Raw genomic sequence first — 72,089 nt, 5'->3', positions numbered from 1 at the left:
GTGGCCGCGACGCAAAATGTTATAATCCCACCAAAAATGTGCGACCCAGGAATCTTTACGATAACATGCTCCATTTGAGGGGTCTACAGTGGCCAAGCACTATGTGATCTTGGGGCGAGTATAAACATAATGTCACTTTCAATCTTCAAACGATTGAGTATTGGTACACTCACACCCACAACAGAAACTCTCCTACTTGCAGACAGATCCCGAATACATCCTGAAGAAGAGTTGAAAAATGTTGCAATCTCAATTGATAAATTCATCTTGCCGACAGACTTCCTTATTTTGGATTATAAAGCGAACGAAGATGCGCCCATCATATTGAGACGGCCATTCCTTTCGACAGGTCGTGCTCAAATTGATGTGCGCAAGGGGGAGATCTAATGAACATTCATGGGAAAAAGCTCCAGAATAAGGCAATCAAGATCCTAGAGGATAAAGAAAAGAGGGAGAAGCCACTGTGGACATGAAAAGACCAGCTCAGGAATAAGCAGTCCCTGAGTTACTATATAACTTAACCTCATCAGGGACGTAAACCTTTTGAATATCCTTTCTCTACATCAATACTTCATAAACCTTCAGCATCTTAATTTTGTCTACTAACGCATATCTATTTTTTTTATACTCTAAAAAAAAGGAGATTGCAATAAAAGATGTTGTTTTGTTTAAAATCATTTTACCCTCTCGATGTTTTTCTTGCAAACGATCGAGGCGAACAATTGCAGAGGAGCCACACGACGAAAGTAGATTTCCTTGAATCGATATCGGTCTGTAAGTCAGAATCAGTGTATCTAGTAGGGATAAGATCCTTAGCATTACGCACGAGCATATAGTCCCTCGTTCTTTGAAGAAACTTGAAGATATTTTTAACAGCAGTCTAATGATCATATCCAGGATTGAACTAATATCTGTTGACAATTCCAACTACATAGCATATGTCGGGATGAATACACAACATGGCATATATTAAACTCCCCACTGCTGATGCATAGGAATTCATTTCATAACCTCAACCTCTTGAAGTGTCTCAGGACACTATTCCTTAGACAAACGAACTCCGTGCCTAAAAGGTAACATACCTTTCTTGGAATTCTGCATTTTATATCTAGACAACATCTTGTCTATATAAGATGCTTGAGATAATGCTAAAGTTCTGTTCTTGTGATTTCAAACTATTTCCTATGAGTAGAATATCATCAACATACAAAACCAGAAAAGCTACAGTTTTGTTGATAATTTTCTTGTAAACACGAGGTTCGTTACGTTATGTTCAATGCCATAAGACTTGATCGCAGTGTCAAATCTCATATTTCAGGATTGAGATGCTTGTTTCAACGCATAAAATGGATCTATTAAGTTTTCAAACCTTTTGCTCTTGACCCTGTTCAATAAATCCCTCTAGTTGAAACATATAGACACTCTCTTCAAGATAGCCATTCAAAAAAGCTATTTTGACATCCATTTGCCACATTTCATAATCATAAAAGGCAGCAATGGATAAGAGTATCCTAATAGACTTGATCATGGCAACCGGAGAGAATGTTTTTTCATAGTCTACCCCCTCTCTTTGGGTAAACCCTTTTGCCACAAGCCTAGCTTTGTAGGTCTGTACCTCACCAACTTGGTCTCATTTTCTCTTGTAGATCTATTTGCAACCAATGAGTTTTACCCTTTCTGGTTGATCTACAAGAGCTCAGACTAAATTGAAGTACATTGACTCCATTTTGAGGTTCATGGCTTTTATCTGTTGGTTCTTATCCACATCTTCCATTGCTTATTTAAAAGTCAATGGATCCTCTAAGCCATCATCAGGTATGACAACCTGAATTTCAGTTAAACCCATGTACCGGTAAGGCTGTTGGACAATCCTTCCACTACGTCAAGGTATTCTCAACTCTTGAGAAGGATGTGATGTACTAGTTTCATCAACAACTCTTATTGAAGGATCTGCTCGATCAATAACTCTTGTTGATCTATCTATAGTTTCTTTAGATATCTCACTTAATACTAGCTTACTGTGAGGTTGATGATTTTTAATGGGGTCTTCCTCAAGGAATGTTGCATTTATCAATACAAATACTTTATCTTCTTGAGGATCATAAAAGTAACCATCTTTTGTCTCTTTAAGATAGCCTACAAATAAGCATACTTTTGAATGGTGTTCCAGTTTCTTTGGATTTTGCACCAATACATGTGTTGGACATCCTTGGATCCTGAAGTGATGTAAACTACCTTTACGTCCTCTCCATAACTCGTAAGGTGTTTCTGAAACACTTCGAGGGAACCATGTTTAATATAAACACTGCAGTCTCTACTGCGTGACCCCAAAAAGAACTTGGCAACTGAGCATAACTCATCATAGAACGAACCATGTCCAACAAGATTCTATTTCTCCTTTCTACTACATCATTCTATTGAGGTGTGTCAGATGCTGTGAGTTGTGACTAAATTTCGCATTCTATCAAATAGTCCTGGAATTTTAAGTCCAAGTACTCCACCTCGATCCGATCAAAGTGTTTTAATCTTTTCACCTAATTGGTCTCAACCTCTGCCTTATATTCCTTAAACTTTTCAAGTGTTTCGAACTTATGATGTATTAGGTAAATGTAGCCATATCTTGAATAATCAATGATAAAACAAATGAAATATTCACACCCTCCTCTCGCTTTAAAATTCATTGGACCACAAAAGTCTGATTGTACTTGCTCTAAGGGTTCTATGGCTCTAAGATCTTTTCCAGTAAAAGATCTTTTGGTCATTTTACCCTCAAGACAAGATTCACATGGCGGTAAGGAGCTATCTTCTAATTAGTTTAGAAGTTCACTCTTAACCAATCTCCTAATTCTATTGAGATTAATGTGACCTAGTCTTAGGTGCCAAAGATAGGTATTTGGAGAAATTTTTATTCTCTTATTACGAGTTCCAGCTATTTTAAACATCTCTATATTCAAAATGGCTTTTACATCAGTTGGTTTTAACACGTATAAGTTATTTTCTAAATTTGCAGATTATATCTTAATACCTTTCGAAATAATGAATACTTGATTATTTTCAAAAGAAACTTTATAATTAGATCTAGTAAACACGATATAGAAATTAAATTCCTTTTCATAAAAGGAATATAATAAATATTTTCAAGTAAAATGTATCTATCTCTAACAAATAACTTCATATCTCCCACTGCTTTAGCTGAAACAACTTCCCCGGTCCCTACCTTAAAGGTTGCTTCACCTTCTGTAAGCTGTCTCCAGGAACTAGTTTCCTGAGCAAAAGCATGTATATGATTAGTAGCACTTGAATCAATTATCCAAGTCTTTTTATCATTTTTCACTAAACATGTCTCAATCACAAGCAAATCATATTTACTATATTTTGTTTTCTTTGTTTCTTCATCTATGACACTCATGATTTCTCGAGCAGAAGCCATGTTCTCAAATTTCTTAACTAATATATCATATATTTGCTAAAATAATGTTTTGGCCTTTTTCATTTGCCTTAATCCATCTGTCATATGCATAATAACTCTTTTGGTCTACAGAAGAATTGAGAGATTGAAGACATTCCTTAAAACGTTCGCTAGTATATATGATTTCCATGTTGAATAATTATTACCGTTAACTAACTGGAAGAGTGTAATTTTGAAGAATTCGATATGCTGAAAATTTAAACAAATTCTAATTAGTAAATTGCTTTTAAACCCAATTTAACTTTAGCAAAAGTAATAATGTACCCAAAATTCATTATTTACTTGCAACGACACTATAGTGAGTCAGAATAAGTGCTACCGAGGGGCAGTCAAATACTTCTTCATTAAAGCAAGACATTCTTGACCAAATATTATATCAAGAATAACTCTTATTCCTATAGTCATTTAATTATCCTTTTCGATCAAGAACTTACTAACACTTAGTAGGAATTGAACCTACGAATTCGCCAATTATGAGTTGGGCGCTTTAACCATTCAGCCATGGATGCTTAGCGGGGATCCTCGTACATAAGTGTAACCCTCCATTTTCAGACTTTAAAGGTTGGCCCCAATGATACTACCGAATTGGAAAGTCAAGGTTGGGAATGGACCTGAGAAATCCTATCCATTTTTGGAGTTTGAGTCATTTTGAATCCTATGTTACAACCCGCCGAGGGGATAGCCGTGGTTAGTGACTAGCTAATGTCGCCTAAAAATGACAGCGAGCGCAACATAGGAATCTCCTGGTCCAAACTAACGGAATAGACTACAGGACACGTTAACACATATCCTTCACCTTCTTACTATAAACTACTTCCCCTATTCATCTTGCTATTGACTCATGCAAATACTTTCCGAATGGAGGTCACTCCCAGGTAGAGATGTCCACGGGGAGGGACGGGTCCGGGGATTCCATTCTCCATCCCCGTCCCTGCTCTCCATTTCATCCCCGATTCCCATGAAATTCCCCAAAGGGATCGAGGTAGGGATTCCCTGCGGGGAATTTGCGAGGATCAAGTTCCCCGTGGGGAATTTTTCTCCATTACTTTTATTTATTTTTTTTTTTTTTGTAAAAGATCAATTAATTTAAATCATTAATGAGAACAAATTTTAATTAAATAATTAACTTTATCACTAAATTGTTTATTATGGTTAGTTTTACAAAATTTGAATTTAAAGATAAATTACTCAAATTTTGGCCTAAAAAAGCTAACTAATTTTTTTTAGTAGAAAGAAATAAATATAAATAAAATTATTAAAATATATAATCTAAATTTAAATATTAAATTTGAACATATTCATTATCTTTCCCAATAAATAATCAAATTTGAAATTTAAAGGTAATATTTATATTATAATAATAATAACATAACATTAGATAACTATATTAAATAAATATGTAGAAGCTAATCGGGGTGGGGGCGAGGAATGCATTCCCGTCCCCATCCCCATTTAGTTCACGGGAAATTTTTTTCCCCCACCCCTTCCCCATTTCCCATGTAATCGAGGAATCCCTGCCCTGTTGGGAATGTCCTTGAATTCACAGTTCGTGTTAAACATTCTATTTTATTAATAATAATGACTTGTTGATTTTGCATCTTATTATGAAAATCCAATAAACGCATCCGTGGCTATAGTCTGAATGTTATAACTTTATGTAGTGACATAAACAGAATCAAGTTGACAGTATATAGCCTCAATGGTCTAATAAGTATATGGATGAAATTGGGTATCTCATCCTGGTAACACTATTGGATGTGGCCCACTTTGTAGTTGTTACAAGAAGTTGTAAGATACTACAAATGATGTGATCCACAAAGCGTTCATGTTGAGACATGAGAGTTGAGGCATCCTATGCAATGAGTTTGCATATAGACTGGACCACGAAAATAGTCATTTTTCTTTATAACGACCGTTTACAATTAAACCGATTATTTCATTTATTATATAACCTAGGTTAACTCGATCTTAATCCTGAGCTAGCTATGAACTCCTGTTTGTTCGAAATTATCCTTTGATCTGCAAATGGTGAGAGTAGTCCAACAGCACTGCTCAATAAGCCTACCATTCTGGGGATAAGACCAGATGAATAGCTGGGGACATAGCCTTGCAAGATGGAATTCACTTCTACCCTACTTAGAGTTAGCAGATAGGTTATTCTCTTAATTACTAACTCTAGGTCTTGAAAAATTGGGGCCCACCTTCCTATGATAGAGAAAGGATTTGATTCATAGAGATTATGAATCAAAATTGTTCATTAGAGGATCAGTAGGAACTTAAAGAACAAGATGTATTCAAAGGGGTAAAACAGTATTTTTGACCTAACTATGATTATGAACAACCTGTGAAGGATCAACTTACTGATTATGGTTACAAAGTGGACATAATATATTTACAGTGAGGGGAGTTCAACTATGGGCTATAGTGGAGTGTCCCATTACTTAACGAACGAGGGTTAGATCGGACTAATGAGTTTAGCCGATTAATCTCAAATCGTTGGAGTCCATGATCTGTAGGTCCACGAGGTCCCCCTACTAGCTCGTAAATGGATAAGTTTTAGGGTAGCTTGAAAAATTAATTTGAAACATTCAAATTAAATGGAACAAGACAATATATATTTAAATATGATTTAAATATATGAAGATAATTATTGTGCAAAAATTAATTTAATATTTTATATTAAATTAATTAATATTTTAAATTAATTTATGAAATTAATTTAAGAAAATCATTTTTGAATTAAAATGGTTTTAAAATCATTTTTTGTTTTAAAAGAAAATGGAAAATCGTTTTGCATGGTTGCACAAAATGGAGATTAATTTTTCTCCATTACCTTCATCTTCATCCTCACACAAAGGTCATTATCCTCTCTACATTGATTCTCCAAGCATGAACTGCAAGACATGCACTCCACTTCTTTGCATGTTCATCTACTATATATAAAGAAGATTGGAGTCATTTGAGAATGATGAATGCATAATTTTTTAGAGAAAAATTTCTATGAGAAGAGACTGATTTCTTTGTTCGGTTGTTGTGAGTTCTTCTTGGTTCTTCACTTCATCAAGCTATTCTTGAGTCCCACAACTCTGCCTAAAGCTCCAAGAGCATAATAGGAAAGGCTTTGAGGTGGTTCACAGTGATATCAAGAGAAAATTGCTACTGTACACCCATTTTCTTGGAGAGTTCTTCAAAGGTATGATCTTAAAACCCACTTTTTAGAAAAGCATGTTTTAGTTTCTACCAAAATTAGTGAATTTGAATGCTTATGGATCCTTGATACTTCCACTGCATGTTATTTAACTCTTTCAATGGTATCAGATTATCTTTTAAGCTTTCAATTCGGTCTAATTTTGGTAAGGTGGGTATTTTTCATGAGATATATGAAACTGATACATGGCTATGGTTTTTTGAGATTTTACATCTTAATTCTCTTTAATTTCTAAATTAAATTTTTAATTGGCTCTTGTTTGATGAGCATTTATGTGTTAACAAGAGTCTGTAATTTATTTGGAGTCATTAGAGTTAAAATTAAGATGTAATTGAAGAAACAAGCGAAGGAGCTCGAGCTGCTGTTCCAGTATTTTCAGCTTCTGCTCAAACTTGTTGCTGAGGTCCAGTTGCTAAGCGATCGTTTAGCTCCAAACGTTACACGATGAGAAGAAAAGCTAGATGATCGTTTAGTAATATGCACTTGTCGTTGGATGTTAAACGCTAAACGATTGTGTACCTGAGGGAGCTAAGGGATGTGTTCATTTGCTATACGATAGCATTACGCGATCGTTTAGCTTTGTCGTGGGAACTAAACGATACGTTGATTTTTCTAAACAATGGCACTATACGATCGTTTAGCTACGATGCATGCTAAGTGATGCGATGAAGTGCTACGTGGTGATGAGACATTAAAAGTCAAATTATTCAACAACTAAAATCTCGTGGACGCAATATGCGATGCATGTTTCTAAGATATGCCTTGATAGTCATGCGTCGATGGTCATGCGTTGGAATGATAATGCGTTAACGGATGTGTGCGATGACCATGCGTCCTGTCACAAGTTTTCTTGCGTTCATGCCAAGTATAACAAGAACGCAAGTTTCTCGGGTGATCCAAAGTCGAACACGGGGACTTGTAGCATAAGGAATTTGGTGATGTGCATGCGACGGTTTAACTAAAAGAATGGAAGGGAGGTTGCTAAGTTAACCCTACTCCTACTCCTATCTAACAGATAACGCAATGAGAATATGCATGAGAGGTAGAGATATGACAACTCTTGGCATGAAATAAATGAATGAGAAAATAGATAAAATGTGGAGATGATTTCATTGCAACCCTTAAGAGTGACTGCAAGGGAAACCTTAGTCAATGCAAGCCATGCAATCATGCTACACACATGTGAACCTAACTCCAGGATGTATGCGGTGTATCTGCGATATTGCCGAGAAGCCTATGCCTGCCTAGACCTCCATAACCAACTCACTAGCTCCCGCCGCATGTGCGTGGTTGCCGCATAACCCTTATCCTACTTCCTGGACTCATGCAATATCCAATCTGTAGGGTTCTTACGTTGTGTGATAGAAAACAGAGCTTATCCCTAAGTTCCCCATTCTTGCCTATGTGTTCCAATCTGCTCTCTCGAGTCTTAGATTTATGTTTTAGACTACTTTCCCAAGTATGCCTAAATGATGAATGAAGTGCTCATAGGACAAGGTAACCGCATGAACTCTGTTGACCTAAGATTGTTCCTATCTCTAGTGACCAATGCATACAACCGGGTAGTTGGTTGTTGCTGACTTTACTCATAGACAAGCAATGCGTTAGCCTATAGACAGGTGTTGTCACCGCTTCACACTAAGCAAATAAGGTTACTCACACACTCATGCAATGCACACTTCTCGGTGGGTTGCTACATGCTTCATATCCCTAATCCACATGACTAAGTATGCGATACCCAAGAAATCCCACTAAGTGTTGTAATGAAAGTAAAGATGCTAAGTAAAGAAGATGGAGATTGAGTCAAAGGAGACAGAGAGATGCATTGAAAAAATAAATAAATTGCATTAATTCCTTAATCACAAAATGTCATACAATACAATATGAAAAAAGAAAGGGAAATGAAATGACCGGCTGGAAGCAAAGACTTGCTTCCAGCGGATGTGCGTCAAGGCTGCTGGTGATGCCATGGATGGGCGGAGGAGCTGACTCTCTCAAGATCTAGCTCCGGCCATCACTCGAAATGGATGAAGGAGGTGAAGAACTCTCAAGCGTCTTCTCACGCATTTTGTCTAGATCATGGGAAAATCCCCGGATAACTTGAATTTCTGCTCATCGGCTTTTATTTATAGAGCTTCGGTCGTGACAGCATTAATGGACTGCTCTGAGTCTGACATTCGGCGCGTTAGTCCTTTCTGAACCTCTGCCACTAATGGTGTGGTAGGTGAAATGTCAACATAATCTTTTGGTTTTTCTCGAGGTAGATGCGTTGATGCATTCATTCCACCAACCTTGCATTGCTCCCATTAGTATGCGTTGTCGCGTAGCCGTAATCATTCAATCACCGCATTTGCTTAATACCGCAACTCTACATGATGACCGCAATCGCTTAGGCGAGCGCAACTCCCATGCAATGGACGTATACGGCTGATTATCGCAACATCCATGCATTGATCGATGCATTTGCCTTTGCAATGGAGAGTTTCTTCGTATTCGATCATCTATGCGGTGGTCCGATTTTCGCGTTTGCATCCATTTCTTGTTTTAGCTACAAAAATAGAACATTGAACGTATAATAATGGGTTAGCTGAGATTCAACATGTTGATCGACACAAACTCATTTTCTCATGAATTCCTAGCACAATTGCCGCATATTTTGCTTAACAACCTTCATAATTCTAAGTAAAAGGCCTAAGATGACATGCATTTTTGCATGTCATCACTACATGATAGCACTGAGCGATCGTTTGGTCGTGGAGCTAAGCGATCATGTAGATAAATGTTATGTGACGTGATGATGTTCTATACGATGAAGCTCAGTGATTGTTTAGCTGCGGCGGATACTAAACGATGACTTGAATGCGCTGGGTGATGGTGTTAAGCGATCACTTAGTACTATGCGATGGAGCTAAGCGATTGCACGGCGATGGAATTAAGCGATCGTCTAGTCCTATGCAATAGAGCTAAATGATCGTTTAAATTTCAGCAAAAATTATGTGATCATGTACTTCCTCTCAATCCAAGGCAATGACACTAGACTATTACCTCCAAGCATTACATGATCGCCCTTAGCAACACATTGAGGTTAGACCAGAGTAGTCGGTTCAACCGATTTACTCCAGGTTTAATCCGGTTCAGCCTCAAATGGTTTTGGTTGGTCCGCTTCAGGCTTTGTTGGTTCGGTTCAGACTCATCCAGCCCAGTTCAAGTTGTGTTGGGTTCAGTTTGGACTGGTTTGAGCAGTTCAAAGATAAATATGAAGCTGTTTGTAATAGTTAAGCATATGTTTGCTTGTATATGCCAAAACGAAAACCATAACAATTAGTATTTAATTGTTTATGCATGAGATGTATGTGATAATTAAATAATTCATGTATATGCATACATTATGCCATGTAGATTTAAAACCTCACCGTAGAAAGCATGTTACATGCATTGACAGTATGTTATAATTGTTATAATATATAGTATGCATGTTAGGGTTATGTTTAATATAATAGTTATATTAGATACATTTGTTGAATGTTGTGAATGTTAAGCATGTCTAAATTTTGTAAGTTGTTACAAAAATTGGTTAGACGTTTAAAATCCATAACAAAGAACAGATGCATGTTCACTTAGGTCAACAACTAATTTTAAACATTAAAATAGATTGTTACCTTATAAAATGTGGTTACAAACTCATATCGGTTCATAAAACCTGTCTAAGGCTGGGGGTACTTAAGTTGACGGTTTATGGAACACCTTCTACCTAGGGATTATGACCGAATAATTGAGAGTTGTTAACTGATTTTATGAGCTTGCGTAAGCGATGTGAGGTAATAAAATGGTTTATCACCTAGATATTGTAGGTTAAATCCAATTATAAGAGTTATATTTGGATAAAACACTTAGACTTAGGTTGTATGAAATTAGCCGTCATGCCTAAGTAAATTACCCAAACATTTAGAACACTTTAGTGGGAGAATAATAATATATTTGATATATAGTTAATAGCTTTAACGTCCTCAAGAGTTCACACTGTGAGATCCATGCTCGGCTTCTGATTTTACCTCAACTGCTCCATACGGAAAGTGTTTGCATAGGTCAATAACAAGGTGAATGAGGGAAGTAGTTCATGGTAAGTGGGTGAAGGAAATGTGTCAACATTATTCTATGGTCTCTTCCATTAGTTTGAACCGTGAGATTCCTATGCTACGTCTGCTGTCGTTTTTATGCGGCACTAGCTAGTCGTTAATCACGATGATCCCTACAGAGGGTTGTAACATAGGATTCAGAACAACCCAAGCTTCAGTAAAATGAATAGGGTCTTATAGTTCCATCTTGGATATTGTCTTCTATCTCTGAGGCATATTCATACCGTCCTATAAGATCTGAAAATGGCGGGTCATACTTACGAGAATTACTAAGTTTTATGTTAACAGAGGAGCGTCCTTCAGTTTCCAGTTCAACGGCGACCCGAAATGTTCGGGATGTCTATGATAGGTGGGTGAGGGCAAACGAAAAAACCAGAGCCTATATCTTGGCGAGTATATCTGATGTACTCAACAAGAAACATGAGGTCATGCCCACATCTCGTGAAATCATGGCATCATTACAGGATATGTTCGGGCAACCGTCATCGTCTGTTAAACATAAAGCCATCAAATATGTGTATGTGACACGTATGAAGGATGGGACCAACGTAAGAGAATACGTTTTCGACATGATGGTCCATTTTAACATCGCGGAGGCTCATGGGGCTATGATAGACGAAACAAGTCAAGTGAGCATGATACTGGAATCTCTTCCTGAGAGCTATCTACCGTTCAGGACAAATGTTGTCATGAACAAAATCACTTATAACTTAACGACGTTGTTGAATGAATTGCAAACTTATCAATCGATGATAAAACTCAAGGAAAAAGAAATAAATATTATTTCTAAACCAAAAAAGTTTTACAAAGTGTCCACGTCTGGTACGAAACCCGTTGATGATAAGAAAGTTGGTCCTTCTTCTTCTTCTAAGGATAAAACCATACAGATGAAAGAGAAAGGAAAAGGGAAAAAGAAAATCGTTGCGAAGAAAAACAAAAATAAAACTCCCAAGGGAAACTGTTTCCATTGTGGAGAGGTTGGACATTGAAAGCGTAATTGCCCAAAATATCTAGCTGAAAAGAAAGCAGAAAAGACTAAACAATGTAAATATGATTTACTAGTTGTTGAAACATATATAGTGGAAAACTCTCACCTTACCTGGATATTAGATTCAGGCACCGCTAATCATGCAATTTATCTTTGTTATGGATTTTAATGTCTAATCCAATTTTATAACAACTTATAAAATAATAGACATACTTTGCATCCATAATAATCATCAAAGGCATTCAAACTTTAATATAACACTTATATTAAACTTTAGAAGCTCTAAACATGCATACTATATATTATAACTCTTTATAACATATTTTCAATGTATGTAACATGCTTCCTATGGTGGGATTTAAATCTACATCGTATACATTATGCACATGGGATTTTAAATCTATATGGCATACACTATGCACATACATGTTTAATTTAAATATAACATACATCACATGTATAAATATTTAAACACCACTTAGTTCCACTTTGGCATCCTAAGCAAGCAAAAATAACCAATTATTACAAATATAAATAAAAAAACATCGTTAATTTAAATCTAGATCACTTGACCCGATCGAACCAGACCTGAATTGCCCGAACTGGCTTTCCAAGGCTCCAAATGAGGCTAAACCAGACCAATTTTGAGTCGAACCGATCAATGGGCCACCGAACCAGTCAAATCAATTTCTGCCCACGAACCAACTCTGTCACACGTGCCTTTCTGGGCTGGGATGAACAGCGTCATGATGCTTCATCCCAACATTGCAACGCTTTAGGCTCCAGGATGAACAACGTTGTGATGCTCTATGAACAGCGTCACGACGTCGTGAGAGCAATAGCTAAACTTCTAGTTTTTGCAGCTGACCATGCTTGCTTCCATCTTCGATTACAACCTAATTTTAACTTTATTGACTCCAATCAAATTATAGAAACTAGATCACACATATAAGCTCATCAATCAAGAGCCAATCACAAATTAAACTTCATAATCAAAGAGAAATCTAATGGTAATGTTGAATTTCAATCATATTAGTCAACAAAACATGCATCCATAGAAATTCACCCACCAAACTCAAATTAACATTAATTGAGTGCTTAAATCATGCTTTGATATCAATTGATGGAATGAACATGCAAACAGTGGAAGCAATCATAACCAATAACCACTCTAGTTACATTTAATTTGAGTTTCAAAGCATGTATGAAACCAGTTTTCAGAAAAGAGAGTTTCAAGAACTTATACCTTTGATGAACCTCTTCAATCCTTGCTCCTTTCCACGAATTCGGCCTCCAAATCAATAGTAGAACACCAAGAGAGTTTTCTTTACTATTCTTTAACTTGGATTTGAGTGATGGAAACTATAATTGAGGTCAATTAGGTGAAGGGAAGAAGAGGGTTTGAGAGAGAGAGTAGAATTTCAGAAATACCAGTGGCATCATCTTTTTCAATCCCAAAATTGAAGTATTTATGTATCTAATACATGCAAACACTGAGTTATAATGTTGATTGACACTTTAAGGAGAACCATGGAAGTGGGCTAGGTGTTGGTTTTGAGATTAATCCACTTTAATTGGAAAAATGTCGATTTTTCCACTAACAATTATTTCCACTTTTAATTAATTCCAAATTAATTAAAATTCTGAATTTAAAATCTGATAAAATCAATTTAATATAATTAAACATAATTAATTAATAATTTAATACCAAATATTAAATTAACCAAACACCTAATTCATACATGAATCTTGTTAATGTAATAAATATTTAGATCATCATTTAAATATTTTTAACTCTCCAATTACATTTAATTTCAACAAAATTAAACATTTATATCGAATATAATTATCCAAACCCTAAATTGAATTTGAACATTTCAAATTCAAACCCTAAATTAAAATTTGAACACTTCAAACTGAAACCCTAAATTGAATTTGAAAACTTCAAATTCACTCAATATATTAATCCAAGGTGTCAAGTTTTACGAGCTAATAGACGGACCTTATGGGCCTACAAATCATGAGCTCCAACGATTTGAGATTAATTGGCTAAACACTTTAAATCGAATTAATCGATATGCATTAACTACCAAGACACACCACTATAGCTCGATAGTTGCACTCTTCTCACTATAGATATATTTCTGTCCACTTAATTTAAACATAATCAGTAAATCGACCCTTCACAAGTTGTTTGTAATATCGACTGGATCAAATATTATTTTACCCCCGAAATTATATCTTGCTCCTTAAGTCCCATTGATCCTCTAATGAACAATTAGTTTGTGATCCAATCACTAAACCGAGTCCCTCTAGGGCCAATGAGAGGGTGTGACCCCTTGTTCAAGACCTGGATTCAGTACTTAAGTGAACAACCTTTTTACTATCCCTAAATCGGATAGGTGTGAATTCTGTCTTGCACCCTATGTCCCCAACTATCTATCCGGTCTTACCCTTGAAATGGGAGGATTATTGAGTCGACGCTGTTGAGCCAACCTTCACGTATAAAAATCTAAGGACAATCCTGAATAAAAAAAAGTTCATAGCTAACTCAGGATTAAGGTCAAGTTAAAGAAACTCTAATGAGAGAACCTTAAGCGAAAGTGGATCGACCAAATTCCATAATTTATTGAATTCAAAGTTTTACAGTAAACAAGCAATAGATATCATTTAAATCTAAATTACAACATGCTTTAAAAGAAAAGGGTTTCAAGAAACCTCACCTTTGAAGACCTTTTCTTCATGATTTCCCTCGAACAGATCACGAACTTCTTGAAAACCTTCTTCAAGATAAACCTTAAACCAAAATTGGACACTACTACTATGGATACCTTGGTATTCTCGGGGTTAGAACCCATGAGTGGTGGGTGATGATGGGAAATTGAAAGTCAATTTTACTCAACAACCAACTTCCCTTGGATGCGTTATGCGAAGCATGTTTCTAAGATAGGCGTTGATAGTCATGCGTCGATGGTCATGCATTAGAATGAAAATTTCCTTAACGAATGTATGCGATGACCATGTGTCCTGCCACAAGTTTTCTTGCATTCATGCCAAGTATAACATGAACGAAAATTTCTTGGGTAATCCGAGGTCGAACACAGGGACTTGTAACTATATGTTTGCGGTGATTGTGCATGCAGCTATTGAATAAAAGAATGGAGGGGATGTTGCTATGTTAATTCTACTCCTACTTCTATCTATCAAACAAACTTAAGAGATGCGACAAACTTTGACATGAAATAAATGTGTGGGAAAATAGATAAAATGCGGACATGTTTCCATTGCAAAACTTAAGAGTGATCGCAAGGGCAACTCTAGTCAACGCAAACTAATACGATCATGCAACACTCATACAATAGTAAACCACCTCTTGGTATGAATGTTACGGCTTCTAATGCTAGAACGCATGCGATGTATGTGCAGAGGTGTCCATAGGCCTACACATAAGCCTCTAATTCTTGTCTATGCAATGATACACAAACAAATCGACCACATATCATCATTCATATTCCTAGGGTGCACGGGATGCAGTGTTGACAAATAGAGCTTATCTCTAAGTCCCTATCTCTTACTTATGTCGATCTAATCTCGCCCTCCCAAGTCTAGATTCTAACCTAGCTCTCTCGAGTCATTAGGTACTTTCTTTAGAATCTCTCTCGAGTAGCTCTAAAGGGGTGTTGAGCATAAAATAAGACAAGACAAATGCATGAACTTGGTTGACTCAAGATTGTTACTATCCCTAGTGAATAACGCATACCCTGCTTAATGCGTCCAATCACTTACCCTCCCGGGCAGTTGATTATTGCTGACTTCACTCATAGACAAGCAATGTGTTAGCCTATAGACAGGCGTTGCAGCAGCTTACACTAAGCAAATAAAGTTACTCACACATTCGCACAACGCACACCTCTCGGTGGGTTGCTACATGCCTCATATTCCTAATCCACATGACTAAGTATGCATACCCAAGTAATCCCTCTAAATGTTGCAATGAAAGTAATGATGTTAAACAAGAAGATGGAGATGGAGGCGAAGGAATAGAGAAATGCATTGAAAACAATTGTATTAATCCCTTAATTCAAAATGTCATATAATACAATATAGAAAAAGAAAGGAAAAAGAAATGACCGGCTAGAAGCAAAGATTTGCTTCCAGCGGATGTGCGTCAAGGCTGCCGGTGGTGCCATGGATGGGCGGAGGAGCTAACTCTCTCGATATCTAACTCCGGTTGAAGGCTCCGGTCGTCACTCGGAATGGATGAAGGAGGTGAAGAACTCCCAGCCATCTTCTTACGCGTTTGTTTAGATCGTGGGGAAAATCCCCGATTGAGGAATAATCTCCGGATGATTGCATTTTAGCTCATCGACCTCTATTTATAGAGCTTGGGTCCCCGACAGCATTAATTGGACTGCTCTGAGTCTGACATTCGACGCGTTCGTCCTTTCTGAACCTCTGCCACTAACAGCATGGTAGGTGAAATGTCAACATCATCTTTGGATTTTCTCAAGGTAGATGCGTTGATGCATTCATTCCACCTACCTTGCGTTGATCCCATTAGAATGCATTGTCGCGTAGCTACAATCATTCAATGGTCGCATTCTCTTAACACCGTAACTCTACATGATGACCGCAATCGCTTGACGAGCGCAACTCTCATGCGATGGATGCATACGGCTGATTACCACAACATCCATGCGTTGATCAATGCGTTTGCCTTGCGATGGAGTGTTTCTCCGCATGCGATTGTCTATGCGATGGTTCGATTTCCGCGTTTGCGTTCATTTCCTGCATTGGCAACAAAAATAGAACGTTGAATGCATAATTAACACAAAATAACAGGTTAGCTGAGATTCGATATGCTGATCGACGCAAGCTCATATTCTTGTGAATTCCTATCATGATCGACGCATATTCTGCCTAACAACCTTCATAATTCTAAGTAAAAGAATTATAACTCTTAAAAATCAAAAAGAAACTCACAGAACACTTCTGTATAACTCTCAATTGTTCAACAACTTTAGTCCAAGAAGAAGAAAAACAAATTTTCTTTTCTACTTGCCATAAAAATAACCACCCCCGTGGGTGGAGAGAAAAGATTGGGAAGGGAGTTGTAACTCCCTTCCTTATTATCAAAATAATAATAATAATATAAATATAAATATGATAACTAACTTATCATATTATATATATATTTTATTATATGTTAGATCAAATATAACATATAACTCATAGTTTTAATATTGTTCACATACAATATGAACTATAGTTTTGTTTCTCTATTATGTCACATTTAATATAAATCATATTTATATTAAAATTAACAACTATGAATCCAATTCATAGAAAATATAATTGAATCTCATTCAAATATTTATTTCCTCCCATTAAACTATAATGTATCAAATACATTATGACAATTATATCTCATATAATTGAAGCAACTTAATTATATCATATGTAATTAAATCCTTCTATTAATTTGAACAGTTAAAATTAATCCAAAAACTTATTTTCAACTAAATCTTATTAAGCTACCAAGGGGTCTTCATGGACCTGTAACTTAAAGTTCCAACAGTACATGAATAATTAATTAAACTTTGTCAGGCACACCACTAAAGACCGACAACTGCACTCTTCGCACTACAAATATATTTTTGTGTCCATTGGATATAACTATTCAATAGTACGATGACCTTTCATAATTTGCTCGTAAGTACAACTGAGCCAAATTACCATTTTTCCCCTGAAGTTACATCTAACTCCTTAAGTACCACTGATCCCTCTAATGAACAATATATCATAGTCCTGCTATGACTAAACCCCTTTCCGGCTAGGAGAGGGTGTGGCACCACATTGTTCAAGACCCGGAATCAACCCTTAAGGGAGCAATTTATCTACTTACCATTGTCTCAGGGAAGGAGTGAATTCCATCTTGTGTAGTTGTGTTCCCAGCTTCCCAATTAGACGAATCTCCAAAATGGTAGGCTTGTTGAGTCGACGATCTGGCCACTCTCATCCATACAAATCAAAGGACCGGCCTCATAGTTAGGAGTTCACAACTCACTCAGGATTCAGGTCATGTTACTTATGGTCATCCTGGTGAAATGTAAGTCTCTATTATGAACGATGTTATATAATGAGACTAAACATTTTGTGGTCTGGTCTTATATAAATTCCTTTGTATAGAATATCTCCGCTCGCATGTCTATACATGAATGATCAGGATCAGATCATTTTTAGCACTTTACAACAATTATAATACCTACAAAGCGGGTCATACTCATAGTGTCACCAGGATAAGGTACCTAGTCTTATCCATCTACTATAGACCATTTAGGTTATCCCTTAAACATGATCCATCTATATGTCTCCACATACATGTTTAAATTACAAATGTAACCTTGGATGTTAAGTTTATTGGTTTGTGGTTAATGCAACTAAAATATCATATATTTTATAGACAATGAATAAAATATAAATTATTTTATTAAATACATAATGAGTTTGTTCGATAATGCTTACAAACTATAGGACCTTACGAGATTTAGGGCATCAACCTCGACACGAGTTACCTAAGTCATCAATTTGAAACAGCCAGTCTTAAATAGTAAACAACATTATAAAGTAAGAGTGACTTATTTTTTGGTTCGATCGTATGCGAATTCATTGCATAGGATGCCTCTGCTCCTCATGTCACTACATAAACGAATCAGGATCACTTAATTTGTAGCACTTTACAACAAATTGTAACAACTACATAGTGGGTCGTATCCTCTAGTGTTACCAGAATAAGGTACCCAACCTTATTCATATACTATAAACTGTTTTGACTATTAACTCGAACTTGATTCATCTTTATGTCTCCACATAATGTTTAAGTATTTATGTAATAACCATGGATCTTAGTTTATTGGATTTAGTCTTTACAAATACAATTTACATATTGAACAACAGTTTTATTGAATAAATATCAATAGCTTCTTTATTGATAATAGAATATATTTAGTATTACAAATTGCAAGTTGTAGGACATACAACCCAACATGGTGAAGAATCACCATTCTTCAAATTATGTTTGTTATCTTCTCCATATTGGTGATAAAAACTTGGAAGCTCATAATGCATGTCTTAGGTTATGCGTTTGTTCTCATGCATCGGTGGTCATGCGTTGGAGTGGAAAGTATGCGTTAATCTCGTATGCAATGACCATGTATTCCTATCACAAGTTTTCTTGCACTCTCGCCAAGTATAACGAGATCGCGAGTTTCTCAGGTGATTTGAGGTCGAACTCAGGGACTTGTAGCTAAATGTCATGAAGTAATATGTTTGTGGCGAAGAATAAAAGAATGTTAAGGGTTATTGGCTATGCGCTACTCCTACTCCTAACTAACAGATTAAGCAATGGAAGTATGACTGTACGAGATAGAGACACGACAACTGTTAATGCGTAGTAAAATGCATGGAAAAATAGATAAAATGGTGAGGATGTCTTCACCGCAACACTAAGCTTGACTGCAAGGGTAACCCCAGCCAACGCAAGCTATGCGATCATGCTATACACACTTGACGAAGATGCATGTGATGTATCTGCGATAGTGTTGAGAGGCCTTATTTCTAAGTCTCTATTCCTACTCACGTGCTTTCACACATAAACAAGATGACTGCATACCACCTTATCCAACTTCTGGACTCATGCGATGTGACCGCATACTTTCATATCCTATCCATAGGGTGTATACGCTGTGCAATATCAAACGTAGCTTATTTCTAAGTCTTCATTCTTGCTTATGCGATTCTAATCTGACTTTCTCAAGCCTAGATTCTAACCTAGCTCTCTCAAGTCTAGGTTCTTTCTTTAGACTCTCTCTCGAGTAGCTCTAAAGAGGTGACGGACGCATACAAAAGACAAGATAATCACATAAAACATGGTTGACGTAAGATTATTCCTATCTCTAGTGAACACTTGCTTACATTGCTTAATGAAATCAACTACTTACCCCCCCGGGTAGTTGGTTGCTGCTGATTCTATTCATAGACAAGCATTGCGTCCGCTTATAGACAAGCATTACTACAGCTTCATACTAAGCAAATAGGATTTTCTCACAACACTCGCGCAATGCACACCTCTCAGTGGTTTGCTATATGCTTCATATGTTGATGACATGTAGAAATGCATGTCAACTTAGGCCTTTTACTTAGAATTATGAGGGTTGTTAAGCAGAATATGTGGCAATTATGTTAGGAATTCACGAGAAATTGAGCTTGTGGTGTTCAGCATTAAGAATCTCAGCTAAGCCAATATTATGCGTTATTATGCGTTCAATGTTCTATTTTTGTAGCTAAAGCAAGAAGTGGATGCAAATGGGAAACTGGACCACTGCATAGACGACCGCATGCGGAGAAACTCTCCATTGCAAAGGCGAACGAGTTCGATCAACGCATGGACGTTGCGGTAATCAGTCGCATGCGTCCATCGCATGGGAGTTGCGGTCATCGTGTAGAGTTACGGTATTAAGTGAATGCGGTCACTACATGATTTCGGCTACACGATAATGCATGGTAAAAGGATCAACGCAAGGTTGGTGGAATGAACGCATCAACGCATCTACCTCGAGAAAATCAAAATATAATGTTGACATTTCACCTACCACGCCATTGGCAGCAGAGGTTTAGAAAGGACTAAACGCGCCGAATGTTAGAATCAGAGAAGTCCATTAATGCTGTCGATGATCCAGGCTCTATATAAAGAAGCCGATGAGCAGAATTCCAACTTGTTTGGGGATTACCTAACCCAGGGTTTTCCCTGCGACCTAGATAAATGCGTGAGAAGACGCTTGAGAGTTCTTCACCTCCTTCATCCACCATCTCCATCTTCTTTGCTTAGCATTTTTAACTTCATTGCATCACTTAGTGAGATTGCTAAAGTATTGCATACTTAGTCATGTGGATTAGGGATATGAAGCATGTAGCAAATCACCGAGAGTTATGCATTGCGTGAGTGTGTGAGTAAACCTTATTCGCTTAGTGTGAAGCTGTAGCAACGCCTGTCTATAGGCTAACACAATGCTTGTCTATGAGTAAAGTCAGCAACAACCAACTACCCTGAGGGTAAGTGATTGGTCGCTTTAAGCAATGTATGTATTGTTCACTAGAGATAGGAATAATCCTATGTCAGCAAAGTTCATGTGATTACCTTGTCTATGAGCGCATCATTCATCATTTAGGCATACTTGAGAGAGTAGTCTAAAACCCAAATCTAAGACTCGAGAGAGCGGATTGGAATGCATAAGAAAGAATGGGAAACTTAGGGATAAGCTCCGTTTGCTATCACACAGCGTATGCACCCTACGGATAGGATATTGCATACGTCTAGGAAGTAGGCTATGGTGGTTGTATTCAGTCATCTCGACACTTATGCATACCCACCGCATACGTCCTAGAGTTAGGCTCAAGTGTGTGTAGCATGATTGCATGGCTTGCGCTGACTAAGGTTGCCCTTGTGGTCACTCTTAAGTATTGCAATGAAAACATCTTATTTTATCCATTTTTCCTATTCATTTATTTCATGTCAAGAGTTGTCGTGTCTCTACCTCTCATGCATATTCTCATTGTGTTGTCTGTTAGCTAGGAGAAGGAGTAGTGTTAGCTTAGAAACCTTCCCATCCATTCTTTTATTCAACCGCCGCACGCACATTACCGCATGCATTTTGCTACAAGTCCCTGAGTTCGACCTCGGATCACACGAGAAACTTGCATTCGCGTTATACTTGGCGTGAGTGCAAGAAAACTTGTGACAGGACGCATGGTCATTGCATACATTCATTAACGCGTAGTCATTTCAACGCATGACCATCGACGCATGACTATCAATGCATACCTTAAGAACATGCATCGCATATTGCGTCCAAGGGATTTTAGTTGACGAGTAATTGACATATAATTTCCCGTCATCATATGTCTATGCCGCATGATTAAGTATGTGATACTCTAGCAGTCTTACTTAGTGATGCAATGAAAGTAAAGGATGCTAAGTAAATGAAGATGGGGATGAAATCGAAGGAAAATATAGAAATGCATTGATCACAAAATGTATTAATCTCTTAAGCCACAATAGGAGAGAAATGGAGGGCCAGATGGAAGCAATATCTTGCTTCCATCAGATGTGTGTCAAGGCTGTCGGTGGTGCCGTGGATGAGCGATGGAGTGGACTCTCTTGAGATCTAACTCCGGCTAAGGCTCCAATCGTCACTCGGAATGGTTGAGGGGATGAAGAACTCTCAAGACTATCTTCTCGCGCTTTGGTCTGGATCACAAGGATCCACCTGAAGGTAGCCTTCAGGCAGAGGACCTTGGATGATCTGAAGTTGTGCTCTAAGGCTTCTATTTATAGAGCTTGATTGCCGACAGCATTTATGGACCTGCTCTTAATCTGACACTCGTGGTGCGATGGTCATTTTCTGAATCTCTGCTACTCGCGGCGTGGTAGGTGAATGTCGACATCATTTTTTTATGATCTCAGTGTATGCGTTCATGCTGCATTCCACCAACCTTGCGATCGCCCTTCTATTATGGTTATTCGATGACCGCATTCGCTCGATAACCGCAACACCCATACAACTGATGCATGCGATCACTGCATGCAATCTTCTTCGCGATAGCCTGGCTTCTGCACATGCGATCGATTCCTGCATTTGTTACAAAAATAAACAGTTGAACGCATAATAACGCATAAAAGTGGGTTAACCGAGATTCCCCGCATGCGATCGATTCATTTGATTTGATCCTGTCAATATTGGTTTTACATGTCACCATTAGACCTTGTTTGTATTTGTGGCTATATTATGGCATGTAGTTTTTTTTATTGATTTTTTTGTTTCATGTTGATTCTGCTTATATTTGTTCGCAGGTGTTGTATTTGTGCGTAATGTGTTTTAATAGAGGCTGTTTTTCACTTCATACAATATTTACTTATTTATTTATTGTATAATTTAACGACTTCACGTAACTAATTGCTTCAATTGCCTTTTTCTATTAAATCTTTCTTTATTTTCAGTTATTTTGAATCATTAGATTATATTTTGATTCTTTTATTTACGGCATATTTGATTTTTTGGATTAAATTCTTCATCATTCTATTATCGTCGATATATCTTTTCAAAATAAATTACCATATATTTCAATTTATTATTTTATGTTTAGACAGTTTTTACCCTCGTAATTACCTAGTATTACTATTTAGGCCCAAATGCTCTGGAATTTTGCTTAATGAAATATATTTTCAGATCTACACATTATTAAATTAAGAGTCTCTTCGATACACAATCTAAAAACATAAACTTAACTAATTCAATGAAAACAAAATTTTATTTCAGATTTTCAAATTCTTATTTAGTAATAGATTCATAAATTAAATTCTAATATACATTAAATTTAAAAACATGTTTGATAATATATTTATAAATTATAAAACTAATTATATTTACACACTATATATTAAATTGATACAAACTATTACTAATTAATTTATGAATTTGTTTTATGTTAAAAACATTGTAAAATTATTATTCCATAATATCATATGATTTTATAACATCTTATATAATACACATTTTAATATAATAAAAAAATTAAATTTATACAACGAAATATAATATTTGTTAATAATTAATTTTTATCTTTTTCAATATTGTTCTACCTTTTAAATTTTCAAATTCAAAATTTGAATATACTTAAAATATAAAATTCAAATTCGGCACGATTTAGATAATAGCATTACAAAAGTTGTTTTTCAAAAATATGATCTAAATTACCTATCAAAATGCATATTAACTGAAGTAGATGAATCTGGGAACATAAGATAATGAAAACATTTGAATAACCTATCAGTACATTCGAATTTAAAAGTATAAAATAGAATTCGAGTTAGCTGTCAAAACCGACCGATCGAATAATTTTATGAAGTGGGATAGTTTTAAAGGGAGAGTTGGGAACTGAAGCAAGGGGATGTGATTTTCATTTCTATTGTGGTGGAAGAATCTTCCAAGAACCAAAACTTCTTTGCTGTCCGTCAAAGAATCTAGGGTTGATTTTACACTCCATTTCTATGAAAATAATATAATCAATTTCATTATTATTATGTTAATATAATAATATTTTAAAATAATAGAAGTGAGGAATATGCTGTATACGGCTTAATTTGGATAAATACAATTTTGAAATAAATTGTAGCTAATAATAATTCCAGTTTTATTATTTTTTTTTTTATTTTATTTTTTTTTTAGAAATAAAAACTATATAAATTTGGTAACCATCTTTTATTTTGTACTTTTAAAAAACAAAAAAACTCTACATGTTTTTGGTAACTATTTTTTGTTTCATTCTATCTTTTAAAACTTAAAAAGATGTTTTCTAAACAATAAAAAATAAAGAAAACTAATTAGACACATCCGTTTTTTAAAAATATATATAAAATGAATTTTTACCAAATGTACATGTTGATGCCAAAATTCGGATATAAGTAAATGCATGTGACAACAACGATAAATTTGTAATTTTGGAGAATAACATGACCTATAAGATGAAAAAATATGTACATTGATGCGTTGTTGCCATAGGCTCCAATACATAAGTGGGGAAATTTATTTGTGTAACACGTAGAAAGTTTAAGTATTACAATGAACTTACTTTCCCCTTGAGCTACTATGATGTATTTATAGGTGTAGTTGACCTAGATCATTCTCCTTAGGATTTTAGAGTTCATTGAGATTATCCTTTGACTCGCTAAGTTGGGGTGTCTAAGGGGGTGTATCCCAATGGTTTAAAAAAACAAGTCAATTTTTTAGAACTAAAAGATGTAGCTTTCAAAAAGTTGTTATTGTTTTTAGAATTTGTCTAAAAATTCAGCTATTGTGCTTAAGAAATATGAAGATCATGACAAGAAATGTTAATGATGCTGCTTAATTTATAAAAACAAAAACAAAAAGCTAAGGTCCCATTTGGTAACTACTTTATTTTTATTTTTGTTTTTGAAAATTAAACCTATATCATCTACATTTCTTAACATGATTTGCATATTTCTTAAGTATAATAGTTAAATTATTAACCAAATTCTAAAAACAAAAACAATTTTTTGAAAGTTACTTTTTTAGTTCTAAAAAATTGGTTTGGTTTTTTAAAGAATTGGTAAAATTAAGATAACAAAGAAAGAAATTTGGAGGTGGAAGTGGTGTTCATAGACTTAATTTTAAAAAAATGAAATAAAATATTTATTAAACGAAAGCTAAATGATTATCAAATGAGATATTAGATATTATAATTTTAAAAGCGTAGAAGTTAAATAGATACATACTTGAAAGTGAATTAAACCTAAATTTACAATTTAATAAAAAATTTAAGTCATTTAAAAAAAATAAAAAGTATTGACAAAAGATTTAGAAATAAATAAATGCACGATGAAAAGAAAAAAAAAAAGTACCAAATGGGGGCACAATAGACATTTCACACGGAGGAGAGAATCCTTTTTCGTCGAAGACAAAGTTCCATACTGCAAAAATTGTAAATATCTCTCACAACTATTAAAAGCGTTCATAAAATGACAAACAATAAAAAGAAAAAAAAAGGGGTTTCTTCTTTCTTATTTTTTTTTAAAATTGTTTTGAATATAATTTTTTTTTATATTTTGAAATTTGTTCATTTTTATTTTCTATTCTTCCATATGTCCAATTTCATGTTCTTAAATTTAATTTATATTAAAAGATCATTATTGGTAAGTTAAAAGAATTTTTTGTTAATAGAAATGTGTCAAACTATTTATAAAAATAATAAAAAACTGAAGTGATTATAGACTTCTATTTATCTCTATAAGGAAGGTTAAAATTTTATTATTTTGTGTAAGTAGTTTTCTTATTTTTCTATTTTTAAAAATTTTCTAAAATTATTATTTTTTAACTAATTTTAATAAAAATTAATTTTAAAGGTGAATTTATTAGCTTAAAAAAATTTAATGTATTGGAAGTACAGAGATCTACGCAAAACAAATTTTTTTCAAAGAAGAAAATAAAAATTGAATAAATTGAAATTGTGTTTATAGGAAAGAAAATGGTATTTAAAGATTTTATTTCTAAAAAGTTTAAATTATTAGAAAAGAAAAAGAAAAAAGGAGAAGGGAAAAGACAGAAAGCAGGAAAGAAAGAAGGAAGAAAAAGTAAAAGAAAAAAAAAATAAAAAATAAAATGTTGCTTACGAATATGTTGACACTTTCCGACGTCAAACCTCCAAACCCTCTCTCTAATTGCTGTATACAGAGACATCGGTCTCATTTCTCTCTCTTTTCTGCAAACTTTCTTTAGTTTATTTTGTTTACCCGAGCTCCCTTCAGTCTTAATCCGTACAAATCTTTGACATCTATTTTCCCTCCTTTTTTCTGTTTCTTCATTGATTGACCCATCTATCTTCAATTTTGGTTTTGGGGGTGTTGCTTTGTTTGTTTGTTTGTATTTTTTATTTTTATTTTTTGGGTTTCTTTCTTCTGGGTTCATTGATTTTGGTTGAAGGATTCTGAATTGGCGGGAGCCAACGGTCAATTATGTGGTTTTAGGAGGTGGGTTTTGATTGGATTTGGATTTGGGATTGGAAAACGTTTGAATTGTTGGGAGTTTTGATGGCTAACCCATCTGGGAACCATCAAGAAGCTGGCCAACCATCGTCTTCCTTCGATGGAGGGAACCCCAGCAACGGTAATTCGACCCCTGTAGCTGCAGCGGATAATTCGAGTTCGGCTCTTGCTATGAAGCACAACCCAGGTATTTCAACGGATTGGACATCTGATGAGCAGGTCACACTGGAAGAAGGGCTTAAGAAGTGAGTTTTTTTCCCCCTTTTTGTTCTGAATATATGATTTTGAGCTTCTTGTGTTTATGGAAGTTGCTTAGGATCCCGGAAGCTGCTTGGATTAAGCGATTTGGTAGAACTTTTTCCTTTTTCTATGAAGGAAATTGATTTTTGTCTTTTCAGTTCAAGCTCTTTTTCTTATTTTTCCAGCATTTTTTACTTTTAAATGATTATATTACGAGATTGATCCCTTGGATATGTTTAGTAAGGCCCTGAAAATGTCTAACGAGGCCCTAATTCATTTGGGGTTCCGACTTGAGGAACTATTTGTATTATTTTTTCAGTCTCTTAAAATTCCTCTTTTGAATGTTCCCTTAACATACTAGCTACGTCTATAGACGGAACTGATTTTTATCCAGTTGTGAAAATATATGAGATTATTGATAGTTAACGATTTATGTGTGTGTGGAATTTTCCCCTTTGAAGTCTCAAGAAAATCTCGCTGTTCTTTCCCAATATTTGCTTGTTTTCTTAATCTCACCGCATGGCATCTGATAATAGTCCTGTCTGTTGCTTTTATCAGTGTTTTCTTAGTTGATTTTATTTCTTTAGCTTCTATTCGCTCAGTTCTCAACTGCACAAAGATGTTCAAGTTCCTATTGAGGGATGGTCTTTGTTCCTAATGTGAGTGCCAAAGTTGTAGGATCTAAAACTTCAAGTTTTACATTACTGGAAGGTAAAAAATCCTTATTAGGAAAAAGCGTGGATGCTATCATAAAATTTTTTATTTGACTTGTGACTGTAACGTGTGTTCAGCCTTATGGGGATATATAATGTGCTTTTGAAAGCTGAAGGTGCAACCAGGAAAGGTTAGATGTGTGGAGAAACAATACCTTTTACATTTTATTTCTTAGACGAGACATAATGTGATTGGTTTGGAAGTTAAAAAATATCCATGTGAACATTTCAAAGACTTTACTAATTCTCTCATCCAGAAAGAAATAGACCTTACTCATTCACCCCCGAATGCAAAGGCATATGGGCGGCAGCCTATGCATTCATTATTATGAAAGGAAGCAAGGTCGAATTTTGGGAAGATCTGTGGGTGCTAAACACTCCTTTTTTGTGTCCTTTACCCAAGTGTTTATGCATTAGATTGCTCTAAAGACGAACAGGGACAGTGGTGTAAGATCCTAGTTGCTTTGATTGGAAACTTGAGAAGAAACTTAGATGATGGGAAATTTGATGAATGACTGCTTTTTATTGAAATATTGGCATAAGTCTCCTAATCCTCTTCACTATACGTTAATTTGGAACTTGGAAGAGATATCTCTGCGGTAGTTAAAGTTGCAAGTTGGCAACCATTTGAAAAATAATGGAAGGTTGGAGAAGGAGCTAGCAAATGAGATTTGGAGATTTGAAATTTCCAAAAAGTGAAGCTCCTTTTTTTGGTTTCTCACATAGAAAAATATAAACATACAAGACAAGATACAAGGAAGCAATCCCCATGTTTCTCTTCTCCTGCAAATGTGTATGAATGACTTGAATAAGGAAGTTACCTAAGGCTCTTGCTGGAAGTGACTTCTTGCTTGAGAACACGGTCTATATCTAGAGCTAGGGTTGACAAGGAAATGATGGGTAAACTGTGCAAAGAATAAATTCTGTCAATAATTCTTGCATAGTAAACCACCATGGCTTGATCTAGTGGTCAATTTTGTTACTATTCTATAGGCATTATTTTATACATAGCTGTAGTCCTTTTTTGTTGAGGGAGGTCCCTTTTTGTCGACTTGTTTCTTTTTATAGGCATTGTTACTATTTCATACATCAACAAAATTTGTTTCCTATAAAAAAAAAATGTTACTATTCTATAGGCATTATTTTACATAGTTGTAGTCCCTTTTCGTTGAGGAAGGTCCCTTTTTTGTGGGCTTATTTTTTTGTATGCCATTGTATTCTTTGTATTCTCAATGAAAGTTTTAATTCCATTAAAGGGAAAAAAAGGGGCCATGAATACAATAAAGGGGTAAGATGGAATGGTTCAAGCAATGATGACCACCTACCTAGGATTTAATAGTATGGCCAAGTTGTCTCGCAATAGTTGTCTTGTGTGCAAGCTAGCTCAGCCTCATTCAAATACATATAAAAAAAGAAGAAAAATCTTGCCTTGTAGACTGAGTTTGCACAAAACAATCACAAGAAGATTCTAACTTAAAACTTCGACCATATAACTAGTCAATCAGTTCTAACGCTTGTATACAAAATCTTACTTCTAGGGTTCTACGTGAATTTTTGTGTTCTTGGCTCTTGGAATTAATGAGGCTATGCTTCCTATGAATCCTCATATGACTTTGAGGACACATAAGCCACATTTTTCAATTGTTAAAAGATCTTCTCAAGCTATTGTCTATAAGGATTCTGTTTATGTGTCTCTAGAAGAATGTCTTTCAAAGTTTATTTTATTGTTTTCTAAAACAATTTTTTTTATGAAAATAATTTTTAATGAGAACAAAAATGGAAGAATACAAGGGCAAAAAACCAGTTCACAGAAGGAAGGAACACCCACTATAAAAAGGAACTCCAACAATGCAAAATAACACCTATAGAATAGTTACAAAAAGCCTTCAAAATTGAAGCTCACAAAGAGACATGAAAATGAACGAGAGGCTAGATCTCACTAGGGCCCCTCTCTACACCTTTAGGAACTCTACAATTCCATTCGCCTCACAAAACCCATAAAATAGCACACACCATCAAACCAAAGAAAGCGACCCTTCTCCCTCCGAGGTGGGTTGAGAAGGGACTCCTCAATCATCGCACAAACATCTCTGTGACAAGCAACCTCATTATGAAACGTTTGAAAGGAAAAATTCTAGACTGAACTGGCAAACTCACAATGCCAAAGAATATGGTCCAGGTTTTCCTTCACCTTTTGACAAAGAATACAAAAGAAAGGACCAAGAAGCGAGGGTAACTTCCTCTTAAGCCGATCTATAGTGTTAGCATGGCTGTATAAAACTTTCCAGGCAAAGAACCTTACTTTCCTAGGAATCTTAATCCTTTAAAGCACCCAAAAAAACGACAATCCTATGGGAGAAGGATCAACCAAATTAAGAAAGAAAGACTTATGGGAGAACCCCTCCAAAGGATTGGGATTCCATGTCCTCACATCTCTCCTCCCACGTCTAAAAGGGTGACCCTCAAGTAAAGAAAGAAGAGCAGTTACCTCCGTTGCTTCCCTATTGGAAAGAGCACAACAATATAAGTCCACCTCGTTTGTTGACTTCTGTAACCTTGTACAAATTACGGCTTTGATCAAATCCTCCACAATTAGAAGACCTTGATGCTTTAGTTCTTTTGTGGGAGGGGCTTCTTGCCTCTCTAGGCTGTCCTTTTTTGTGATTAATATCTATTCCTGTTTATTGTTAAAAAAAAATGAAAAATGAAAAAAAGAAAAAAAGAAAAAAAAAATGAAGAATGGCTAGACTTTCTAATAATTTAATGAACCTCTAACTGGTTGGAAAATGTTTCAGACACCGGACTTCGAAGATGAAGCTCTCTTGGTTAAAACTCTATCTTGGACGCTTCTTTTCTTTTATTTTTCAACCTTCCTTTCTTCCTTTTCTAATGTTTCTTAAAGGGGACATAAGGTCATATTTGAACTGCTGAATGCTGTGCATAGTTTTATTATCATTAGTTGCCTATTCCCCCTTTCACCTAAGTAACCTTCTTATCGTATTTTTGGTGGCCCATTTTTTTTAGTAAATGATCTTGGTTTGGTTAATATGTGACACAGATATGCCTCAGAGTCTAGTGTCATTCGGTATGCAAAGATTGCAATGCAGCTACCAAATAAGACTGTACGAGATGTTGCTTTGCGTTGCAGATGGATGAATGTGAGTACTTTTCCTCAGTTCTTGCTTTTATCAGCATATAATTTTCCTTTTTGATAAGATTCATCATCAAAGCCTACTTATGGCTCATAGGGATTAAGAGAAATCATCGTATATTTGAAGATAAAAGAACAGATATCACACATTTTTTTATCATCTTTTGTATACATATCTTTCATGGTGTAAATTCACTCCATTTTTTGTGATTACAATCTCACATCTCTTATATCTCAATGGAATAGCTATGTAATCTTCCATGGCACTTGTTGCCCCATTTGTAATTTCATACTATCAATGAAATTATAATTGACTGTTTCTCATAAAAAGAAAAAGATTTCTGTTACTTGACTTGCAATCATACATACCAATAGGATGTAATTGGACAGAAATACTATTAGCAAGGAAATATCCAAAGCACAAATCAAGTGTCACGATTTTGTGCTTGATGCTCCATGATGTTCTTGTTTTCAATTAGGTTCTGTTAAACAGAGTAGGTCTATATACACACACAGACGCACACATGTATATATTCTAATTGTATGCCTTTATATGGTCTGAATGTTAATGCATCCACAAGATTACCCCCCTTCTGAAAATTATGGATGAAAAAGGAAATAACGATTTTATAATTATGTTTCTCTTGTTTTGTTTCTATATCCCAAAGGAAAAGAATAAACCCCCCTTCTGAAAATTATGGATGAAAAAGGAAATAACGATTTTATAATTATGTTTCTCTTGTTTTGTTTCTATATCCCAAAGGAAAAGAATAATTTTTCTTCCTGATACTTGGGTTTCAATTTTATTTATGCTCTCAATGTTTCTCTTTGGTTCACTTTTTTTGGGTCAGAAAAAGGAAAATAGCAAGAGAAGGAAGGAAGAACACAATTTAACAAGAAAGAATAAAGATAAAAAGGTATTGTGTAAATTATTGGTATATTATTTATGCTCTCTCTGTTTCTCTTTGGTTCACTTCTGAGTTTTCCTTTTATTGGTTAATTGTTTAGTTGTTCTTGCGGCATATGCATAAGTTAAACTCGTTAACTTGTTAAGAACCTCATAAATAGTGCCAATTCAAGCATCGCTTAGTGGATAAGACATCAATTATTATTCCAAAGGCTATTGGTTTAATCTTCACCTTTGTAATTGTTGTACTCAAAAAAAAAAAAAAAAGAAGAAGAAGAAGAAGAAAAGAAAAGAAAAGAAAAGAACTTATTAACTGATAGATAGTTTCTTTTGTTAATTTTATTTCGGTGATTAAATCTGCTGCCTATTTAGGGTCGCAGTATTTTAAGTGGGGTGCTTGTGTTTTTTTTGATTTCCTGCGTTTTCTTCTTCTTTTTTCTTTTGGTTAGCTTGTGGATGTTCCTTGGTTTGCTTTTGGGTTTTTTCTTTTGGAGGCTGCTGTTTTAACCCTTTTTATTTGGTTGGTCTTTAAAAAGGAGGTTATTTCCCTGAACATCTTGATCTTTTTTTTTTTTTTTTCAATGAAAAGTTGTTTCTTCTTGGAGAAAAGAAAGAAGTAGGCTGCAAACGGGTGGCTATAATCCTAATAACTTTAGTCACTAAACTGAACAAGGAAAACTACCTACCTCAAATCATTGTTTTCAAAAGTGCCTTCAGGCGCTAGGCACATGAAAGATGGCATGCATTAAGCGCGGGTCTTCTGTGAAGCCGTAAGGCCCAAAGCCCTAGGCCTTAGGGCTTTTTCATTATTAAAAAACAATTCTTTTACTAACCCCAAACACAAAAAGCTGTGCGTATAGGGATTTTCCTTCTTTATTGATTAATAACAGTAAAATTTACCAATTTTAAATGCAAAAATCTTTGTATTAAGGGTTTTTTTTTTTTTTAAATTTTTCTTGGGAAAATAGTATTTTATACCTCTAAACATTGGGGAACACTGAACTAATAATTGTAGCAATTTAAACATTTTTTTTAAATGTATCAATTTATACCCTCCATTATGTTTTGTTAGGATAAACATCGTATGAGACTTATATCTTCCTTTTGATATCAAAGGTAGTATTAATGAAAGGTCTAAATTGATTCACTTATGACAATTTAGGAGTTTAATTGAAACAATTATAAGTTTGACAAAATATTTTTCGAACAAAATTTGAAGGAGGGTGTAAATTGATATAATTATTAGTTTAGGGCTTCAATTTTATCAACCCAAGAGTTATAAATTGATACTCCCCTCTCCCCTTATTCTCTCTTCAACTATGCTTTCTTTTCTCTATGTATTATTGTTGTTATTATTATTATTATTATTTTAATTTTTTATGTTGTGTGCCTGAAAATAAAAGCCTGCGCTTGAGGTCTAGAGGCTATTGCACTTTATTGCTCCTTGAGCTTTAAAAAACACCGAGAAATTTCATTGACAAATGAAAATTGCTTAATGAATCTTTATCTTTTGCATCTTTGGTGACTGTTTTTACATTTTTGTTCCATTTTGTTTTGTCTACTCTGTACTTTAGATCATTAGTCTCTTTTTATTCCCTTAGGGGGCGTTTGGGGCAAAGAGTTAGTTATTATACTCCTAGGTTATTATAGTTGAGTTTTAGGAGTTTGTGTTTGGGGTGTAGATTATTTTAGTTTGGGTTATAATAGTATGTGTTTGAAGTGTAAAGTATTTTAGTTTGAGAAAAAAATAATAAACCCTGTAGTAAAGAATAAAAAATGATGAATGTAAAATAGTAAAAACGGGAGTAAATAGTAAATACTGTAGCAAATGGGAGTTTTGAAATAGTATTTATTCCAGCTAATTGGGGATTTTGAAATAGTATTTACTGTAGCAAGGGGTGGTTATTAATCTTATGGTAATCTTTGTCCCAAACGCCCCCTTAATGAAAAGTTCGGTATCCTTTTCAAAAGGGGGGGGGGGGAGGGAAACTGCTCCAACCAACATTATACTAGATTCATTATTACAGATAACCTTATATTGGAAGTTCTTTACATAACTGCATAGGTTTTTCCCTCTATTTTCATTCCTTTACAGACCAACAAACGATGTATCATTGTATTATAAGCCCCTTGTGTTCTTTCATCTTTTCTCACCGAAAGTTGATCTTGCGATTGTCATAAGAAAGATGTTTCTTTGCTTCTTCCCCAATTAGAACGTGGCAAAAGTAATTACATTGGATGTTCTTTATGTCTTCTTGTAACTGCCGTATGTCTTCTTTCTATTGTGTTATAAATTGTATTTTTGTTCAAATTTTAAGTGCCGTATGCCTTTGGAGATTTGTGTTTGTTTCTCCTTGGGACGCTTTGTTCTTCATTGCTTTATTTTCTTTCTTGTGTTTTTGGGAAACCCTGTCTTTTTGGTTTGGTTGTATTTTTTTTTTTCCCACTCCCCCATTTTTTCCTTGAACTTTTTCTTTCTTTTTCATATATCAATGATAGATTTTTTTCTGGTTAGAAGGGAAAAAAAGGATGCAAACATAACAATTAACATCTTATATTATATATCAATCAAGGCATTCTTGTTGTGTTTGTGTTTCAGTGCTGGGTTTTTAGTGAATGACTCATTGTTATATCTGTGCCTCCAAGTGCCAAGATACTTATTTTTAGCGTGATATGATTCAATGACCGCCACCAACTGGATGAAGAACTAGTCCCTTTTATTAACTGTTAACACCCACCAGAACTAGTAAATTTTAGGAAAAATATCTTTTTAGTCCCGAGTTTTGTAGAATATGTGCGTTTGATCCTTGAGTTTTCAAAACATACCTTTTTAGTCCCCGAGTTTTTCAGAATAGGGTCATTTGGTCTCTAAGTTTTCAAAATATACCTTTCCAGTCCTTGAGTTTTTAAAAATAGGTTTAAAAAGTCCCTGCATTTTTTTTATTATTATTTTAATTTAAAAATCACTTTTTTTCAAGATCACCTCTTCTTTCTAAAATTATTTTTTAAACATATTTTTATAATTCAAAATTCCATATAATTATATAAAGTGAAAATAAAAAATAGTTTTGGGATCTGTTAAAACCGTTCTTAAAAACTTGGGTACTAAAAAGGTATGTTTTGAAAACTCAGAGACTAAATGCACCTATTCTAAAAGGTCAAGGGCTAAAAAGGTATGTTTTGAAAATTCAGAGATCAAACGCACCTATTCTTGAAAACTCGGGAACTAAAAAGGTAGTTTCCCTAAACTTTATTATAAAATGCAAATGAATGTGTAAATTGGCCATTTCTTCTGTGGAAAGCCGGACCATAATTTTTGGCATGCTCATAGGGCTGGGGAATGATGTTTTTCTTTGTTTCAGGAAAGAGTATCTGACCCTTCAATGAAGTCAGCACAGGTTGCAGCAAGGCCTAATGTGCCTCCTTATGGAATGCCTATGATTCCTATGGACAATGATGATGGTATCTCATATAAAGGTTTTGTTTCTACATTCTTCCTTCACACCTCTACATGTTTTGGGCTGTTGTAGCTCTCATTCTTCATTCTCTTAATGTGAAGAATGGGGGAGTAAATTTTATGATTTATTGTTGATGTACATTAGGTAATATTTTTAGAAGAAAATAATAGACATGTAGGTAATAAATCGTAGAGTAATTATTCAACTGCCATGCTTGTTCTCCAGTTTAACATAACCATCTGTGAGATGCTTCTTTTTCTCTAAAATTTGTACCCATGTCAATGTGTTATTTGAAGATATAAATGCTATCATAATGTGTGATTGTCATTTAATGGGCCCTGTATTATCTTTAGTATGAAATGAAAGCCTTGGCAAATTGAACAAGAAACTTTTTAGGATTAGAACCTTGGCTTACATAAACAAAAAGAAAGGGGGTAACTTCAAATCAATTTAGCACAACCCCAAAGAAAGAAGTTTAAATGATCAAAAGACCACGAGGTTCCAAAGGGCCTGATGGACTATTCTCAGGCTTTGAAGAGGGATGGTGGGAAAAAAGAGATCGAGGAAGATAAAGAAGTTGAAGAAAAAGTTGGAAAGGATGAGAAGATGGTTTCGAATTGGGATTGCAAGTTTTCTTTTGATTGTGAAGCGATGGTTATAGTGGAAGAACTCAGGAGTAGGTTGAATTGGGATTTCTTAATGAATTAGATAGAAAAGAAAGTCAATTTTCAGTTTGTTTTTAGACCTTCTTGTGCAAACCTTACTGTGTGCATTTGTGGAAGTAAGGCTGAATCGCAGGTGCTTATAAGTAAAGTTCAGAGCTTCAGCAAGAAGATTATCAAGTGCAGCCTTGGAATTGCCAGTTGGTGGGTAGAAGGAAGAAGGATAGAGTTCACAGGGGGCTGGGTTACGGTTTCAGATGTGCCTCCCTTTCTTATATTAACTGAGTTTTTCTCCTCGCTAGCAGATTGGTGTGGAGGGCTGGAGGAAGGTGAAAAGCAGGGAGGGAAAGAGTTATGGCTGGACGAACTTTGCTTTAGGCTCGGGGAAACTCTGATGGCTTTATTTTGATGGTCAGTTTTGTTGGAGAATTAAGATTCCAAGGAAAGTGAAATTCTTTGCTTAACAAGTTCTAAATGGAAGAGCTAACACTATGGATCGACTTGCAAGGAAGATGCCTCATTACTTGACCCATTTTGTCGTATTCTCTGTTAGAAAGTATAGGAAGACTTGATCACATTCTTTGGAGATGCAAGTTTGCGACGTCCCCGTGGAATCATTTCTTCCAGGCTTGCTTGCTTGGTAGAGGACACTAGTGATATGATTCGAGAGTTCCTCCCCTACTCACTCTTCCACGAAAAGGGTTCGTTCTTGTTCTTATGGCTTGCTGTGGTGTGTACTTTGTGGGATCTTTGGGGTGGATGGAACAACAAAGTGATTAGAGGGTTGGAGAGGGATCCTAGTAACTTTTGGTCTCTTGTTTAATTTCATTTTCTTCTCAATGAAAGTTTTTATTATTGTGTGTGTGCACGCTTCGATTTTGAAAATCTTTTACAATTATTCTATGGGCACCATTTTGTTTAGCACCCCCGGGGCAGCCTTTTGTGGGATTGATTTGTATGCCCTTGTTTTCTTTCATTTTTTCAATGAAAGTTGTTGTGTGTGCTGGTTTACGTCTATTTAAAGGCTGGTTGTACTCACTTTATGAATTAATGAATGATATTGTTTTGACCGTTATTTGAGTTTCCGCGAGAGAGAGAGAGTGAGAGTGAGAGTGAGTGTGTGAGTGTGTATGTATGTATCTTCTTTCCAAAAAAATCTGTCTATTGTGCATAACATTTGCATTTGGTCTTTGTGATGCTTTCAGCTATTGGTGGTACAACTGGAGAGCTTCTTGAACAGAATGAACATGCAATGCATCAAATTTCTTCTAACCTTGCATCTTTTCAGGTGAAGTACTTGGTTGTCTGTTTGTTGTTTTAGCATTTTTAAGTTTAAGCAAAAATCTAGTGCCACCATACCTCACATAGTGTTAATTGTAAATATTATAATCATTTCTTGATAATCCTGAGAAATTTTTCTTTCAGCCATCTCTGATATATTAACTTGTGTACTGGACAGCAAGATTTGCACTCTCTGTAGGTTATGAATCACTCTGGAGACTCCTTTTTCACTTTTGTCCCGTCGTATAAATTATAATTGCTGTGAATTAATTTTTCCTTCATATTATTGTGATACCCTGTTTTTGCCGTTGATTTTAAGAGCAAGTACATTTTTCCTTTCCTTTCCTTTTTTTCTTCTTAAATAGTAATTTCTTTGATTAAAGCCTTTCACAGTTATAATTTTACTTTTCCAATGAGTTTCCCTGTTGGGAATTCATTTATATACAATATCTTCGGTTTTGGGTGATTTATCATCCCTCTCGCTCGTATCTCCAAACCCCCTTGATATTTCATGACTTACAAGTTATGCTTAAGGGTGAAACTCTTGCAAGTCTCTTTGATTTGTTGGGAGAATCCTCATCTCCCCTGTGTTCCCCTTGTCTCCTGTAAAAGAAGTGTTTTCTATCCAAAAAATACCCGATGGTGAAATTAGGTGGCCTGTTGATATTTGTTATTATATAATCTGTGTGCAGTGAGCACTGATTCTTTTCTTCCTTGGTATATGCCTCTATTTTTTTTTTTTTATTCCCCCCCCCCCTTCCTCTTTTTAAGTCACTTAATTGGATTTACCAAGCCTTTTGTGTGTGTGTGGTTCTATGTATATATGTGTGATATGATGTATAATCATCCATTCAATCACATTCTTCCTAAAACTAAAACATGGGATGTGGCTATAGCAGGAAATATTTGATCATTTAATAATGGGAATTTAGGTGTACTGGTTTTTTATGATTTTTCGCCAGACAACCTAATGTCCTTTTTATAGGAGTAGACAACATAAAGTTTGAACTAATAGCCTTTTCTTTTATGTAGATACAAGATAATATCAGTCTCTTCTGCCAAACGCGGGATAACATCCTGAAAATAATGAACGAGTAAGTAACATTAGCTCAGACTGCCTTTTTCCTCACTTTCTCTCCTTATTTGTAAAAGCTATGGTCCCCTTAGCTTTCTCAAATATTCGTACTTTGTTAACGTACATTTATCAGGAAAGTCCATTTATGGTCTCATTTCATTACCTTAATGAAGAGGCTTGTTTCTTGTTTGAAAAAAAAGTGTTTGAGTGAACCATCATGGGTTGGCCTAATGGTAAATAAAGGACCTGGGTTTAAGAAAGGGTTTAGAGAGATTGCATAGTTGGAGTCCTTTTTATAGAGGGTTCTCTGTGGGCTGGTTTTTTATTGTCTTTGTATTCTTTCATTTTTTCTTATTAAAAGTGATTTTTTCATAAAAATAAAATAAAATAAAATAAAGGGCTTAGAGGGAATGGGTTTTTGGTGGCCATCTACCTAGGATTTACTATCCTACGAGTTACTTGACACTCAAATATTATAGTGTTAGGCGGGTTGTCTCGTGAGATTAGTCAAGGTGCACGCAAGTTGGCCTGGATAGTCACGGATATAAAAAATGGTTTGTTCGAATGAAGTTGGAGTATCCTTTTGGTCATAACCAACGAAGTTTTAAAATAACATTAGCTTAGACTGCTTTTGTTTCCTCACTTTCCCCCCTTATTTTTAAGGGTCCCCTTAGTTTTTTTCAAATATTCTTACTTGTTAATGTACATTTAGTAGGAAATTCCATTTTTAGTTCTCCGAGCTTGATTTTAACTTGGTGAATTTTTACTTTCAAGATAATCATGTTGTGCGGTTGCAAAGTCGGTTTGTTACCCGCATCTTATTTAGGTCTTCTCCTTGGAGATAATCCTAAGGTCTTTCCTCACGGGAATCTATCGTGCAGAAGATAACAAAGAAATAGCCAAATGGAGGAGTTGTTCCAAGGTGGCAGACTCACTTACACTCGCATTATTTCCTATTAGTTTTTAATGCCACTGCTTACTTGCACAAACATATATATATGGAAAGAAGCCAGTAAAGTGGGTGGCTTTTACCTTGAACTAAAATATTGTTACTCTCCCTCTGGTTAAGGGGTCTTCACTTCACAGGCCAATGGAATGAAATAAGGCCCAGCAAAATGGTTTTGGTGGTTGATTGTTAACCTATGGCTCTTAGGAGAAAGGTGATGGATGGATATTATTCGCTTCATGAGATGATGAGAGTATGTGGCTTTCTTGTTTTTGCAAACTTAAGATCGTGAGAAGCTCTGACTTATATTATTAAGCTTGAAGATTCCATCCTTAGTTTCTCTTTCATCAAGACTAGAGATGGTAGTTATCGACCTTCTTTCAGCTTTGATGATTGGAGTGGCGGTGGAAGACTCAAAGAATACAAAATGGTATATCTTGATGTTATTTTTGTCTGGAGTAGGACATTCTCTAAGCCTAGCCAAAACATCCCTGTTTGGGATAAATGTGAGTATGGAGGAGGTTGATATTGGGCTCGGATTTCCTCTGTCTTGCTAAAAATCTTCCAGTTAACTTTCTAGGCTTCTCGTCAGGTGGAAACCAATATTGAAGATCGTTTTAGGAGTCTCTTATCATAAATTAAGGACCAAGTTGGTTGTTTGGAGACGTGTTCTTTCTAAAGGAGGTAGGGTGTCCCTTGTCCAATCCGTCCTTAATAGTTTACCACAAATCCCTTTGGGCGTAAAAGTTGCCTAAAAAATGCAAGGTTTCTGTAAGGACTCCTTACTATTTCTACTGATATATTTCAACAGAAAGTACAGAGGACACAAACTTCCCGAGCATTGGTAGAGTGCTCAAGCATAGGTTTTTTCCTTTGGTATAATCTAATATTAGAAGGTTTTGTGGCAAAAAATTCTTCTTTCTACCTCAGTCTAAACTTATGGAGTCAATCTGGAAAGATTCTGCTGCATTTTTCTAATCAAAGGAGGTTCCACTTGCCTGCACTCTGGATTTCTTACGTGGTTGGTGGTTTGGTAGCGAAGAAAGATCTTACCAATTTCATTAGTAATGGAATCAATTAGTCATGATATTATCATATTATTTTCTGCCTTCCAGATTTTGTATTTTGGATTGATGTGCACTGATTGAGTCACAGGACCTGTGCTATCATTAAATTTGTCTTTACCACGATTGGACGTCATTTTTCATCACAAACTGAGATCACCATAGATAATTTGTTCAATTTAGTCGATAGGACAATCACCCCTAAGATTGGTTGAGTGGGCAGAATAACTTGGATGGATCTTGATAGGAGAGTGATCTCTTCCGATGCTATGTCTGGGTTATGAGATTGGGTTATGAGATGCCATGAAGTTTGTATATTACATATGACCAACAATTAACGCACCGTTGAAAATACTTGTTAGTGTGTTGATATAATATGAAAGTTACTTGTTATTCCACTTGTTGCCTATTACAAAGAAGGCAAGTCTCAAAAGAAATTCCAATGAAGCAAATCATGACACTGGAAGAAATTTCAACAAAGCATCCAATGTTTGCGCCCATCACCAGAGTTTCAGTGAGATCTAATTGATGTATCACAGACAGCCAATCAATGAAGAAATTCCCATGAATCATCGTGGCAACACAATAATTAGACCTATTATGATCAAATATCAAGCAATTGTGGTGTCTAGAAGTGCGTCAAACCCAGCTGACCAGGAGGGTTATTATCAATTATTGATGAAGAGTCAATTGGATTACGCCAGAAAACACTGGCTATTTGAGGCTTCAACAAAGGCAATTTTCAACTGTTGGGAGACGGTTTCAAACTTCAATGGAAGGATAACCGGATGAAGAAAACAGAAAAAGAAAATTCAGCTAAGAGATTTCAGCCATGCTCTGATACTACGTTGCATTGCACATCTGTAAGAGAGAACAATGTACGTCTTTATCTTGTATAGCATATTTACAGCCGCAGTCATCCAAAGAGGTTAATACTTGCTTTTCTTTTGCTTCTTTTTGTGAAGGTATTAAATTGCAATAAAGATAAAAGGGACCTCACAACATGAGGTCAAGACACAAGAGAACCACCACAAAAGTTGTAGACCTTAAAAAACAGAACCTAAAAAAAAGATCCCAAGGAGAAGAGCCTATATGAGTCCCCTCGATGTCGATGGAAGCCTCAAGCCATGTAGAACAACAAAAGAACAAATCCGATCTAACAGCCTGACAAATCACCCGAGGAGCGCATAAAGTAGCACTATGGACATGAAGGTTATGCTCCCGCCAAATATGGTGGATAACAACACATCAGGCCACCCTCCAAACTTTTCGTTGTTGGCAATTTTCTGTACTAAAATGACAAATTCAATCAAGCTCCGTGCACCACTAAGAGAACTTATGGGAGCAACCACCCCAAATAGTTCGAGTAAGGGAGCAATCAAAGAATAAATGGTCTTGAAACAGGCTCATTATTACAAAGGACAGTCACTAGGGACATTAGAAAACCATTGATGAATACAATCACGCATCTGCAGCCTATCTCGCACAAGTTATGCCATGAAGGAGTATATGAGAATATTACCTCCAAACTAGAGATCAAATCAAAGCACCAAAGGATGTCTAGGACCCAAGGACAACTGAGAAGACTCTAGAACAACGAGGAAGCCAGGTCACTCGATTCTCCCATTTAACCCCTGTGAACATCGTTTCTTAATGTATTAAAGAGGTAGGGGTGCAGAGACAGCCCCAGATCCCTTTCGAATTACTAGACATGCTAACGAGTCTTAGTCTGGAAGCTAGAAGTCTTCTCGGTGCATGAGGGGAGACTGCTCCGCCACCCTAGAATGTTCCTGTCCAGAGAGTTTAACCAACTCTCTAGAGCTAAAAGGCCAGTACCAAGAACGATTCCGAAAGAAACTTAGAAACCTTGTTAAGAGTAAATAAAAGGGGGAAAAAATGAAAGAAAGCATTTGCTCCACACATGGACAATAGTAAAAGTAAAATTTAAAATTTAAAGAGAGCGTGGGCAAGACACTCAAGATAGGCTTGGGCTCAGGCTAGAAAAATAATTCCTTTGTACAAAATTGATTGGTCTTTTGGAAATTCGCAAAGATCTAACTTGAGTGTAAAATTTAGAAATCTATACAATGCTCGTAGTTTGACCTGCAAAGTTTTCTGATTAAGCTTGAGGACTCAAGATGAGCTTGAGAAATCAATTAGAGATATATATTTTTTTATATTATATATAATATAAATATAAATAAATAAATAATGTATATATATTGGGGCGGGGGGTTGGGGTTGGTAATGGTTAGAATATTAGTGTTCAAAGAGGAAAGTAATTGGAGTGTAGAGTACGTTGGTTGAGACCAGGATTATTCAATGGGGACGAAATTTTCCCATTCTTTCATAAAATTTCGTTTGTCTGACAAGGGTAGGAGTTGATAGCTAGAATCAACTAATTGTTCCTTCTTAATTTCTGATTTTGAAACCAGGATTGAAATTATAAGTTCCTTCCAAAATCTTTTACAAGTTAATAGCTTGTTCTTGGTTTCATAAATTAGTTTCGAGCTACTAGTAGCTGTTGGGATATTTAGCATTAAAAGCTCAAAATAGTCTAATGGTAGGACATCCACTGCTAATTTCTGTGATTTATCCTTCTGGTGAATTGATAAGAGCTATTCATTGAAGCAGCAAAATTGCTCTAACTTATCTTCAATCTTCATGCTTTGTAGCTTAAACGAAATGCCGGAAGTAATGAAGCAGATGCCCCCTCTTCCGGTGAAGGTGAACGAAGAGTTAGCGAACACGATTCTTCCACCGACTGCTCATTCCTTGCAATCATGAGAAAATCTTCAACAAAAAAACTGGTTCAGCACAACAGATTCACCTTTTCAAATCACTTCCACAAGCAAGGAAAGGAAAGTATATTTTCTCAACTGAACTTTACCTTCCCAATTCAGAATTTTCTGCATATCATCAAATTGTTTAGTCTTTCGGTCCACAAAGTTGTTCCCTTTTAATTATCATTATCATTTTTTGTTTCTTTAGCATATATGGATTCATACATTAGCTTCAAGAGGTAGATTGTAACTTAGATGCTGTGTAATAATTAGGAATGGTTTTCTTTCTAATGGTCTGGGAAATGAAAAGTAATAAACAATGGTTGATTATTTGTATTCCATGCTTCCCTCACTTGTCGTTCGTCTTCGCGTCGAAGTTTCATCATACATGATCACCATATGAATGGTGTCGTGATTTTCCTCGCAACCGATTGACCTTCATACCTCATCACCATAACATTGTTGATGGTGTGATCAACAAGGATTTACTTTTTTTTCATACTTGATTGATCCTAAAATTGTTGTGCATAATTCAATTATACTAGCAAGATAATCGTTTAAAAGGAAACTCATAGGATATTATCCTGTGCTTGTATAATTAAAATCATTCTTATCTCTTGTTTTCACATTATGACGTACACAATGCAAGTTTGTGGTCTTAAAAAAATGAGTTTTCTATTAAGTATTCAGATAAGGTGAGATGGAAGAACTCTTCTTGTTTCCAGTACAACAAATTGTTCAATCAACACTAAGATATGGGTCTCACACACTAATCCATCGTGATAATTCCAGATAAAATTTGATGATCAGAATAAAATATTTGGTTAAATATCATCCCTCGTCGAGTTTCAATCGCATTTTATGTTGAGATAATATTAATTCATTTTGTAAAGAAATAAGAGTAAAATACTATTTTGAGATTTGAAGTTGATAATTTTTAGTCATTGAAGTCTCAAAACAAACACTAGCATTTGGAGTTTGAGAAATAATTTTAAATCGTTTTAAAGGCTCATTTAACCATTAGTTGATTGATAGTAAAATGATCCGACAATTATATATACATACTTACTGCGATCTCCTCCCTTCTATCTCCTCCATCTTCTTCTTCAATCTTCTTAGGTAAAACCTTTCACCATTGTCACTGTGCACAATGAAGTGAATAATGGAGCCTAGAATGAAGAGGGAGAGCCAATGGTATGTAAATTGCTAAAGGAAGATTGAAGGATGTTGTGAGTAATTTTGGACTCAAGATAAAGCTTAAAAGTGGAAGTCAAATTTGTGGACAAAATCAAGAAAGTTCATAGAGGAAGGTTGAAGGATGTTACGAGTAATTTTGGATCCGAGACAGGTAGGAAACAAGTTCAAGAGATGCCAATGAAGAGCATGTGAAGCAATTGGGTTGTGGCCTAATTGACGCACCTTGACCTTAAAGGCCTGACCTGCCTTGGCCTTGGAGGCAAATGTTAAGCCAACTCACCCCTTTCTTTGGATGGATGCCAAAGAAGAGAGGATAAAGCAATTGGGTCGTTTGGCTCAATTGGCCGAGGTCGAGGTCAATATCAACTTGCCCAATTTTTTGGAGCTTATTCTCACTAGGCTCCTATCTAAGCTTCATGTGGCTCTATCCAGCCCTTGAGAATTTAATTTCCAAAAGGATAAAAGAAATCTAAATTCTTTTCCTAAAAGGATGTGGAGGAAACCCAAGTTTAACCCCACTATGTATGGAGCATGATAGGTCCAGTAAACTCATCTTCATTAAAAAGCTTGCTTTGATTCTTGTGTTAAAAACTAACTTAAGCATCGAAGTGTCTATGTCAAGGTGTATTATTTTGATTGTTTTGCCGGAGACATTTTTCTCAAAGTTCAAATTTACTATCGGTGGTACGTGAAGGTTTGATGAGTTCTTTTGGCTACATTTTGTCATCAACAAAGGAAAAGATATATATATATATATATATATATATATATATATATATATGGAAAGGAGAGGCAGACCACATCATTAAAAAAATTAAATTTACATAAACTTTCAAATTAACTAGCTAATTCATCAATTCACATTAGTCTACTGTTAGTCAATTAGTGGCCAGAAGAGCTTCATTGACAGAATCATTTCTCAAACCTTCGGGACTAAGTGTTCACTTTGAAACTTCAGAAAACAAATATATATAAACTTCAAATCTCCAAGGTCAAAAGTACATTTTGCCCAAAAAAAAAAATTTATGAGAAGTCAACTTGTGTATAGTTCAACTCTTAAAGATACTTCTCGATTAAAAGGTCAACAATTTGAATCTCTCACCTCACACGTGAAATCTAGAAGAAAATGTCACAATATATATTCTAACCTTTGAATATGAAAATTTAACCTAAGAAAGTATTTTCCAAGCCACCAAATGAATTTCCTAGAGAACTTTTATCCATTTTCAACATTATATTTTCTCATTCTACCATAATTTATTGACCATTATCCTCATGGTCAAGTAGCATTCATAGTGAGTTTTTGTTTTCTTATGGGAAAAAAAAAATTGTGATCTTTTATTTCAAGACTAAACTTTCTTTTTCTTCGATAATTTATTTTAGTAAAACTTTGTATTAAAATGAGGAGTACTTCGAAAAAGGAAGATAGAATTAGATCTTGAACCAACGAAAACGATCCCATTTTTTTTTTTCATTCTCATTTAGCACAATAAGAAAAGAGAGGTTTGAATGTTTGATTTTGATGCACAAAAAGGTTATTACAAGTGAAATTCTCAAGAGTCTTGTGGAGTGGTTAGAGTCTCCCAAACCACTATAAATTTCAACATTTCTTTAAATTGCATTGTATTAGGTTTGCCCTGAAATATTTAAGGTTCTTTTATATTTTGATATTTTGGTGCAATATTTTGTGATAAAATGTAGTTTAAAATACCATTTTTCATTTCCATGCTTTAAAAATTGTTTAATTTTAATCTTATTTTCAAATATTCAATTTTAGTTTCTGTATTTTTTAATAAATCTTAAATTTAACTATTCATGTTAATTTTGATCGAAATTGATTAAATAATAATAATTTTGTACAAGAAAATATATTATGTGAATATATTTTTAATATCTATAATGAAAATATTTGTAGATAATAATTTTTTTTTTTGAAAATAATCAAAAAATAAACTAATAATATAAATTTATGATTTATCTGAAGTACATAAACTAAACTTTTAAATATTTAAAAATCTATAGATTAAAATTGAACCCGTGTAAAATAGAGCTAATATGTATTAAATATTTAGTAAAATCTTCTCACTCTTGTCCTCCCTTGAAAATTATACAACTTTAAATATTATATAAATAAATTAATTAATTAATTAAAAAAAAGATCACCAAATTTGCCAACTCATTAAAAAAGAAACAAAGCATACCCAAAAGTTTATTTGACAAACTTAACCACCTTATCATCTTTTAACCCAACTAAATACAATTTTGAACTACTTTTAGAACTTTAGAATTTAGAATATATATATACATTTTTTAGAATATTAAAGTGTTATTTTATACCTTAGAAACCAAATAAAAATTAGTGTAAATGGCAAAATCCACCCCCTAATGTATGGTGATAGTTACAATTATATCTTTAAATTTTTAATTTTAAAAGTTGAGCCCTCAAACTTATACGAGAGTTAAAATTGAACCCTCAAACTTACATAAATTTATAAATTACAACATTCGTATAAGTTTGAGGGTTCAATTTTTATCATTTGTATATCCAATTTCAACAATTATTGTAAGTTTGATGGTTCAATTTTAACACTTATAAAAGTTTAGAAGCCAATCTTTACAATTGAAAATTTGATGGTCTACCGTCATACTTCAAAGGTGACTTTTGCAATTTGCCTAAAAATTAAGATTCTTACAACCAAAAAGTATGCTTTAAATTATGAGTAGAGGAAATTAAATTCAAATATAGTTGGAATGTTTAAATTGTTTTTTTTTTCTTTTGGAAAGATGTTTGATTTGGCTTAGTTTAAAATAAGTTAATTTACGAATATTTGATTAACTTATTACTAATGCCAATAGTTGTTATCATTATTATTAGTATTTTTGAAAAATGGCGACTATAAATTAAAGGAAAATTTTGACCGATAGAAAAAACGTCAAATTATTTATAGAAATAGGAAAAAAAACTAATAAATATTGATAGACTTTTACCAGTGATAGACTTCTATTAGTTTCTATTATTGATAGACACTTCTACCCTAAAAGAAATTAAATTTTATTATTTTGTGTAAATAGTTTTATTTATTTTTTTACTTTTAAAAATCTCCCGAAATTAAAGTATACGGCAAATATGTTTTAATTTAATACATTTTGAAAAAAAAAGTGTAGGTCAAAGTGTGCAAGCGGGGTTAATTTTCCACTTTTAGACTTTGTGTAACGATCGCATTAAGTACGTAGTGCTGTTTCTTTTGACTTTTACTTTTTCTAATTCATGTTAATTTATTAATTGGTTTAGTTATTGTCATATCGATGGATTCTTTATTTTTTTATTTTTTTAAAATTATAGTTAAAAGAGAGAGCGCCTTAGGACGGGAGAGATATTAATTAATGAAATTCATAGGGATTGCGATTGCACTTATATCAGCCCTTTTCAAGCTGTCGAATATAGATAGCAGATCCACTTCGACGTTCAAGGCTGGCTTTGAATCATAAACTTCGTAATTACTAATACACTCTGTGTATATCAATTGAGTTATGTTTGATTTGACAATCTCAACTTAGACTGTTTGTCTCAAAAGAAAATATAGTTAAAATATTCATTTTATATAATATTTGGATAGAATATTATTAAGTCGGGCATTATCTCTTGAGTGGAAAGAAAAAAATGTTTTACATCGATTAGGAAATGAAGAGATTTATGGTATTGTATGAACAGAGAACAATTATCTATGATGATATGATGCTTTTTGAATTATATCCAAAATAAACAATATTATACTATCGTGAAGGTATGTGGGCGAGTGTCACTTGTCCTTATCACACCATTATTTTAAAAAAGAATATATATATATATATATTAAAAATAACATATTTGGTCAATTACTATTTTACATATATTTGAAAAAAATTGTTTTATATAGACAAGCGATATTGATGCCATGTAGTTTTTAGGTATTATAATTTCACGAAGGCTATAAAATATGTGATTACTTGCCAATATGAATATAACTCAATTGACATAGTATTTATAGTATCAACCTTGAAATCAAAAGTTCGATTTTCCTATTGTAGAAAAAGCATGGCTACCTTATCGATTACAAATTCGATTTTTCTTCTTTCTTTCTCCCTTTTCAAATTTCAAAATTTTTTTTCTTCTCTCTTGATAACATTATTAAGCAACCTAAACCCTAAAAAATTTCAAGCTTTTCACACACATGAAGAATCTTCAAGGAAACCATATTCCCACTCCAAACACTAAGAACTAGCTACAAAAGGGATCTTCATAATCATAATTACTAAATTGTTTTTACTTTACATGAAAATTCTTTCTTTCCTTCTCTCTCTCTCTCTGTGTGAAAAATGAGATGGATTTGAAAAAATCATTATTTTTATTGTCTTATATTATTTGATCCCTTCAATTGTATAGAAGAATGTTAGTCAACCTATAGGTTAGAAAATACTTTCTCTGTTTATTCAATCTAATTTAAGTTAAAATACTTTTGTTGTTTTATAATATTATTAGGTTTAATGATATTTCTTACCTATGGTAGATCAAGGACCGTTTACCAAAAAAAAAAAAAAAAAAAAAATCAAGCAGTAAATATATTTATAAACTACGAAGACTAAGAGTTATTTTATAATAAAAATGACAAATTTGATGAGATTATTCAGGGTAGAGATTAAATTGTTACATACTAAAGTTCACGATCTAAATTGTAAAAAAAAATTGAAAGTACATGAACTAAATGGTTACAAGCTAAAGTTCAAGGACTACATTGTTAATTCCATAAAAGTTTAAGATCAAAGTAAATTTTGACCTAAATTTAAAATAATAATAAAAAGATTAGGGCACCATTTCATTGTCTATGAGTTTCTTTTTGTTCCCTCCCTTCTCAAAATATTTTTATAAATTCTAAAGTTGTTTTTGTTTATAGAAGTTGACTAAAAAATTTAAATATTTTGGAAAGTGAAAATCGTGAAGAAATAAGCATGCTTTTAGAAAATATATAATAAAAAATCAAATCATAATCAAATGGGACAGAATCATTTTATATGTGTTTCTCATCCTAATCAACAATAAAGGTTTTTAAATTGACACAAAACAACCCATGTGATGATGGTATAATACCTTTATATTTTTCTTAAAAAACGAAATTAATAACAACATTGTTATCAAATTTAAGAACATATGTGTTTATTTCTTTCTTCATCAAAGTGTTTTCATTTATTTTTTTTTTATCTTTTTAAGATTTTAACTAAACATTATAAAACCCTTATGCCCTTTAAGAGAGAATTAAAAAATGGAACTAAAACTTTAAAGAAAAAAGTGGTTAAAGTGAACTAATTGAATTGAAAAAAGTATATGCATTCAACAAAAAAAAAAAAAAAAAAGTTTGAAGTTCGAACCGTCGATGTTGAATTTATAAAAAAAAAAAGAAAAAAAAAAGTGGATTAGGAAAAGGATGAGATAATATTTTACTTTATAAAAATGAAAATTAGTAATAATAATGATAATGATGATAATAATAAGTAATCGTATTGAATAGAAAAATCCAACTTTGAAATATGAAAATAAATAAAAATAACAACTTGAATACGCATGAGCTGAAAATTTTAAATACAATACCTTCAATTTTTAAGAATTATTTTAAATTTATGTAACTCTTTTTTTTTTTTTTTAAAAAAAAAGTAATTAGAAACATAATCTTTCGGAAAAAAATAGTCATTAATAGAATTTTTCTATGTTTTTTTTTTTTAGTAAATAGAATTTGTCTATGTTTATAAAATTAATAGTTAACTTTAAAATGGAAAACGATAACTTTTTTGGTCTTTTTCTTTCATTTGATGTGATATTATAGTAGGTAAAGTTTAAATGATAAAATTGTTAAAAATATTTATAAATAATAGTAAAATATTATGTTTATCTATGATACTATCTGTCTCTATCATGACACAGATAGACATAGATAGTTGCTGCCTATCACGGTCTATCGTAGATAAACCGTGAAATTTTGTTATACTTGTAAATATTTTGGTTCATTTTCTATATTTAAAAATAATCATATATAAATCGAAGGATAATTTCGAAATTCATTAAATACCAATTAATTTATTGCATGCCATTCATTTGTTAAACAATGAAACGATAAGGCAAGGCCCAATATATATTTTTTTAAATACATAAATAAAAATGAAAAAAATCCTAAAGAGTTCATGGTGGTAGGAAAATAATCTGTAAACTTATTTACCATGGATGAGGGTTGCCCAAACAAGGTCCAAAGCCCACGTATGAGTCTAAATTCAAGGAAAATTAAGAGGCAATATGGAAACACATTTTTCATAGGAAAAAAAATTAAAGCATCGAATTTTAGGCTAACCAATCGAGCCAGTACCAATAAAAAAATTACCGAATTACATTTAGTCTGATGTCTTATCATTATTGGGTGTTAACTCTGACATTGTCAGAGTTATACATAACCACTGGCGACTGTCAGCAGAAGGGCATTGTAAATAACTCCAAGGTGAAAGAAAAAGTAATCTCCAAAGGAAGCATTGTACTTAATTTTGTGTACTTAAGTGAAATATACACTTATTGTACTAATTTGGACATCGGATTATGGTAGGCTCGAAACCACATTGGTGCAGTATCTTTCACGCAGACCAGATCAAGAGAAGCGAGTTGAAGGTCAAGTTCACGAGGGGCCGATGACGACAACAAACATGTGTGAGATCTACTTGCCAACAACAATTATCGTTTTAGTCATGAAGCTCACAAATTCTTTGGGCAAAACAAAAAGTGGATTACCCCAACTCCTACTCCTTGAGCCAAACATGACCTAAGTTTTTCTTAAAAAAAAAAAAATTATTTAGTTCAACAATTATGTACAAGATGGAGGATTCAAACCTCTAACCTTTAGATTGATAGTATATATATTATCATTTGAGCTATGCTCATGTCGATGACTCATATGTAAGTTGATTTGTAATAATAGTACTCAAATATATAGATTAACTAAAAGTTAATCAATATCCAAAGTCTCGTTTGCTAACCATCTTGTTTTTTATTTTTGGTTTTTAAAAGTTAAGCCTATAAAAGCTCTTGCCTTTTTACCAATTTCCTACCATCTTTCTAAAAAATTAAACTAAGTTTTGAAAACTAAAAAGAGTAATTTCTAAAAATTTATTTTTGTTTTTACAATTTTAACTTCAAATTCAACTGTTTTACTTAAGATATATGAAAGCTATTATAAAAAATAGATTTAATTTTTTTAAAAAAATGAACAAATCAAATGATTACCCAAACGATAGGTAAATAAGGTAGTAATTTTAGTGATTACTATTAATGAAATTGCAACAACATCAAAATGAAATGATAGATAATAGGGGTGTACATAGGTTAGGTTGGGTTGGGTTGGGTTGAGGTTATTTTTTGGATCAACCCAAAAATTTCGGGTTGGTATGATTGACAACCCAAATGACCCAAATAAAGTTTCCAACCCAACCCAACCTTTAAAATTTGGATTGGGTTAGGTTGGGCTATCGGGTTATAACTTATTTTTTATTTTTAATAAAAAAATATGTAAATTTATATATAACACATGACTAATAACTAAAATCTCATAAAATTAAGATGCTAAATACCAAATATCTATGATATTTATTGTAAACTTTAAACAAAGACAAATATCATAGCAATTTTAAAAGAAAAATATTAAAAAATCACAAATTAATCAATACAAAGTAATCAAACTTTAAATAAAGAGAAATATATATATATATATAAATTCGAGTTGAATTGGGTCAACCCAAATTTTTTTTAGCCAATCCACAATCCAACCCAACCAAATAAAAATAGAAAAATTCAACCCAACTCAATCCAAGAACAAAAACCCAATCCAAACATTATATTTTGGATTGGATAGTCTGAATTATTCGAGTTATCGGGTTATTTCAACACCCCTAATAATTCAAATCTATAATTTAACTAATATGAAAAGGTAAATCTTTTTCTTGCCATCTTTCTAAGACTAGAAATAAGAGAGACGTCTAGGAATTGGAAGTTTGCATTTTATTTCTTTTTTAATTATTTTTCTCTACGAGCACTTTTCTCCACGTCTACTTTAATTTCCTTACCTTGAAAATTCAAGCACATTTTACCATCACAACGCTACCCATACAATGAACCTCACCATTTTTTTCTTCTTATTTTTTTTTTAGATTAAAATATTATTTTCACTGTGTGTTAAAAAAAATCTTAAATTTAGTCTATACTACTACTTATTATCGATTTTTTTTCAAAAACATTTTATGGTTTATTAACATTTGTACATATTGTATTTTCTTACCTGAAAAATATTGTTATTATTTAACCAATTGTAATAAAAGTTGTTTTCAAATAAAGAAAAATTAACCAACTTATTTACAAATGTAGCAAAATATAACTATCTATCTGTGACAGACAACGATATAGACGTCTATCGTGGTCCATTGTCCATTGATATATGTCTATCGTGATCTATTATTGATAAACAGTGACATTTTGCTACATTTCAAAACATTTTCAACAGTTTTATCATGTAAAATAATTAACTTTAAGAGGTTAAATTTTAGATTTGTTGAAAATATATGGACTAAAATTAAATAAATTCATAGTATAAAGAATCAAACACTTTAACAATTTTTATTTTTTAAAAAAATCAAAATTTCCCCAAATTCAAAAGATACAACCAAGAAACTTCAACACCAACCCCTTCATTTACTTTAGTGGAAGAATGACTTCTTTGACTTCAAGTTGTAGAGAGAGAGAGAGAGAAATAGAGAGATATTTTTTTAATTAATTATTTTGTTAAGATATTCTTCAAATGAAATTTTCAAACAAAACCCATTTTGAAAAGAGCACAATACTTATTATATTTATTCATTAAAACACATAAAAGTGTTGGATTAAGTTGAAATTAAAATGAAGACCAACTTTCTCTCTCTAGAATCATCTCATCATCATCAACCATATATATGGTTTTGTTGGCTTTGGAAATGAATGGAGTTGATATGAAAATTATTTAATTTTCTTTATATATATAAACTTCTCTTAATAAATAAATAAATAAATAAATACTCTCTCTGTTTCATTCAGACCAATTTTCCATTTTTCCAATGTTCTGTTTTTTTTTTCTCTTCCTAAAAAGTTGGAGATGTTCATATTAATTCCTTCAACAATTTGCAGAGTTTTTCTCTCTCATCTCTGGTATTCTCTCTCTCTTCCTAAGATTTCATGAAGAAATTCTTCAAAAAGTTTATTTAGTAATCTATTGAATTTGGGATTTTTTTATATAGTTTTTGTTCCTTTCTTGTAAATTTGGACATTCTGTTTTTTAAAATCCCAACTTCTTCAAGCAAAACCTTTTTCACTAAATCAACCCCTCTTCTCCATCTTCCAAAAAATTTCATTTACTATCAGGTTGGCTTTTATTTATTTTATTATTTTAGTAATATTTTTTTTAATGAATTAATTTTTTTTTCCAGATGATGGGATCAAGAAATGGAGCAAAAATGATGGTGATTCCTTTGATTTTCTTGTTGGTGAGTTCAGGGTGGATTTTCCCAGAAACTGTGGGACAGAAAATTTCATCCTCAAATTCTCTACTACAAGATGGTAATTTTACATTTTTTCTTGTAAAGACTTGAAATTGATTAATTATATATATATATATATATATATATATAAAAGTTGGGTTGAAATGATTTTAGAATAATTTTGGTGAGGAGATTTTTGTAGGGAGAGATTTTGTGCAGAAAAATGATGGGTTGGAATCAATCAAAGAAGAAGATGATACAGTTAGAGTTGATCCTTTGAATCATTTCAACAAGTATAGAGGTGGATATAACATCACCAACAAACACTATTGGAGTGTAAGTTTTTTTTTTTTAATGATGAAATGGTACATATTTCATATACAAGCGGGTTGGGTTGGATTGAGTTATGAAACTTTCGTTGATAGAACTTAATCGTTCGTAGTAAATTTGTGAAACTCTATTTCCAATATAAACTTGATCTATATTGAATAATTTAACTTTTGTTAGGACGATAGATATTTTGGTGAGTTAGTTTGAGATTATTATACTTAAAAATGAGATAGGGCAAGTTAGCTATTTGAGAATTTATTCAGTTGTTTTTTAAACGTTGAATCAAATTAGTAACTTAATGTATTCACATTTAAATATAATTTAATGGATAAAATACTAATTATCATTTTAAAAATGAATGGTTTGGTACTATTCATAAGTTAATAGGATTATTTCCTTCATGTTTTTGACAAATTATACCCCAGAGATTTGAGAAATTATTTATTTATTAATAGTTGGATGGTAAAAAGAAATCTGTAAAATCTAAAGTTAACATTGATGAAGTGGAGCTAATATAGCTAGTTACATGTCTATTCATTTAATTGTAAACAAAAGAGAGAATTTTTAATTTTTAATAGATTAATTAAGCTATAAGTTTAGTCTAGTCTCTCACCATGTCTATTTGGGCTTCAAAGCTTTAAAGAAGATATATAATATATATATATATATATATATAGTCATTGAATTTTAAGAATATATGTCTGTTGAATTTTCAATTTTGTCTCCGATTAAGTATTTTTAATTTTCAATTTTGTATCAAACAAATTTTTTCATCTCTTTGAAGATTTGCTACACAAAATTGGAAGTTTGTAATCCTATACAATTCTATTAGACACACAACTCAATATTATATATATTATATATTAGAAAGTTAATTTTTGAAAAGTTAGAATATATTTAGGGCCTTTTAAAAACAAAATTGGAAAATCCAAAAACACTTGGAAGACATTTTTAAAAGTCAATTTCAAGTATCTATATTAGATATTTTATAAGGTTATTAAGGAATCTTATAGACACAAACTTAAAAATTCAATGACTAATCTTATCCAAAATCCCCCAACTCAAAAAAATTTCAAGTACATCATCAAAAGACGTTATTAAATATTATACATAATACTTCTATCTCATTAGTCCCACATCATTAATTCGTAAATCTTTATTTCATGGCAAACAAGGAATGAATGTCATATGAAAATTTCTATATACTATCGATGTACTAGAAATTCTTTCTAGTTCCTAACTCAAATGAGTTTAGATTGGTCGGGTTTTTTTAGATTATAAACTTTTTTGAAACGTCGAGCGGACATGGTGTTGACTTTTTTTTTTTTTCCTTTAATTTTCTTGTTTGTTTTAGTCAACAATATTCACAGGAGCTGCAGGGTATGGGATTGGAGTGGTATGGCTTGTGTGTGGAATAGCATATGGAGGATTTTTGGTAGCAATTCTATGTTGTGGAAAGGGAAGGGGAAAGGAAAAGCTGAAGAAAATGCCACATTTTGGCCAGAAATTCTACCTATGGACCATTCTCTTGGCTGCTTTCTTCACAATTTTGGCAATGTAAGTCTTTAATATGAATGTTGGATTTTGTATATAATTTCGGTTTAGTTCGATTTGGTTTTGTTATATATATGTATTTTTTAATCCAAAACCAAACCAGATGAAAATTAGTATAATAATTTAATAATGAGAGAAAAATGAGAGTATCTATATGTAAAAAAACCGAGAATTACTTAGAATTATTAGAACTTGAAAAAATAACGAGTTAAGAATACAAAATAAAAACAAAAAACGCAAAATTCAAAATAAACGAAAACAAAGAATGGAGAAGACAAAGAAAATTATACAACAAAGATCTTCTAAATGGACACTTTACCTTTCATATTTTCTAGGTAGTAGCTTTCGTTGTACTTCAAGAACAAATTTAGATAGTTGAAGGGACACTAGATTTTGAAGTCGATATTTCAAATCTCCCATTATAAGCAATTTGTTCCATTTATATTTTATCATGAATTTAATCCCAAATCATCCAATAAACATAACGTTACTCATTTAGGCTCATTTGATGACCATATTTGATTTTTGAAACTTTAGTTTATAAATACATTTACCATACTGAGTTTTATTGATTTTGTTGTCTACTTACAATGTTTTCAAAATTCATTCAAAGTTTTAAAAGTTTGGAAAAAGTTTTTGTTTTTGGAATTTGGTTATCAATTCAAATATTACCTTAAGCAAGACCATTGTAAAGAAATTAAAAGAAAATTAGAACAATTTTAAAGAATTGAAATAAAAAACCAATGGTTATTAAACGAGATCTTAAGTTATTAATATTGAGACTACATTGAATCACAAAACAGAAATTGGAGTGATAATTGAATTAAATAAACACAACCAATCAAAATTAGGGATCAAAATTTTTAATTTATTTTTTTTTTTGTTAAAATTATTATATATTATTATTTTAGTTTGGATTATAAGCGGATTAGATGAATTTTAAGTTTGGGAAAATGGTTGTGTTTGGCAGTGTGGGATGTGGAGTGGTGATTGGAGGAAGCACTAGATTTGATAGAGAGGCAAAGAGTGTAGTGAAAATCATAATAGAGACGGCCAATGGAGCATCAAACACTATTCAAAACACAACTTCAGCTATGAAAGACATGATTTCTAACTTAGAAGCTTCTAGAGGATATGGAAATGGAATTGAAGAAACTTCTGGAACTTTGACTTCTACTTCTCAAGAACTTGATGCTCAAGCTGCAAATATTCAATGGCAAGCCAATAAGAACAGGCTTTTGATCCATAAAGGCCTCAACATAATGTAAGTACTACCTTTATTCCTCTTCTTTAGATTATACAAATATGTTCTTGATCACCTCAGCTTATAATATTTTGATTAAATTACTAGTTATTTAGTCTCTCTAAACTTTAAAATTATTTATTGTTGAGAAAAAATGATATATATAGAACTGAATACACTAACAACTTTATTACACCATAATTACTATAAACAATACACTTAATGTATAATATTCAAGCTCAAACGAAAGCCAGATAGAGTAACAAGGCTTAGATATGAAAATAACCAAAAACTTGAAAGAACTTCAAAACCTTTGGAGACTCAAAACGTGGTTGAGACACACTTCTGGTAAGCACTGTCATGAAGAGAATTATTCGCTTTGCACGGACTACAAGCTGACTAAAACGATCATCTCAGTAGGATACAACGACTAACTCTAGGTAGAACTGCAACCTTGAACTACTTGGATCTGGCTGAACTCTTGGATACTTGCTCTCGACTCAACTCAAAAACAAAAGAAAGAAATGAAAGAACTCTTCCCTTTTGAATGGGATACTATAAATGAAGAACCAAGTTGCTATTTATATATTAACAACTTGGCAATTCCCCAAATTACAAAATAAAATCAAATAAATAAAAAAAAAATTGAAACATTTGTCAAATTTAACTCAATTAAGTTATTACTTAACAAAAATCAAACATAACTCATTCAAATTGAAAAAACTACAAATTTAACTTTTATACATATTAAACTTGTACATGGAACATCATTTTAATTTGAAATTTCGATTTAATTTAAAACTTTCTAAACAATGAATTTAAACTACACAATTAAATTCATTTTATGTTTCAAATTTTCACCAAACTTTCACTTTCTTTCACTATATATATTTATCCAACAATCCCCCACATGAAAGAAAGTGAGAAAAATCAAATAAAACTGTTGAGAGCAAATATACAAGCTATGCATCAGAAGAGGTGTTTTGTGAACTTGAACCTTCCTTAGTGAATATCCATCGAATTTACCGAAGAAATAGTAAGACTAAGCTCTAGAACTGTCATTCTTATTGGTGAATAGAGACAACAAATATCACATATAGCTCATCTTGTATCTTTAAGTTCTATACATTTATGTCCATTTTGGTCCTGGACAAAATCTTGAATTCATGAGAGTTTTAGAGAACATAAGCCATTTGAAAAGTTCTCATGGAAGCGACCACACTTCTACTCTCATATAGATAATATTGATTAAGAGCATCATGTCACTACTCCTATTGTAAAACAATATATCAATATAACCTTAACATCAACAGATCACACTCTAGAACATCATAGAAATGGGAAGAAACTATAAGTTTCTTAGTGTGTCAACTATGAATTATCCAACTAGTTTGCCTATTGAACCTAGATCTTAGGATCTCAGGTAACCACCAGATAACTCATTTCATAGGCTTTAGCCTTATTTCTCTCGATGTATATGTGACTTGCTCTCTTGACAATCCTTTTGTCAAACAATCTGTAATATTCTCTTTTGACTTCACATAATCAATGAAAATTATTCCATTAGAGAGCAATGACCTTATCGAATTATACCCACATATAATATGTTGTGACTTGCCATTATAAACATTATTCTTGGCTCTCATAGAAGTCACTAAATTGTCATAATAAATACATATTACACTTACAAGATTTGGCTACAATGGAATATCTTCAAGAAAATTTTGAAGCTATTCAGCTTCTTCTCGTACTTTATCAAGAGTTATAAGCTCTGATTCCATAGTGAACGTGCTATACACGTTTGTTTTGAAGATTTCCATGATATAACTGCTCCATCTAAGGTAAAAAAAAATACCCATTGGTTGATTTAATCTCCATACTATCAGAAATCCAATTAGCATCATTAAAGTTTTTTCAGTACATGTGGATACCTCATATAATGCAATCCATACTCTAGAGTGTACTTCAAGTACCTTAGAACTCTGACTAATGCATTCCAATAATCATCCCCAGGATTGCTGGAGTATCTTACAAACCTTCCTACTGAATAGACATTATCAAGTCTTGTATAATTCATTATGTACATTAAGCTACCGATAACTCTAGAATATTCTAGAGAAGACACACCTTCATTCGTTATTTTTCTTCAAATTACAATTTGGATCAATTGGAGTAACAGTCGGTTACTCTCAAAATGATCAAATTTTTTCAGCACTTTCTCCATATAATGAGATTGAGAAAGTATGTATTCCACTTGGATTTCTTGTTATTTGAATTCTAAAGATAATATCAGTAAGACTTAGGTCTTTCATATCAAAGTTTGATTTCAACATCCTTTTAGTGGAATCAATAACATTTATAACATATCATCCACATACAAGCAAACAATGACATACTCTTGATCCATGGTTTTAACATAGACACAATTATCACACTCATTCATCTTAAATTCATTGGATAACATAGTGTGATCAAACTTTTCACACCATTGTTTAGGTGCTTGTTTCAACCCATAAAGAGTCTGTTTACAAACTTTGTCTTCAAGTCCTTTAACAATAAACCCTTCAGGTTGTTCGTGATAAATTTCTTCATCTAAATCTCCATTTAAAAATGAAATCTTTACATCTATTTGGTGTATTTTTCTAAATTTTGTAAAGCTGCTATTGCAATTGACATCCTTATAGATGTTATCCTCGTCACTGGATATTTGGATACTTACTCTCAACTCAACTCAAGAACAAAAGAAAGAAAGAAAGAAATGAAATAAATGAAAGAACTCTTCCTTTTTGAATGAGCTACTACAAATGAAGTACCAAGTTGCTATATATTTATAGGCTAGCAAATTGGTAACTCTTCAAATAAAAAAATAAAATCAAATAAATACAAAAATTGAAACATTTGTCAAATTTAACTTAGTTGAATTGTTACTTAACAGAAATAAAACATTACTCATTCAAATTGAAAAAACTACAAATTTAACTTTTATACATATTAAATTTGTATATGAAACATCATTTCAATTTGAAGTTTCAATTTAACTTGAAAGTTTCTAAACGATGAATTTAATCTATATAATTAAATTTATTTTATATTTCAAATCTTCACCAAACTTTCATTTTTTTCACTATATATATCCAACATTTATATAATAGATCTTTAAGGCGGTTGAAGGTGTTGAGTTGGTTTTTATATCGTTGATTGTTATAATTTGTGAATCATAATAGTATATATTTGGAATGCGAACTATTTTAGTTTGGGTTATAATAATCTGTGTTTGGGATGCCGACTATTTTAGTTTAGATTACAAAATATTGAGCATGGTAAACAATGAGGATTTTCAAATAGTTTTACCATAGTTAAATGTGATGAGTTATGATAATTGGGAACTTCAACTATTATAATAAAGGACACAAACATTGAGTGGACTACTAGCCACTCCACCCAAGACAAGTTAGAGGCCCAAACGTCTAAGATTTAGGATTGTTAAGTCTAGAGAGTTGTGAAGTTTGGAGAGTTGTTTAGCCTTGGGGCTCACAGTGTAAGAAGTCAATAAGACATGAAATCGATGTTTTTTTTTGTCCCGAGGCACAAGAACTTCTTGAGTCAAACAAGAGTAAATTTAACAACTTCACTCCTACTCAACGCTTTAGATCAAACACTTGTTAAAAGTTTACGAATGTGTGTTAGAAGATATTCTTAAAGCTAAAAATTGTACTAAATACATAATTGAAAGTTTAGAGAGATATTAGACACTTACTTATCAGACACGAGACCAAATAAGGAAGCCGTTTCGGAATTTGATTATATGTATTGAAAGGGGATGTGTGTATGGTTTTGCAGGTACATAGTGACCATGGTTACAATTTCTTTGAACTTGGGAGCTGTAATTGCAATGTCTGGTGAGTCTGTGTGGTTTCTGCTTAAATGTATTAAACAAAGCTATTATTTAGCATTGTCCAAGAATTCAATTTTGTTGATATTTGTTTGTTTGTTTTATTTACAGTATTTGGGATTCTCAGATTACAAAGATTATTTCACCTGTAAGTATTTCCCCCTCAATGCTCATAATTTTCTCACAAAACATAACAAAAACATCCTTAAAATTTTGATTTTTTTTTTTTTTCTTTCAGTTTCATTCTCCACTGCTGGTTTCTCACAGTTCTCTGTTGGATCTTCTTTGGCTTGTACCTTTTCTTGAACAAGTAACTCTCTCCCTCTCTTTGAACTTAATTTCTTTTTGTTTGTTTGTTTTTTTAAGAACAAACAAAGAGGACGTTTATATTGACTAGAGAAAAAAAATGTTTTTTAAAAGTCATCATTATTTAAATTTTTTGATAAAAATTGTTTAAAATATATTCTTAAAGTGTTTCAAAAGTTATTTTGAATAGTTGTCAAGTACCTTAGGCTTTTAAAAAAATGACTTATTTTCAAAATTAAAAACTTAAAATGTTAAACCAAATATACCCAAAGTTAAAGATGAAGATAATGAGAAATAAGAGAATAAATCAGTCACAGTGGATGATTTTGAAGGCAAATTGTCGAGAATTGATGTTTAGGAATATAGGAAGCCAACTGATGAGTGACTAAGTTAAAACTGCAAGTGACATGGAGGAAGCCGTGGATTGAACCATGATGTTGCAAGTCAAGGAAGGAATCAATAAAAGGCAGAACCTCATTAGCATATTTAATTTTTCCCATTTAATAGATTCCAAATGATAATGAAATCTTCTTCTACTTGAAGAGGAGAGATGCCAACTTCAAAAGCTCTGGAGATGCCTTCATATAGAGCAACTGATTCAGCAAATTTGTGACTTTTCGTAGGCATCATGGTAGAACATTAGAATCATGATCAATAACATCTAAACCCACATCACCATCAACGAAAGATGCATCAACATTCACAGGAAGAAGCTAGGGGGACTAGCCAACTAGCATCCTCAACAGAGCTTAGAGCAGTAGTCGATTGGGGACAACATAGAGCTAGAAAGAGTGACTCGTGATCCAAGTTTTGAAAACTAAAAAAATAGCTTTTCAAAACTTATTACTGTTTTTAGAATTTGAGTCATTACAGCAAGAAAACAAACACAAATTTCGAAAAATTAAAAACTAAAAAAAAGATTGATTTTGGTTTGATTTCAGCTTCTCAAGTGACACTTGCACAGCTCTTGAAATGTTTCAAGAAAATCCCAACAACAATAGCTTGAGCTCTATTCTCCCATGTGAGCAACTTCTAACTGCAAAATCAGTTCTCACTGATGTAAGTTCAGAGATTTATGATCTTGTTAATCAGGTAATATTTACATATATTTTTTTACATTTTGTTAATCTGCATTCATCATTAAAAGCTTACATATCAGAGTTGGGTCAACTACACAAATTTAACCTTTTTACTTTATTTCATTTTTTTCAGGTTAATACACAAATTTCAGTATCATATCCAGACATTGCTCTGGTTTGCAATCCTTTCTCACAACCTCCATATTATGAATACCAACCTCAAAACTGTGCAGCAAACACGATTCATATCGGAGACATCCCCAAGGTAAATATGTTAGGACGTACGACGTTATTTTTGTTCACTTTAAGTATAAACCCGTATTGTTTTACTTTTAAATAACATCCAAGAGATCGTTTCCCTGAAAATAACAACGTTGTCCTTATGTTTTCATACTAAATTGAGACCATGTGACTAGCTAGGTCTAACCCCTTTTTTTAGAGTTCAATAATATACGAGGATGTGGGAAGATTCAAAACTTAAAGTTGGTTTTTAAAGTTGAGTCGTTGAGTCCCATTTGTTTTGGTTTTCTGTTTTTGAAAATTATGTTCGTTTATTTTCTTACTATTTCTTTATTACGATTTTTCTTATTTCTTAAAGAAATATTTCAATCAAAACTTTTATATGGAAGTAATTTATTATAAGCTTGGTTTTAAAAAATTAAATAATTATCAAATGAGATCTCTTACGTGAAAGTAATGTTAGGCTTCATTCGATAACAATTTTGTTTTTAGTTTCATGTTTGTGAAATTTATGTTTGTTCTCTCCCAATTTTCCAATGGTCAAAGCAACACGTTGAATTTCTAGTAAAATTCTAAAAACAAAAACAATTTTTCACAAACAATTTTTTCTAGCTTTCAAAACTTGGTTTGGTTTTTGAAGACATTAGTAGAAACTGGATAATAAAATTATGAGGGGAAAGTAGTATTTATAAGCTTAATTTTCAAAAATCAAATGAATACCAAATAGGGTCTTAGTGATCAGATCTCTTCCATCTACTCTTCGGAATATACCGACATATTTCCATCGACACGGATCTTTATCGACATGATATCATCATTCTTTCAGGTGCTAAAACTACTCACATGTTCTGATGAAAGCAATGGGGGGTGTGAGAATGGGCAATTCATGTCAAACTTTGAGTACAAAACAGTGGAAGCTTACACAAACTCAATACAAGATTTCCTCAATGTGTATCCAGGAATGGAAAGCCTTGTGGAATGCCAAACAGTGAAAGATGCCTTTTCCAAAATCTTAGAAGACCATTGCAAGCCTTTGGAGAAATATGCCTGCATGGTTTGGGCAGGTTTGGTTTTTGTTTCAATTGTTATGGTGTGTTTGGTTTTAATTTGGACAATTAGGGCAAATATTGACCAAAAACTCCACCATTTTGATGGATCAGTCCAACCCAATTCTTCAACTCCAAAGATGATGGAGATGGCTAATCATTGATATATCTTATAGCTTTTATATCCTTAGGATAGAATCAAACAGTGATCCGAGAATCCCGCGTAAGCGAGTTCTCTGAGTATGTCTAGGGTTAGAGGCGAAATGCGTTTGTATTTTGTATATAGACTAAATTATACAAAATATCGATGTATATTAGTTGGTTTTGATTTTGTTTGGGTGGCTTTAGAAGTTACAATTTTACTTTATCTAGGTTTTAAAAATCTTATGGTTTTGTGTAAATCATAGTAGGGAAACACAACTTACTATAAAATGATAGTGTATTCATTGATGGACAAGATAACCAAAATATACTTTGTAAACTCCCATCTTAAGGTGGAGGAGCATTTCAATAATTTTTTTTTTTCTTAGGTTTTATCTGAGATAGACGTAAAGAGATTCAAACTTATTATCTTTAAAGTATTTGAGAGAAACAATTAATACAATTATCATTATGTTCAAGTTAGTATTTCTTTTTATAATAAGTTAAAAAAAGGAAAATTATTTTAAATGACAAAATTACTGAAAATATTTATAAATATAGCAAAATATCACAGTTTATTTACGGTAGACCGCGATAGACTACTATCCGTGTTTATCATGATTCAAATAGACACATATAGTAGTCTACCGCAATCTGTCGTAGTTTATTATAGATAGACAGTAAAATTTTGTTATATCATATAAATATTTTGATTCATTTTGTTATATTTGAAAACCGTCCTAAAAAAATGTAGTTTGCTATCCATCTAATAAAGATTTTGATGGGATTTGTTTGAAAAAAATAGTGTTTTAAATCAAATTTATTAGATTATTATAGATACTAAGTTAATTTTAAGGAAATAAAAGTATTAACACTTGTTCAAACATAAACATAAAAAAAGAAAAAAAAATGTATTATCAACGATAGAGAAATTTGAAGAGAGAAAATAGTCATCTATGTATTGAACTATTATAATTGTGATTTTGTTGAAACTCCAACGATCAAAGATGAGATGATAATTCATTTGTTTTCTTTCCCATGTTTCTTTATTCGAAAATAGAAAAATAAGGAAAAATATTTATGAAATAGCAAAACTTAATTAGATGAGCACAACCAAGATGATCACTGAGCACCCAATCCAACCCACCCATTTTGGCAATAAAGCTCCAAGCATTTGGGTAGGAGAGATCCATCTAGAGCTCCAAATTCTAACATAAAATTTTAATTTAACAAACACATAAATTTTTGTGAGAAATAAATCACCCAAACCCTTATTGTATTTTTATCTACCACCGAATGATGTTCCAATCATTCTTATTGATTTCTTTTTACCTACTCCTCAATGGTGTTTCACAAAATTAAAGTATATTTTAAAAGCAAGTAATCATTTTTTGTTTTTTATTTTTAAAAATTAAATCTGTAATGATTTGCAGATTTTTTTAAAAAAATAATATTTTTTTAATAAATAATGACAAAAATAGGATTGAGGGAAAGTATTCCCAAAAGTAGGTGTTTAAATCGTGTACCAGGTACACGATAAGGTCTAAACCATGTACCGGGTACACGAGTACCTGGCCACCTGGCACGCCCAATTTGGTGTGGCAGTCATGCAGGTTTGACTTACCCTAAGTCGTGTACCGGGTACACGACTTCCACGCCTTAAAAATTCCGTCCGAACCCTTCTTCTTCCTCATCGAAACGCCTATTCTTCTTCCTCACCGTCGCTTATAATCGTTTTCCCTAACCGAGACTATCGATTCCTCCCTTCTCATACCAAAATCTCGTTGATTTTCCTCACCGAGGCCTCTATTTCAACAAAATCTTCCAAAATTTCGATTTTGCTCGATTTTCAGTCCTGCATTTGATCCTCACCGAATCCTCCATTGTAGTGGTCGTGTTGCTCGATTTTCATACATTTTTGGCTACCGATTTTTGCTTGGTATATTTCTTTATCTAGTTGGGCTGATATGTATTTATATGTATGTTTTTGCATGTTTTTTGGCTGAGTTTATTTTAAACTTAGTTTATGTATGTATAGTTTACGTATTTATAGTTTATGTATAGTTTATGTACAGTTTATGTATGTATAGTTTATGTATAGTGTATTATATAGTTTATGTATAGTTTATGTTGTATAGTTTTGTGTATGATTTAGTTTATATATAGTTTGTATATGATATAGTTTATATATAGTTTGTATATGATTTAGTTTATGTATAGTTTATGTATGATTTAATTTATGTATTATTTAGTTTATGTATAATTTATGTATGATTTCGTTTAGGTATGTTTTTGGGCTGATCTTTAGTTTAGGTATGTTTTTGGGCTGATCTTACATTTTTTTTTATTTGTTTGGATTGATTTAAACTTAGAAATTTTATATTTATAGAATACTTAGAAATTAGAGTTTGTTGGGTTGAATATTAATATATTTTTTGTCAACTATAACAGTTGAAAAAAACATAATAAATATATCGATGTGTCCTGAAGATTTAGTAATTCTTGAACCTGGAAATGATGGAGATAGTGACATCGATGTTGAAGTGGATGAATTATTTGGAAACGTCGGTAGTGGTGAACATGATCTTGAGTTGGTATCGTTAGAAATGTTCAATCAAATAGATTGGGAAATGATACATTCAACCTGTGAACTAGGATCTACTTTGGAAGAAAGGAATGTAGGAGTAGATAACTGTAATTTAATACAAAAGGGAATATTGTTTAATACCAAAGAAGATTTACAGCTTGCTGTGATAGAACACTACGAAATTGTCGTAGTGGAATCAAATCAGGATCTTTGGTATATTAAATGTAAACTTGGAGTCACGGTTGTGCTTGGAGGCTACAAGCATGTCGGCGCAAAACTCATGGAATGTTCGAAATCACATAACTTCAAGGAGAACACTCATATTTGTTTTCAGAGTTGACACAGGATCATTCACAGCTGGATTCAAATTTCATGAGTATCGAAATTCAGAATTTGGTTAGAGGCTTATAATCGATTTCCAATTGTAGTAACATAAGTCCAACTACAGGCCCCAGATCATCGTCCACTTAGTGTCGATATTATTTTATTTATATATTTATTTCGTTACCATTTTATGTAAGAATATAAATTAATTGTATTTTTTATAATTTTAGATGGAGTGGTGTATTAGTTGCCTCTAAATAGTCAGCAAATATGTTGCTCATGTACAGAAAAATATTTGACATGCTGATGCGCAATCAGATAGTAAATATGTATATAAATGAATATTTAAAAAATTTTACATGTATACTTATTATTTGTTTTGTCAGGTTATTTGGACATCATACCCACAGATTTGGTCATCCTTATCTGATTATTGTCGTAATGGTGAAGACATCTGGTTGACTATTAGCCCTCTTATATGCTTCAATATAGTAGAGTGACATCATCCAGATCGTATGCTGAGACAGTTCGGTATGCGAAAAACGATACATTTGTTATCCTATACACTCCCAGAACTACACCAGATCAATTTAAGAGGTAAGCATGACCAAGACTAGCGTCGAATCCATGCGGAGTATTTATCCTAATGGCATGGACGACGTGATCGTTGTGCACAGGGAGAATTAACAAATGGGCCAGCTGTATTAGACGACTACTTTCCCTGGTACAATTCGATCACGAGGCGATTTATCTCACTTGACACGCTTACTCTTATTGGTAAGAGATTTAAAATCAGACATTTTCCATATATATAATATGAATATTGTTTAATATATTTTTTTTATTCTACAGAATAATTTTATCGACGATGTTCAGCAATATTCAGTGCAGAACAACCTACCAGAATTGAGTTCAATGTGTTAGCAAACATTGATCAACATAGAAAGTATTATTCAACAAACAAGACGACTCAATGTTGCTGACACCGATCGAAGACGTATTCGTCGTAGACGACAGTGACAACAGGGTGAACTTAATTTAGAGGGACACGAAGACAACCCCCATGAGGAGTAAGGGCCAGGGGGTCTTTTTAAATCCCACATTGTATCATTCTCAAATTGGAAATCTCAAAAGAACTAATTGTAAATATTCTTTAATATCATGGTATTTTTTTTTTAAATATGAGTGTAAGATGTTTTCACCGTAGATTAAATATATAATTAAGTTTAATAATGAAAGAATTAAGTTTAATAATTAAGTTTAACAATTAAAAAAACAATTATAAGCAATAATGAAGGAATTAAGTTAAGTTTAACAATTAACTTTAAAAAAAAAAGAAAAAAAAATTTATAAGCGAATCGTGTACCGGGTACATGAGTTCGCTTGACTGGTCAATCAGTCCATGTCAGCTGATTGGATTAAATGGTACTCGTGTACCCGGTACACGAGTGTGCCTCATGGAAATCGTGTACCACGTACACGATTTCACTATCCTAAATCTGTCAATACTTTCCCAAAACACCTATTTTTTAAAATACTTCCTCCCAATCCTATTTTTTTTCATTATTTATTAAAAAAACATTATTTAAAAAAAAATTCTGATTTGCATCATACTAGTTGGGTTTTTAGCCAAATTTTAAAAACTAAAATAATTTTTAAATTTTGATTTGATTTTTTAAACCATTGATAAAAAAATAGGTAATAATTTGAAATTGGAAGTAGTGCGGGCTAAGAAACACAGACACAAATACATATATATGATATGATACGACGATATGTTAATTTCTAAAAAACTAAGACATGGATACGTTGAAGATACATTATATATATAATGTCTAATTAATTGCTATAGTACTTATTTTAAGTTAGATTAAAATAGATTCAAGAATAGAGTGAAAACTTGAAAAAAAATCCAGTAACGTTGAATCATTGTTGAGTGACTAGAGTAGACTGTAGGAAGGAAGTAGAAGATGAAGATTGAAGATGAAGGGGCTGTGAATCATGATTTAAATAGTAAGAGCACAGGGAAGAATGAAGATTTAATTACGTTTCAGGTTTTTTTTTTTTTAAATTTTTTTATGTTTTTATCATTTTTAATTTATTTTGTTTTGGATTGCTCAATTAAAGTGGACTTTTATGTTTGAAAATGATTTAAAAATGGTTGAAATCACTTTTGTCATTTTTAAAATCACCATGAAACATGTTTAATCCTTCAAAACCAATTTTGATGATATGGAAATTGCATTTAAAAGTGTAAATTTGAAAACTAAATTAATTTTGAATAATAGTATGTTTTCGAGTGATTTTAAAAATGAAAAAAAAAAAGATTTTTGATGATTTTAAAATCACTCCTAAACTAAAATCTAGGAAGCACAAATACTATTTGTGCAGAGAATCGGTATCAGATACGAATACATCCACATACGTGGTAGATACATGTCTGATAGGTGATTTGAAGTATCTGATTTTTTATTTTTATTTTTAATTTTCATATATATGTATATGCTTCTAGATACGTGAAGGGATACGTGCATCAATTTTTTGTTTCAAATTTAAGCCAACCATTTAAAAAGCCCAACCTTCAACCCATTTTATTTTAGTACATGTTTAGGAATGATTTTAAAATCATCAAAAATCATTTTTTTTTCATTTTTAAAATCACTCGAAAACACACTTTTAATTACTCAAAATTAATTTAATTTTCAATTTTATACTTTTAAATGCAATTTTCATATCATCAAAATTATTTTTGAAGAATTAAACATATTTCACGGTGATTTTGAAAATGACAAAAGTGATTTCAAGGATTTTAAAATTACTTCAAAATATAAAAGCCACTTAAATGGAGCAATCCAAAATAAAATAAATTAAAAATAATAAAACATAAAAAATTAAAAAAAACCCGAAATGTAATTAAATCTTTATTCTTCCCTTCTTTCTCACTATTTAAATCATGATTCACACCTCATTCATCATCAACTTCATTATTCAATCTTCATCTTCTACTTCTTTCCTAACATCTACTCTAGTGACTCAACAATCACTCGACGTTACTTGATTTTTTTTCTTCAAATTTTCACTCTCTTCTTGAATCTATTCTAATCTAACTTAAAATATGTATTATAGTAATTAATTATATATATATATAATACGTATCTTTAACGTATCCGTATCTTAGTTTTTTAAAAATTAACGTATTGCCATATCGTATTCATATCTGTATTTGTGCTTCTTAGACTAAAATAAAATATGTTGTGTGTTGGGCTTTTTAAGTAGTTGAGCTTAAATTTGAAAAAAAAAATTGACCAACTTATCCTTTCTGAAAACATGTACGCATATCTGAAAATTAAAAATAAAAATAAAAAAAATAAGATACTTCAAACCACGGACATATCCGCATTATATCCATATCATATTATATCAATTCTTTGCACACTTAGAAGTGAGTTAATTTTAAGAAACAAAAAATTCAGTGTGTGAAATTTCAATTTTGTTTTTAATCTCAAACTTCGAAAAAGTAAGAGAGAGATAGATGGAGCGACAGCCATCTTCACCAGGATCATCGCCGGTTGAGCTAGGAGACTGCCTAGAAGAGCTGCTCCAGTTCACTCTCCAATCTCACATCGATGGAACCCTGGAGCATGATCTAGGGTTGCACACAGACTTCTGCTCCCACCTCCTGAATCACAATCTTCCTCCACCCAATTTGGATCGCACTGGTACTGAAAAAAATGAATCCTTAGTTTGTAATTTTCGGAAAAGACAGAAGAAATTGCTTCTCTTGAACTCGCGTTTCTCTCTATTGATTTTGAAATTCACTTTCCGGGAGTCCATGATTTTGGTAGCGGATTCAGTGATAAAGAAGAAATGCACCACTTCAAATTAGATTCTGGAACTTTATGACTGTAGTTTGTTTGTTTTTAACTTATATTTAATAAAACGGAATTAAATCAGAAAATTGATCGTAGTTCATAATGCGTTAAAAGTACTAAGCTCTTCTCTGTAGTTGGGTTCTTCCCGTTTCTCCGAGACCTCCGTATTCGCATCCTCTGTGCTATTTCATGAACTATTTCAATGCTGGTTCGTCTTCCATGTCTGAACAAAGCGAACGCTAGATGATATGTGCTTTTCAATTATAAGACTGTTGAAATACTATTATTCTTTTGATTTTTTTTTCTAAAATTTTATTTTGCTGAATCAGTGTTTAATCCGATCTAGGAGTTGGATATTCTTATCTTGTAGGGTTACCTTTTACTATTTAAATGTTTGTTTTGACTGAACTTGGGAATTGATGTTGGATTTTCTTAACGCCTTTTAGATTCTGAGTGGCTGTTTTTTGTCCTTTTTTTAGCTTAGTTTTAGATGATTTGTTGGTGCTTAGGCAATTTTCTGTCTTGTTTTTGAGAAAGGAAAGGTATTTATTTTACTAATTATTCGAAGGAAATGTTATAAGTTCAAATCATTGGGGGGATTGGGTATTCTATTAGTGGAGGTGAAGATGATATTTCCCTTTATTCTTTTTCATTTTCCTTCCCCTAACTACATGAACGTGGCATGAAATTTGACAAATTCTTTTCTCCTAGTCTTTTGTTAATACACACACATTCTCTAATTTTGAGCATTAAAATTTTAGGTATAAGGAACTAAGGATGTAGGTCGATTGCCAGTTTCTTATATTTGTGTACTAATATTATTGGCCGTATATTATCCAGACATACTTGTTCTCTTTACTTCAGCAAGCATAGTGTGAAAACAAACTGTCCTGCTTTTGATTTATATTTTGATATGGATAACAAGGGGCTTGTGAAATTCTTCTCTTCACACTCGATGTATCAAATTCTCTATCAGATGTCTCCAGATTGTATAAGGATCTAGTGTCCTCACTTCGGAAGTCAGTCTCGAAACCATCATGTGGGTCACTAGATGACTTGGAGGACAAAGAAGAATGTAATGAGTTGATTGCTCAAGGAGGAGCGGAATTAGTAAATGCAAGTGCTTTTAGGCTTGATTGATTGAGTCTATAATTATGACGATTTCCAACACCCATCTCCTATGTCTAATCGAGCATTTGCTTGCACATTGCAGGTTCTAAAGACAGTAAACTTTGAGCTTCATGTTCATGAGCCTTTCTTTACTCAGCTAAGAGGTAATTCTATTAGACTTTCTGTACATTCTTAAGCTTGTGCTAGATGTATTAAGAGTACTAAATATGTAAACAAGAACAGGTAAAAATCAAGCCTATCTCACACAAGAGTTCTCAGTACACAGCACATGTCATACAAAAAACTCAATAACCAAACGTAAGAAAGTAAGGAGTAAGGACTTTTGAAGGCCAATTCTGTTATCAAAGTATTCGCTAAAAGAAAAAATCACGTCACTACTGTAGGGGCTTTGCTTTTATACCGAACAGTACACTAGGCTACCTCTATCTCTTACTCTTTTTTTCTTTTAGTAAAGGCTACTTCTAATTCTTGATAGTTGAATTTCTTACCGTGTAAAATCAACTTTCGTACTACAAGTACAAATAACCACAGTAACTTTCATTGGTTAAGAGGCTTAAAATCTGAATATCTAACTGAATACCAAGTGACTTGAATCAGTAACCAATGTCATGTATATTGGCACTTAGACAATATATAGACAAGATGGTATCCTATTAGAAGAGAGTCTTGAGTTCAAATTCCTTCTTATGGATGTTAATAGTTTTACGTGAAGGAGAGTGTTAATGATACATATAAAAAATATTAGCTTAAGCTTTTGGGTTCACTTTGGTAGTATTTTTCTTGGGAATATGCTTATACTTGTTGAGCTATTGATTTAGTGTCGTGATTTTTAACATTGATTTATCTCATGCAATATATTATTGGTTCTAGATGGCCTAA

The 72,089-nt window shown here is 32.9% G+C and overlaps 3 protein-coding genes across 10 annotated transcripts in view; all 3 read left to right on the top strand.

The window, feature by feature from the left end:
* The first annotated feature begins 25,999 nt into the window (after positions 1 to 25,999).
* LOC120074053 (histone H2A deubiquitinase (DUF3755)) lies at positions 26,000 to 43,034 on the top strand. The gene is made up of 7 exons (XM_039027044.2): positions 26,000 to 26,663; positions 30,430 to 30,529; positions 31,374 to 31,439; positions 34,792 to 34,906; positions 36,755 to 36,837; positions 37,863 to 37,924; positions 42,591 to 43,034. The coding sequence occupies exons 1-7, from the start codon at positions 26,464 to 26,466 to the stop codon at positions 42,700 to 42,702; spliced, it is 738 nt and encodes a 245-aa protein (XP_038882972.1). The 5' UTR covers positions 26,000 to 26,463; the 3' UTR covers positions 42,703 to 43,034.
* A 9,798-nt stretch (positions 43,035 to 52,832) lies between these two features.
* Positions 52,833 to 63,537, top strand: LOC120073207 (uncharacterized). Of its 5 annotated transcripts, none has more exons than XM_090310935.1 (11): positions 52,833 to 53,136; positions 53,415 to 53,544; positions 53,668 to 53,801; positions 55,150 to 55,352; positions 56,320 to 56,613; positions 60,433 to 60,491; positions 60,596 to 60,632; positions 60,723 to 60,794; positions 61,732 to 61,882; positions 62,003 to 62,134; positions 62,936 to 63,537. In XM_090310935.1, exons 2-11 carry the CDS (start codon positions 53,415 to 53,417, stop codon positions 63,317 to 63,319), a joined length of 1,596 nt encoding a protein of 531 aa, XP_090167061.1. In that variant the 5' UTR covers positions 52,833 to 53,136; the 3' UTR covers positions 63,320 to 63,537. The 5 variants fall into 5 exon arrangements, with proteins under 5 accessions (XP_090167061.1, XP_090167066.1, XP_090167072.1 ...); XM_090310940.1 differs by having other exon boundaries at positions 53,640 to 53,801; XM_090310946.1 differs by having other exon boundaries at positions 52,929 to 53,136; positions 53,658 to 53,801.
* A 6,119-nt stretch (positions 63,538 to 69,656) lies between these two features.
* LOC120071108 (uncharacterized) overlaps positions 69,657 to 72,089 on the top strand; it is a 7,763-nt gene continuing 5,330 nt past the window's right edge. For 2 of the 4 annotated variants that reach the window (XM_090305641.1, XM_039023174.2), the window contains exons 1-4: positions 69,657 to 69,926; positions 71,056 to 71,195; positions 71,293 to 71,353; positions 72,081 to 72,089. The exon at positions 72,081 to 72,089 is cut by the window's right edge and continues 40 nt beyond it. In XM_090305641.1, coding sequence (XP_090161767.1) covers positions 69,740 to 69,926; positions 71,056 to 71,195; positions 71,293 to 71,353; positions 72,081 to 72,089 — 397 coding nt within the window. In that variant the 5' untranslated portion in view covers positions 69,657 to 69,739. Of the gene's footprint in view, positions 69,927 to 71,004; positions 71,196 to 71,292; positions 71,354 to 72,080 lie in introns of all 4 variants that reach the window. The other 2 variants (XM_039023167.2, XM_039023180.2) reach the window with 2 other exon arrangements.

The sequence above is a fragment of the Benincasa hispida genome, chromosome 1 (assembly GCF_027475165.1).
Source record: "Benincasa hispida cultivar pf3 chromosome 1, pf3_genome.v1.1, whole genome shotgun sequence".
Lineage (NCBI taxonomy): Eukaryota > Viridiplantae > Streptophyta > Magnoliopsida > Cucurbitales > Cucurbitaceae > Benincasa > Benincasa hispida.
This window is presented reverse-complemented; position numbering and strand designations above follow the sequence as displayed.

What these genes read in the sequence shown, in the direction of transcription:
- LOC120073207 (XM_090310935.1), top strand. Translation starts at nt 53,415, where the DNA reads ATGATGGGATCAAGAAATGGAGCAAAAATGATGGTGATTCCTTTGATT. An exon ending in AAATTCTCTACTACAAGATG is followed by an intron (nt 53,545 to 53,667) that starts GTAATTTTACAT and finishes AGATTTTTGTAG; the next exon opens with GGAGAGATTTTGTGCAGAAA. An exon ending in CATAAAGGCCTCAACATAAT is followed by an intron (nt 56,614 to 60,432) that starts GTAAGTACTACC and finishes ATGGTTTTGCAG; the next exon opens with GTACATAGTGACCATGGTTA.
- LOC120074053 (XM_039027044.2), top strand. Translation starts at nt 26,464, where the DNA reads ATGGCTAACCCATCTGGGAACCATCAAGAAGCTGGCCAACCATCGTCT. An exon ending in TGATGGTATCTCATATAAAG is followed by an intron (nt 34,907 to 36,754) that starts GTTTTGTTTCTA and finishes TGATGCTTTCAG; the next exon opens with CTATTGGTGGTACAACTGGA. An exon ending in CTAACCTTGCATCTTTTCAG is followed by an intron (nt 36,838 to 37,862) that starts GTGAAGTACTTG and finishes TCTTTTATGTAG; the next exon opens with ATACAAGATAATATCAGTCT.